The sequence below is a fragment of the Malurus melanocephalus genome, unplaced genomic scaffold, assembly GCF_030028575.1.
Source record: "Malurus melanocephalus ecotype Western Australia unplaced genomic scaffold, MMel_1.1 scaffold_249, whole genome shotgun sequence".
In the NCBI taxonomy this organism is placed as follows: Eukaryota; Metazoa; Chordata; class Aves; order Passeriformes; family Maluridae; genus Malurus; species Malurus melanocephalus.
The window spans coordinates 15,166-76,119 of NW_026623481.1; the positions used below are offsets into that span (position 1 = coordinate 15,166).

General features: G+C 42.6%; 4 protein-coding genes across 6 annotated transcripts; 2 read left to right on the forward strand and 2 right to left on the reverse strand.

Moving 5' to 3' along the window:
- The first annotated feature begins 1,795 nt into the window (after positions 1 to 1,795).
- Positions 1,796 to 11,350, forward strand: LOC130578991 (cytochrome P450 2K4-like). The gene is made up of 9 exons (XM_057375456.1): positions 1,796 to 2,249; positions 5,126 to 5,288; positions 6,409 to 6,558; positions 7,028 to 7,188; positions 7,849 to 8,022; positions 8,591 to 8,732; positions 9,409 to 9,593; positions 9,678 to 9,819; positions 11,114 to 11,350. The coding sequence occupies exons 1-9, from the start codon at positions 1,995 to 1,997 to the stop codon at positions 11,299 to 11,301; spliced, it is 1,560 nt and encodes a 519-aa protein (XP_057231439.1). The 5' UTR covers positions 1,796 to 1,994; the 3' UTR covers positions 11,302 to 11,350.
- Positions 11,351 to 13,025: 1,675 nt separating this feature from the next.
- Positions 13,026 to 17,709, reverse strand: CENPQ (centromere protein Q). 3 transcript variants are annotated; one of them, XM_057375460.1, is made up of 9 exons: positions 17,567 to 17,709; positions 16,407 to 16,562; positions 16,062 to 16,119; positions 15,826 to 15,940; positions 15,596 to 15,664; positions 14,927 to 15,056; positions 14,592 to 14,711; positions 14,247 to 14,324; positions 13,026 to 13,682 (listed from the first exon to the last, which is right to left on the reverse strand). In XM_057375460.1, exons 2-9 carry the CDS (start codon positions 16,557 to 16,559, stop codon positions 13,554 to 13,556), a joined length of 852 nt encoding a protein of 283 aa, XP_057231443.1. In that variant the 5' UTR covers positions 16,560 to 16,562; positions 17,567 to 17,709; the 3' UTR covers positions 13,026 to 13,553. The 3 variants fall into 3 exon arrangements, with proteins under 3 accessions (XP_057231443.1, XP_057231441.1, XP_057231440.1); XM_057375458.1 differs by lacking the exon at positions 17,567 to 17,709 and adding an exon at positions 16,922 to 17,302 and having other exon boundaries at positions 16,062 to 16,116; XM_057375457.1 differs by lacking the exon at positions 17,567 to 17,709 and adding an exon at positions 16,922 to 17,300.
- Positions 17,710 to 17,734: 25 nt separating this feature from the next.
- Positions 17,735 to 34,600, forward strand: MMUT (methylmalonyl-CoA mutase). Its single transcript, XM_057375455.1, is given in 14 exon segments — positions 17,735 to 17,938; positions 17,940 to 17,965; positions 19,919 to 20,298; positions 21,210 to 21,577; positions 22,326 to 22,483; positions 22,704 to 22,875; positions 24,269 to 24,517; positions 24,795 to 24,906; positions 26,183 to 26,298; positions 26,844 to 26,959; positions 30,739 to 30,870; positions 32,491 to 32,638; positions 32,749 to 32,916; positions 34,181 to 34,600. Coding segments are annotated over 14 exon segments (2,466 nt in total). The 5' UTR covers positions 17,735 to 17,746; the 3' UTR covers positions 34,310 to 34,600.
- Positions 34,601 to 35,494: 894 nt separating this feature from the next.
- On the reverse strand, positions 35,495 to 41,595 carry LOC130578981 (opsin-5-like). The gene is made up of 4 exons (XM_057375444.1): positions 41,292 to 41,595; positions 38,200 to 38,493; positions 37,280 to 37,611; positions 35,495 to 36,568 (listed from the first exon to the last, which is right to left on the reverse strand). The coding sequence occupies exons 1-4, from the start codon at positions 41,362 to 41,364 to the stop codon at positions 36,221 to 36,223; spliced, it is 1,047 nt and encodes a 348-aa protein (XP_057231427.1). The 5' UTR covers positions 41,365 to 41,595; the 3' UTR covers positions 35,495 to 36,220.
- Between the last annotated feature and the right edge of the window lie 19,359 nt (positions 41,596 to 60,954).

A 60,954-nucleotide genomic window follows, 5' to 3' on the forward strand; every position in this document is an offset into this window, starting at 1 on the left:
GCAAGTCTTTGCTTATATTTTGTATCTTTGCTAAAATAAAACTACTTTATCTCACCCCGCTGGCTGTTCGCCATCTTACTTCCCCCCGTCCCAGAGGGAAGGGGAGTGATAGGGTCAACCCACAACACTCAGGAAACACTTTCTTTAYTGTGACAGTGACTAAGCACTGACACAGGCTGCCCACGAGACGTGGAGCCTCCCTCCATAGGATCACAGRATTTTTGAGGTCCTTGGAGATACTTGTGAAAAACGAAATTCACTCTCTTGAGAAAATTTAAAAGGTTTTAATAAATGACAATAGGATATATAAAAGCAAAAGGCACACCTGCTATTGACAGMGAATTCTTTAAATATATTTTGTATTGCATCAATCAGCTTAATGCTTATTCATAGCCATTTATGCATATTCAAACTTTTCCAGGAACTGTTTAATATGRATCCACCTTTTTAGAGCATGGGCAGTGATGATGTTTATGCTTCTGGGGTTGTGTGCGTGTGACTCCTATTCCATAGTTTCAGCAGATGGTCCTTGTCGATGGGGAAGTGTCCATAGCAGGGACCCCTGATGGGTCACGAGACCCCTGGCCTGTCCATGCAGATATGGTTGTCTGAAGGCTGGGGGGTCTCACTAGCCAGGCTCCTTTGCAGATGGAAGTTCAATGAGCTCTTCTGACTAAATGGCTTCTCTACTACCCATTCTAAAGCCCYTCTTCCTTCCACTCCACGTTTTTGTTGTCAGAGTCTGTGCTGATTTAGCAGTCTATAGCCAAGAGKTGTTAAGCTGCGATCCTTTTCTCGTGCATTCTTTTGACCTTATCTTTTTGGTCAGTGCAGCTGCAGCCAGGGCTCCACTCAGAATCTTAGAGGCTCTTCCTGCAGCTTTTGTATAGCTTTGCTATAATGTGTAAAAAAAAAAAAAATCCTTCATGGAAATGTTTAAGTCACAAGCCATAACACTTTAGTCATTGTAAGTTAACCACAAGTACTCTAAAACAACATCAGCTGTATTATAACTGTAACTGATCTACAAAAGAAAAACCAAAAACACTAGTGATTATTTCACTACTGTGTCTGCATAACTAAATTACTTATGCAAAAAGGCAACACTGTATAGATAGCACCCATCTTAMTATTTGCGAAAGTCAACACTATAATATGTGTTCATAACAGTCGGGGAAGTAGCAAACGCGAGGCTGTCGTGGTGATGAGCTGSCTCAGGGAAGCRAAACAAGGCACAYRGAYAGGACAGGTGCAGACAGKGGAAAAGCAGKACCACAGRGAGGAAAGAAAAAAAGAAAAAGCAGGGAGAAGGACGGCCAATGACCCTCCAGGCAGGCCCCTGCTCGTTCCAAGAACCCCAAAGGAAAATGGCCCCCGTTGTGTCTCAGTTGGCTGCTTTTATATGCCTCATCCTCCTATAGCATGGTTTCCTGCACGTTTTTATCGCGTGCTGTTTTCCTGGGCATCTGGGAATCTGACCCACCAGCAAGGGAGGCAGGGAGCTTGCAGGGCAGTAGGGGAAGCTGCCTCTGCCCTGATTGGCTGCCAGGCAAAACCTCCCAAGGGACAGAGCTCCCAGTACATACATGTTGAGGCATAAATAAAAGTGAGATCGGTCTCTCTCATGACAAAAACATGATTAATCAGTAACTTGGACAGTATGCAGAATTTATGGCTTTTGTAGCAAAAGTCAGGTTGATGAACTGCAGTTATCTCTGTTCTTGGACTTCACACTTGCCCAGTGACCCACACTCTCACCCGGTCACATGCTGGTTAGCAAACATTTATCTGCCCCTGTACCCTTCCGAGAATTCATTAGGAAGCACAGGGGAAGAGAACAAGCCACTAATTGCAAGGAAAACATACCCTTCACTGGGAAAGAGGTTTCTGGACTAACACAAGAGCCTCTCAAGAGAAATTCTTGCAGGAAGGCAGAGATCCAGAGCCACATTTTCTCTCTTCTGTATTTCAGGCAAATAYTTGGCTGAACAGAGATGGACTGGAGCAGCAGCACTTCCATTGGTTTCGTGTTCATCCTAGCTTTTGTATTCATTTCGAAAACAGCAGGTTTCTGGAGCAGCAGTACTTCCATTGCTTTAGTGCTGATCCTGGCTTTTCTATCCATTTTGAAAACAGCAGGTTTCTGGAACAACCATAGACAGAACTTTCCTCCAGGACCAAGACCGTTACCTATAATTGGAAACCTTCTTTTGTTCGATTTGAAGAGACCCTACAGGACTTATCTACAGGTACTCATTTTCTTTCCTATTGGTCCTATAACTACACATATCATTGAGCCCCATAGTCCAAGGTGTCACAGAGATTCTCCTATTGCACCTGATGTACTTCATCYATGGATGTGCCTTTAGCAAGGGACAGGATGTGAACAGAAAACTTTGAATGCAGGTGGTTCTTTAATATTTTCTCCATGCGTCCAGGTTTCAGCCTTCAACAACTCCCAAATTAACAACATTAACATTAAATTAATAACATTTATTTAATATTAAATTWATTAATAATAAATTAATTATTWATTAATTAATAATAAATTAATAAGTGCCCACCTTATTTTTGTGGTAATTTTGAGAAAAAAGGCAACTGAATAAGGAATTATTTTGATATGTGGTCTAACACCCCCTGCCTTCCACTGATTGATGCCCCTGGAGCTATGACTGCAGAGTCTYGCCTTCACTTTCAACCTTTCTCATCTCCCTTCCCTCTTTTCTTCCCCAAAAGCTGAAGATATAACTATATACCCTTAATATTCAGGGCCAACAGTGGCCTGAATAATAAATCTTTYTGGTTTCTCCTAGTGCTTTCTTTACCAAATTTATTAAAGGACTTTACTGACCTTGAGTCAGAAGAATTTTATGAACCAGCTCATTTCTTAGTGTTTATGAACCACCTCATTTCTTCTTTTTTTTTCTGCTTCCACACCTCTTCCTTCCTTATGATTTTGAAAGGGATATTTGCACCTAAAATATGCATGGACGCTGCACCCACAAATAATATGTATGCTTAGATGCCATATCTGGAATATCACTTCAGCTCTCCAACATGGCCCAATCATGTTGGCAAAAGCAAGTTCCGTTTGTTTTCAGGCCAACAGAAMCCACATGCCCCTGCTGTAATTCAGTGATTCCATTCTAATGCTGATTTCYCTGACTTGAGCATAATTCAGATATTATGGGTCACTGCTCCTGGTATTTCAGCTGGTTGTACCTACTGAACGTTTTGTGTATTCATGCTAAATAGTTGCCTTCTGTTTCTCTCTGAAAACACACTAGAAAATAAGTGGAGTTGGGAAAATCCCCTCCAGCTGTCAGAAAAATCAGGAATACTGAGTTATATAAAAACAAARCCACCTCTATCAACTAAAAAGGTACCACATTGTCTCTGAGACAGATTCACAGTGGATGTAGTCATAAAAAGTTTTAATTTAACTAATGCTAAATTCTGGCCCACAAACAAACTGGGTTTCTTTTATATATTAGTGACATCAGAGGCTTGAATAGTTTTACCTTGTGAACAAAAGAAACACAACAGCACAGAGATAAGTGTGAAAATATGAGTCAAAAATTGAATTTACAAACGTTTCTGAGGGAAGATCAAGCTGTCAATGCCATCCTTTGCAGACTTGGGGTTTCAGCTGTTGTGACCCTGCTCAGTTTAGCACAAGAGGGCTCCTCTCCCAGCTGTGCCATTTAGWCATTATCCATCACAATGTCTGGCACATTCCCACCATTTAAATCAAATGTCTTTCCCTGTACTCAGRAAAATATCTAACATGTTAGTAACCCAGAGGCGGGACTGGAATACAAGCATGTCCTGGTTTTACATGGTCTGGTTTTTTGGTGGTGGGGGAATGGGAACAAGAAACCACAAAGATGGCTCCTGTGAGAAAGTTCTGGAAGTTTTCTCCTTCTCCTCCAGCAAAAGGAGCCTTGACCCCCTGTGTTTTACAGCCAGTCCATTGTGGCTCTGAGGTTGATGGACAAGCTGCTGGTCAGGCCTGGGTCAATTGCACATGCTAGTTACACCTCTGTGATAACGTATGGTCTTGTACTTAAGAAGAATTCAAAATCAGATAGAGCGCAGCTGCCATTAGTATTTAGGTTGTTAGTATCATCCCCTGCACCGGGGCAGGACATAGGAGGAGGATGAGGAGATGTAAGAAAAAAATGGAGACACAAAGTCAAAGAGGGTCGAAGAAGAAGACAGGTGCTGTTGCTGTGGTACTGGAACATGAAGAAAACAAGCTGTTCTTGAAATGATTATTTCTTCAATGGGAAGCCTGTACAGAAAAAAAAAAAAAGAGGCCCTGCACCCAAGATAAAAAAAACTGTCCTTGGAGGACTGGACTGATCATAAGCCAAAAAGGGGGAAGAGGTGGTCCCCTACATGTCTGAAGTGATTAGACGCTTAGAAGAAGCTGTGTTCTGCCAGGAGATTTGAGAGAGTGGCCTKGCCCTTAGAATGAAGCAGTCAGCCTTGGACAACTGTTTCCCTTTCTTCCACGAGGTAAAGAARAGAATCCCATGCCACCAGCAGTTATACACTGACTGTTTCTTGGGAAAAGAATTTCCACAGCTTTGAGCTGTAAGGACTCTTCTCCTATGATGCTGGACAATAACCATAATGAGTCGTCTGATCTGTGTTAAAAATCTCATTTCCCTGCCCCCTTGCGCTCGGGAAGGCATGGAGGTGTGGGGACTGGCGACCTGGGAGAGACAGGTTCACAGAAAGAGTAACAGGTGTCTTAAAATGTCCATTTTTTTTAATTGTCCTTGTAAATTTTTCCCTATCTCTGTTCCCCTTCCCTGTGCAGTAGTATTCTTAGTAGTCCTTAGTAATAAATCTATTTTGCAACTTAAGTTATTCAGCCTGTYTGGTCATTTCTGGAGCATATATGTATCTTTCTCTCTATGTTATCTAAAWGCCATAAATTTTAGTGTTAATTGGGCTTTTGCTCTCCCCTCTTCCTTTTTGGGGTAAGTGGAGGGGGACGCCATGGGTGCTCTGGCTTTTGGCCAAGCTCAAACCACGACAAAGCAGCACTGGAAAGGATGATGAATTTCTTTGTAAGCTGTAGAAGTTGAAACCCAGTGTTTTCTTCTCCTGACAGCTGTCCAAAATATATGGTCCAGTCTTCAGTGTTCAGATGGGGCACAGGAAAGTCGTMGTGATTTCTGGGTATGAGACAGTAAAGGAAGCTCTTGTAAACCAGGCAGATGCATTTGCAGAGAGACCTAAAATCCCAGTCTTTGAAGATCTGACCAAAGGAAATGGTGAGTTGATCTTATTTTTCCTTATCAGCTTGACYTSCTCATTTTTTWTTTTTTTTTTACTATAGACAAATCAGAAGCTGAGGCCACACTTTGGATCAGAGATCAAAAAAAGCATTGGAAATAAGGAACAATTTCATTGACTTCAGTRCATTTATTCAACTTTGAAACTACTGGGAGTGGCAATGAAACAGCCATAACTCTAAAAATAACCACAGCAGCAGATAATGGATAGTGACACATTTTCAGAATCTAAATAGGACATCCATGCCAGAGAAGTATTTGTAGCTCTCATGATATGGCTCTGGACTTCTGTTTTTTTGGGCTTATCACAGAGCAACCTTTTCTGGAATTGGTATTTATACCTCTGCGTGGCATTTCAACGGGTGAATGGTGCTTTTAAATTAGGAGTTTGACATTAGATAACATGTAACACATAGAGAACTGGGGATTTATTTTAACAAGGGAAACACTGTCTGCTGTCAAAATGAGAATTTCACACCCAAGCATCATTCTGATTTAGCATAAGAGTTTCATACTTGTATCTCCAATGATCCTTGGACAAATTCAGGCACAATTCTGTGAACATTTCAACAGCTGCTTCTTTTGATCATATTATTGCATAGAAGCATACTTTTCATTTTATTTTCTTATTTGAAAAAAAAAAAACAGGCTTAAGTCAGGTAAATGGTGCAACAATTTCAGTGAAAAAAAGTGAAGGTGGAGGTTTTAGGTTTATACCTAAATTTTAAAGATATTTTTGCCTAGTCAGGTTTCTCCTGCAGTCATAARACTCCTCAGTTCAATTCCACTTACTAATTATGATGACCAGCAGTTCGAACTTGAATTTCCAATGTCCACTTTCTTTCAGTGACAAGTGTCTTTTAGAATATATATTCTTATTATTTGATTAAATAAACCTTGAATACTTACCCTTTGCTCGTGTGATAAACCTACTGCCAAGGATTGATTGAAAATACTTAAAGCACATTTGTGTTTTTCCTCATCTGGATGCAATTTAACTTGTTTTAGAAGTGACGTCTCCTAAACAGCTTCATTCTATGCCTTGAAAAATTAGTTACTTAAAATCTTCTGCCACCTTGAAATGTTCTCTTGGTCTCAGGGGTTGTTTTTGCTCATGGTGAAAACTGGAAGGTGATGAGAAGGTTTACCCTCACCACCTTACGAGACTTTGGGATGGGCAAAAAGGCCATTGAGGATCGCATCGTGGAGGAGTACGGGCACCTGGCAGACACCATCGCCTCACAGGAAGGTGGGTGGATGGTTCATCCTTCCAACMCACAGAATYACAGAACTACAGAATRGTTTGGGTTGGAAGAGACCTTAAAYACAATCCCAYTCCCACCCCTGCCATGGCCAGKGACATCTTCCATTATCCCAGGGTGCTCCAAGCCCYGTCCARCCTGGCCYTGCACACTTCCAGGGATCCAGGGGCAGACACAGCTTCTCTGGACAGTCTATCCCTGAGCCTCACCACCTCTAAAGTTATGTTCAAGTAGCCTTCTCAASTTCAAACCTTTTCAAGAAATGCATTTCAGGTTGAATCAATTTGATGAATTTGGCTCCTCTGGCATTTTTGTATCCTAGTATGGTATTCTGACATTGGAAAATAATCATAGCAGTCAATCATAACAAATAAACAGCAGTATTTAATACCAAATTTACATTTACAAATTACATCTCTTCCCACAACTTAATACATTCTCTTGTTCCTTGTCTAGGAAAGCCCTTCGATGCCAGCAAAATAATTAATGCAGCAATTGCTAATATAATTGTGTCAATATTGCTTGGAAAAAGATTTGACTACAAAGACTCCAGATTTGTGAGACTTCTAAATCTTACCAATGAAAGTGTGAGGCTTGCTGGGAAACCTTTGGTTACGGTAATGATTCACATGTTTATGTTGCTGCTCCACTGGATGCCATGGGAACATATCAATACTCACAATCAGTTTCTTTCATAAAACAGGAAAATCTGAGACTTTAAGAGATAAAAGTTTTGCAAAGCACTTTCTTGGACAAAACAAGCTTGAGAGACAGTCTGGGATTTTTGAAGCCAACAATCAAGCCTCCAGTCTCTCAAAAAACAAATTTAAGATGTAGTTTGAAGAGTGTTCATGAGTAAAAATTACCTTCTGATACTTGCAAGCAATGCTGCCACACCCTGGATTGATTTATGTTCCTCTAGGCTTTGAAAAAGAGAAAAAAAAAAGTCAATGGAAGAGCTGGCTAAAACAATAAAAAAAGTTGCTGGCCAACATTTCCATGTCCCTGCTTGCAACTTGCAGCTGTTTGAGACTCACACCTACACTACTTCTGAAAAATAGTAATTTGGGTCAAGATTTTTAATCTGTTCAGTGGTTCTTGATAATTTTTTGACCATGAACTCATCCAGTCACTTTTTCAAATTCTAAAGAACAAAATCTTAATCTTAAGTTTTTGGTTTTGTATCTTCAAAACAGGCACAATATTATTAATTAATTTTTGTAGTGTTTTCAGACCTCTGGATAGTAAATTCTCTACAACAATTTCCATTTTTGTAGATGTACAATATCTTCCCATACCTTGGATTCCTCCTGAGGGCTAACAAGACTCTCCTCCGAAACAGAGATGAATTCCAYGCTTTCGTACAAGTTACTTTTGTAGAACATCTCAAAACCCTGGACAAAAATGACCAAAGAAGTTTTATTGATGCCTTCCTGGTTAAACAGCAGGAGGTAACTGAATTTTGTCTTGTTGATTCCAAATTTTATGKTTCTATGAAGACATTTACATTTTCCTTTCAGTTCTTATAATTACAGCCAAATTTCTTTAGGGGAGCTGTCTWTGAGAAAACATCTGTAACAAAGTGGTAGAGTTGAACAGATACTTCACGCTGTTGAAATTTCAACCTCTTTTAATCAGCAAACATTTATCCTTATTCATTTTCTTCAGACAGTATCAATATATTTACCAAGGCTGCATCTTTTTATTTGCTCTCTCTGATGTCCCAGACCTTCTGGCTCTTTTAACATAATGCATTACAGAACAAAATCACTAGCTGGGCTTTACTGGGACTCTTCTTTGGGGTCTCTGATATGTCTGGGTAACCTTTTCTATGGGGAAAGTAGCTCTCCTTGCAGCTGGCCCCAGTAAATACAGAACATTCTTCTCAGGCACAAGCCTTGTCTTTCAAATTTTTTTAAATACAGGATTTATTTCTTACCAAATGTTTATCACCATAAATTGCATTTTCACATGGAAAGYTTTAAGTTTTCATCCTTTCATCTCAACCACTTTTTCCAGGAGAAATCCACTACCAATGGGTATTTCCATAACGGCAACTTGCTAAGCTTGATGAGCAATTTGTTTACTGCTGGTGTTGAGACAATTTCYACCACACTGTACTGGGGCTTTCTGCTGATGCTAAAGTACCCTGAAATCCAGAGTAAGTGGTTTTGTGGTAGATACTGTTCACTCAGGGCATTAGGGACCAAACATTAACCTGGAGTTCTGTTAATAGGCCAAATTACAAAAAGCAGAGATTTTCAGCCAATTATCATCCCTGTGCCCTGTGGTTCAGAGGGTCACATTGATCAGTCAGGAAAAGAACACAGAGTTCATACAGGCCAGGCCCTTCACTCAGGAAAATCTCGTTAATTAATAAGAAAAGAGCTGTTCTGTGTTGGATAATGAAACTTTTCTGTTTTCCTTGAAAGCTGTCCATAAATCAAAGGCCTGTGCAGATGTTTAATGGACTTTACTGAGGCTTTAGGGCCCTGAGAAGATTCAGGAAATTGCCCTTTGTCTGACATCTCCATTCCAGCTGATGGCACAGGGTTGTTTGGAGCCAAATGCGGGTTTTGAGAAAATCCTTGGGCAGAACAAGGATCTTTAGACAGAAGGGAGGGCAGAAAAAAAGTTGTTAGGTTTCTTGTTGGTAAAGGATCAATCAAACATTGTGGCCCTGTTCACCTTCCATTATTTCTGAAAGGAAAAATGAAAAAAGGTATTTGGAGAATTAATGGTTTGCATTCCAGATTTATTATAATTTACATTAGTGAAGCACAGTGTGCCTCAGGGGCAAAAGAGCCTTTGTATCTTAGAGTTGATTCTTTCTTCAGAAAAGGTCCAAGAAGAGATAGAGCAAGTGATAGGGTCCAACCCGCCTCGGATAGAGCACCGAGCGCAGATGCCATACACAGACGCCGTCATCCATGAAATTCAGAGGTTTGCCAACATCCTGCCACTGGATTTGCCTCATGAGACTGCTGCAGAYGTCACCCTCAAAGGCTATTTCATTCCCAAGGTGGGGTGCCGACAGGATTGATTCATTCGACATTTCCTCTTTCTGAATTTGTCCAGGGATTCATTCCTCTGTGCTGTTTTGCAGGGAACCTACATCATCCCTTTGCTGGCTTCAGTCCTGAAAGATGAGTCGCAGTGGGAGAAACCAGACATGTTCTACCCAGAGCACTTCCTTGATGCCAATGGGAAATTTGTGAAGAGAGATGCTTTCATGCCTTTTTCAGCAGGTGCTTTCTCTTTTGCACTTACACAAAGCAAACAGCAAAGATGCTTCTGTATATTTCCTGCTTCAYTTTTTCATCTCCCTTTTAAAAAATCACAAATCACGTCGGCTGGGTCAAGATTTCATACAGTGTGACAACAAGGAGTTGCCATATAAAACCCCAAATCCTGAAAAATCAAAGGACAGAAGGAGGTTGCCTTTTGAGGCTTCCCCAGAGTGTGACATTCACCTGGATTTACACACCAGCACCTTCTCTGGCATTTCTCCTGCTTTGCAGGCTCTGTAATTGCTYTTTAAAATTCTCATACATCAGTCTCTGCCTAAATTATCTATCATATATCTACATCTACAACACTCACCATCTTTTATAGACCCTATTTGTATGTTTTCAATTCTGCACAATCTTTGAATAAGATTTTTTTCTTGTCATAATCTCCATCCAGTACACAGTAAATATTCCCTTTTTTTTTGTAGAAGAATTTATACTTCCAATTCCAAGGCCTTCTATTTCAGATGTCCCAGATGAAAGTRCATTCAGGAAGTTTCAGGTCTGGGCATTCCCTGGAGGGCTTATTTCATATCACAGYCATGCAATAGCTCTTCATTTTCCACTTTCTGTCATACAGGGAATCAAAACCAAATTTTAGTTCAGGTTTTTGCTAGTTTTGGCCTTGAATTATCATGCTGTGGTTMTGTTTACAAGCTACTGAATTTGACAGAACTGAGAAAAACATATACTGACAGCACTTTTGAATATACATAGAATATTTCTCCCAGCTTCCTCTTCAGTCCCACTCCAGCTTCATTTTTGAGTCTTCAAGGAATTTTCTGACAAATTTTAATATAAAATTGCCTATGACTGGACTAATAAAGCCAAATTCTAGACTGAACCAGTTGGTCTGGGTTCCAAAAATTGAGCCAAGTAGCGGAAAAATGTAAAAATGTAGAAAAAAAAGTCCCATTTTATTGAAAACTGGAGTTAAAGAATTCAGACTGCATTTCCATAAATTTCTGCCCAAATGCTGCAAGCACTTAGACAAAGGAAAAGAAAAAAACATCACCTTTGTGATGATATCTCTGAAGATCAAAATTCCTCTCTCTCTGATAATTTGTACCCAACAGACTTAAAATCTGTGGTTTTTTTATTCATACCTGGGATGTGATATTTCAAGTGTTCTGGATTCGCACTGAATCTCACTGTTTTCTCAGAAAAATGCTGCTCAGAGGGCTGTTTTCTTCTAATATTGAGGAAGCAGCTCTCACTGATTTTCTTGTGGTTGTTCTGCATTTCGTTCCAGGGCGGAGGATCTGTGCTGGAGAGACTCTTGCCAAAATGGAGCTCTTCCTCTTCTTCACCAGTCTCCTGCAGAGGTTCAACTTCCAACCTCCACCTGGAGTTTCCAACTCAGACCTGGATCTCAGCCCTGCCATTTCATTTAATATCATCCCCAAACCCTATAAAATGTGTGCTGTAGCACGTTCCTAGAGCTCTAATCAGCATCTATTGTTTTTAATATGTTTAAATTACTTTTCCATCGCATGTCTCTTCTCAATTCTTTGACAAAAAAAAAAAATCCATATTTCAATGAAGGTTTCCAGTAYTTCTAAAGCAAAATGGTGTTCTTTTATTTTTTAGTTATTGGGGGAGGGAAGAAATGGACAAGAAGTGTGAAATATTTGATGGTGCATGGATTAATCCATCAGATCACCTGATCTGGGCTAAGTAACACAGACCCTCARTTTTCTTATTCTTGCTGCCATTTTCACTCAGTAATCAGTTTGTTGAAATCATAACCAAAAAAATGCTCCCAAGTCCAGGTTTTTCCAAAAAGATACGTGGACTGTGAAGCTGTGCTTAGGTTGTATGAGATGTGGGTGCCTTTGTGGTAAATGTGGGATGTTCAGAATTTCAGATGGGCGGAACAGAAGGGCTGTGTGACCTTGGCACTCAGATGGGTTTGAAGCTGAGTTGGATGTCCTGATGTTCTCCAGTGCCTCTTGGAAGCTTCTTCCCTTGGCTCTTCTCCCTACTCCTTCCACTCCTGTGCGCAAAGAAATCTGAGTTCTGCACTTCTTGTAGATCTTTTCKCAGGAGAAACCTTTAGCCAAGTTGACCTGAATTCAGAGGGTCATTAAGGTTTTCCCAAGTATTCTTGGAATGGATAAACTCGGTAAATAAAGCATCCACACATGGAAAATGTTTTACCTACTTAAGGTTTGTAAAACTTAAGTTTCAAGTGCTCCCAGGTCTAATCACACAAGGTCACAGCTCCACATACACAGATCAGCAGTGAAGCTTCTGAAAGAGGCCTCAAGTCTCATCAAAACCCACAATGGGATCATTCTGCATCTCTGTCCAAAAGATGCACAATCAAGCTGAGCTAAGACCACATCCTAAATGTCTGGATTTGTGTTCCCTGGTTCATGTTGCCCTGTTTATGTGTGCATGACAATACCAAAGTAACAACTTCCACAGCAAGCCTATCATAAATCACAGTGTTGGGGTAAAAAAATTAAATTAAATATTCCTTGCCTCTGTAATTRTCCAGCCCTGTAGTGAAGAAGCTTCTTCTACAGTTACTGCTATTTCAACTTTCCTTGTGTGGAAGCTGCATCTGACTCCTACTCACTGCCCTTCTCCACACTTTTGAAAATATTGAAAAAAAACTATCAACCTGTTTCAGAAAGTTCAAAATCCAAACAGCAAATCACCTTTAATAAAAGCAAAGGAGTGTATCTTTACTGAACAAAAATGAAGATAGGTGTCATGCAGGAAAATCTTTAACCCATACTCTGGATTAAATTATTTTGGGGTAATGATTAGATCAGTAAATGCTCCCTTTGCCAAGTAATCACAAATTTGAGAAATATTTCTAAATAATTATATTCCCTTTCATGTGATCCATTATAAAGCAAATACTTAGTCTGGTTTTCCTGATGCTACATGTTTTAAAGAATCCTGTGAGGGAGCTGGGACTCAGAGATCCTTACAGGTTCCTTCCAACTTGAGATATTCCATGGTTCTAACTACAGAGAAGGTTTAAATCCCTCATAGAACAGAAATAATTATCTCTTGCCTCATTAAGAGTACCAGCAGCTTATAAACAGAACAAGAGTTGATGTAGCAAGTCAGTGTAAAGAGCACTGCTGTCTTCCAGCAAGCAATTTGACCTGAGAAAATTAAAAAAAAAAAAGTCAAACAATACAAAGTACTAAGTAATGAAAATGTAAAAAAAAAAAAATCCTGTACATTTGATAAAAGTTATTCAATTTCCTGCAATTGAGGGTTTTTTTTTATTAAGAAATAGTATGAAAGCTGAACAGGGGATTAAAACTGAGTATTAGATAAGCTTATTTTTACTGTTTCAGGTTTAAAGAGGATTAAACACCCAAAAAAAAAGCTACTTTGGTAAGACATATTGCTTCAGTGATTTACAGATATAGATACAGAAGTGCAAATACAATGATGTATTCGGTAGAAACACCCAAATAACCCAGGATCCATTTCCCTCCCTTAAAATAGGATTTATCATCAWTAGGAGTCATCACAGGTCAAAAAAAACCCCAAAAATCTTGATAGATGACTGAAACAGCTTGAGTCCCAGAATGCACCTACAGATTTATACACTAATATTAATAGAAAATATTTTAACAGAAATTCTGCAGGCACTACAGGAAGGCCAATAGACAAAAAGCAGTTTCCAAGCTCAGCATGGAGACTCCACATATTCTGGYTTCTCAAAGCAAATCTAACTTCTCATATGTCTTTTCAATGAGGGTTAGCAAGTTCTTCAAGTCAGCTGACTGTTGAATAGCATTCATATCCTTTAAAAGGCCCTTCTGATTCTTCACCTTCAAAATTTCCTCCTAAAGAAGGAAAGAATGACAGACAACAAATAAAAAAGCAGTTTTTGTTGAGTGAAACAGGAATTTCATTTTCATGCAGCCCAGCTAGAGTTTAAATAAAAAAAAATCCTAGTCACAGAATGAGTCTTCCCTACAGAAGTTATAGATACATTTCAGAAATTACAAGTTCCCTAGGCCAGGGTTTTTAGGAAAAGACATGTAATGTTTTCAATCATAAAAYCCCAGAATGTTTTGGATTGGAAGGGATCTTAAAGCCCATCTCGTTCCAACCCCCTGCCATCCACAAGGTGCCACAAGATCAGGTTGCTCAGAGCCCCATCCAATCTGGCCTTGAACACTTCCAGGGATGAGGAGGGTTTTTGGGTTTTGTCCTGGTTTTAAAACATGAGCATATAGTTCTCAATAAAAAGACGAAGAAAAAAGGGAAATGAAAACCCATTCAAATTTTCTAAATTTTCAGAATTGCCCCCTCTGGCAGACGTTAAGTGACAAAAGGACATTTTGTTGCCTTCCTCCTCATAACCAAAGTGTCTCTGAAAATATAAATATATATTGCACACTCACCTGCAAAATGGGTGCCTGCAAACTGCACTTGGGGAGTTCTGGGAGGTGGAGCGTTCCACTGCCATTTTCCTGGAATACCTAGAAAGGAAAGAAAAGAAAGAAAAAACAATCAAAAAATCCAAATATCAGGCACACAAGTAGGAAAACAACCTGTCTGTCATTATCCCACTTCTGAAACCAAACTTCTTAATTCTGTAATTGAAGTTGGAAAGATTAAAAATATCCATTCCCAAAGGCAAATGAGGCCTTCTTTAAATGACGCTCCCTGAGAAACTGTTTGGGACAGCTCTGGAAGTTTGCTCATTCTTCTAGCTTATAGTAATACGAAGTATTTATGAGAAATACCTTCCTGGCATCTTTTTCATCTTCCTCTAACTGGTTCTTGAGCACCTGGATTTTGTACTGCAGTTGCTGTATGCTTTCCTCAATGCGCTCCGCTGATCGCTCTGCGTTGGTTATTTCTTCCTAAGACAAAACAGACACAAAACCAGAACAAAATTTACTTGAGAGATGGTGAGTCTCTCCCACAGAACACACTGAGTCACTGAAAAAMCATCCAAAAAGTGACACAGTTTTGCATCAAAGGTGTGTGACAACAATGAACTCTGGACACTCCACAACAGCACAGGCACAGCCAGCAGTCTGGTAAGGTAATGTCTTCCCTTCCATGCTTTTCATACCTGCAGCTGTACCAAAGATTCCTCATTTGTCTCAAGCATTTGTTTCTCTGCTGTTTGAAGGCTCAGGATATTCTTCAGGTTGCCAAGCTTTCCTGGAGGCACCTTTAAAGTCTTGAAACTTTTCAGCACCCTTTAATTGTAGGAAAAGGAAAGAGTGACTTGTTTGGAGTTCTTTGCAAAGCAAAAAGAAAATTCTGGGGGAAAAAACTAATCTCAGTTTAGTTTTAAACTTAATTGATGCCAGTGAAGTAAAAGGCTGCAGAGAGAAAGAAAACTGTCTTGAATTGTTTTCCAAAATCATGTGGAGTAGGAATTGGATGAAGGAACCAGGAACAAGAAATCCCAATATTCTCAAGTTTGCTATTGCACTGACTGTGTGGTTTATGTTCCATTGGCCCYTACACTCCCTGACTATAAACTGACATTCAGTAATATTTTCCTAACATTTTTACCAGTTCTGACCCTTCTGCTTCACAAATTAAGTCCTAACAGCATTTTTAACTGCTTCCAAACAACAATCATTTCAGTAAAACCTGAAAATGCTTTTATAAAACATGATATATAGCTTTATAGAGAGAGAGTTTYAGCTTGCCCCCAAAGTATGGTACAAAACAAGCGAGTAAAAGAAATCCCTCCCTCTTTTTTTTTTTTAAATTTGTTATTTTTTACCTTTGTTTCAGTACATTGAGGTGCTTCTGAACATCATCTTTTCTCTCCCTCTGTTGGGATAAAACTGATCTGGAAAGAAAATAAAGGCAGAATTCCATCACAAAGCCTGAAAGCACAGAGCACACATCAAAAAAATACACTGGCTTCCAGTTCAAGTAATACTATGATTTTTTACATTACTTTATTCCTTGTGGAAACAAAGAAGAACCACCAGGATATTTGGCACTTACAGTAACACTGATTCCACAACATTTTCCAGAAACAGCCTACTGTTCTCTGAAAGAGGCTGCCAAGATCCAACTGCAGCACTGGACACCTTCACCCTTTTTGAAGAACCATCTTCTCCTGTTACCACAAAAGAAAAAAGGGAAAGGTATGACYTTGTCAAACCTGGATAGACAGCTTTGTGACTCAATTCAGAGAGATTAGAGTCAAAGGTGTAAACCAGGAAAGAACAGGACCCTACCTGGAGGGGAATAGTCCTTCAGTTCCTTAACTTCCTTTCTGACTGTCTGAGGGACCTGCTGAAGAGAAAAATTTACAGCAAATGCKGCAATTTTGAAACATCTTCTGCTGTGCAACCATTCCTCTCTTGCTATGAACTCACTGTGTCAGGGCCTGACAGGAGTCTTTGACACTGACCRTAGAAAAAAGCTTTATTGCTCAAAGAAGCTCTTCCCACTGGGCCTTTAACCTCGAGAGGACTATGTTTAATTAATGAATTATTCTCAATAAATTCCCAATTTAAAAATACCTCTTTCCCTCCCACCCCTTTTGTTACCTTTCTACTTTGATCCAAAATAATGAATACCTGTCTTTTTTGACCTTGTTTTCTTCCTTGTTCATCTGCTTTCTTTTTTGTGCTGGAAAGTCCTTGTTGATTTTGTGATTTAAAAGGATTTTTTGCTGATTTCCCACCAGCTGGTTTCCCCATTTTCTTGGAAGATGCGTGGTGGGGTTTCATTATCTGAAAACCAACAGGAACAGGAGGAAACAAAGACAAAATTAAAAGCCAGCAATTAGAACCCACACAGTACAAATCATACTTTAAAAAGCAAAATTATGGACATTGGGCTCAACCCAATAAGCCCCAAATGAGCCTAAATGAGGCAAAATGTTTAAATATTTGCTAACCTAGAGCCTAAATCCTGTAAATTTATGGAAATGTAGGGCCACTAAGAAGACCATTTGGAAGATATCCCTGCCCATGTCAGGGGGTTGGAAATAGATGATCTTTAAGGTCTCTTCCAACCCAAACCATCCTGTGACTCTATGATTTATCTTTCTAATGTTCAGTGCAGTCATCCAACTAGCAGAACTTTTTACCTTAGCACCTAAGCACAGTGCTCCCTGCTGCAGCTTAAACCTACAGCTTCTTTTCTTACTACAGAGACAGAAAGAAAAGCGGTCACAGAGAAGGGGGTAGCCACAAACGCCACCACCCTTCTCTGCCCTAAAACAGCACATTTAGATATATTCAGCTTTTCCCTCATCCTTTCAGGCCACTTTTTCCCTCACTCAGGTCCTGTCAATTCCCAGCAGGCAACTCTCGCAATTGACACCAGACAAATGAACCCCGGCTTGTAAGTGAGGCCTACAAGAGGTGAATAAACCATATGCCAAGTAAATAAGATCCATAGCAGGTAAGTGAGCCCTAAACCAGATAAATAAGCCATAAACCAGGTAAATAAGTCCTGCGTCTCTCCTCCTCCATAACTACGGATGTTGTAGGACAGCTTTCGCAGCGGACCGTAAATAAAGCACCAACTACAACTCCCGGCATGCATCGCTCCCCGCCGCCGCCTAACATTCACTCCTCCATCGCAGTGCACGCTGGGAGATGTAGTCCTTCCCACCCACACCCCTCACATCCCCAAACGCCAGCTCCCCCGCCGCTGCCGGGCAGCATCGCGGATGACACCTCCACAAAACCCTTCGTCTCCTCCCGGYTCATCCAGCCCCAAGCCTCACCTTCCCGGCGCTGCCTCCCTTTTCCCAACGCTGCCGCCTGTCCCGCCTCAGCCCGCCGGGACGTTACCAAMCCCGCGCTCCCCGCGGCGCACGCGCAACGCCGCTCCCGCCCAGCGCGCGTGCGCGGTGTCCGCGCGCTGACGGAGGGGCCGGCGGCAGGTAATGGAGGGGACCCCATCCATGTCCCGGTCCCGATCCCTTTCCATGCCCCTGCCCATGTCCGGAGCCCCGAGCCCGGTCCCTGTCCTTGTCCTGATCCCCCATCCCAGCCCCCGGCCCGGCCCCCCGTCCCCATTGGCCGCCGGAGGGGCGTGTTGGGGGCGGGCGGTGGCGGCGGGCGCTGTCCCGGGACGGAGAGCGGAGCGTTCGTGTCCGCCTGTGGGTGCTGAGGAGGGAGAGGTGCGGACAGCGGGTGACAGGGCGGCCCTGGGGTTCCCTCGGGGTGCGGGGCTGGGGAATCGTGCGGGGAAGGAAATGGACAGATGGATAGGAAAGAACTGACTCAAACTGAACGAGGGTAAATACCGCGTCSRGCACCGGGGCAGGAATAATCSYTGCGTGCRTTAGGRAGAGCATTGYCAGCAGGAATGTGATCCTGCCCCTCTGCTCAGCCCTGCTGARGCRCGTCTGGAGTGMTGTGTCCWGTTCTGGGCTCMTYSGGACRRGAGAGACGTGGAACTCCTGGAGTGGGTCCAGARGAGATGRCAAAGATGATGAAGGGACTGGAGCATCTCCCTGATAAGAAAGGCTGAGGGAGCTGGGGCTGTTCAGCCTCGAGAGGAGACAACTGAGRRGGGMCSTMATCCCTGTGTGTCCCTGTCTGCAGGGAGGGCTCAGAGCAGGGACCAGGCTCTGCTTTGGGGRCCCAGCAATGGCACAGGAGGAACGGGCAGGGACTGATGCTCAGGAGGTTCCACCTGAACATGAGRMAGAACTTCCCTGTGCAGTGACCGWCACTGTGGAGTCTCCCTCRCTGGAGRTATTCCAGARCTGTCTGGACACAATCCYGTGCCCTGTGCTCTGGGATGGCACAGGGAGGTGTGACCGGATTATCCACTGTGGTCCCTTCCAGCCTGACCCATTCTTTGACCCATGCAGTGGTGAGGGCGCAGGTTACCTTCCATCGTGGCTGCAACATCACATCCCTGCAGGGAATGAGCACTCCTCAGGTGCTCCTCTGTGGTCATCAGGTTATAGGCATATCACACTTAGCATATATATTATTAAAGCACGTGTTTGGAGAGTTTGCAGCACCAAACAGTGATACAGCTGATGTCCAGTTTCATGCAGAATTTCTCATAAAGGTGTCTGGGAATTGCACGTTTCTTGGGAGTTGTGAAAGAGATGAGGCAGTGAGGAGGTGACTGACCTTTGGAGCCAGGCTGTAAAGATTTTGTTTTTGTTAGGATGTGCAAGATAGGGTATAGAGAGCAGAAGCAAATGAGCTTACAGCTTTTWGGAATTACCAAGCTCACAGACTGGTTTGGGCTGGAAAGGACCTTAAAGACCRTCYCATTCCAACCCCCTGCCATGGACAGGGACACCTTCCACTRYCCCAAGTTGCTCTGAGCCTCGTCCRACCTGGCYTTGAAYACTTCCAGGGATGGGGCAGCCACAGCTTCTCTGGGCAACCTGTGCCAGGGCCTCTCACCCTCACAAGGAAGGTTCAAGTTATCCCCCCATCACTCTCATGCATGGTGGGACAAGATCTGCAGCTTGTTTAATCTCTGTGTTCTCACATACCATATTTGTTTTTTCCTTTCTTTTTCAGCCTTTCTCTGTTTTCCATCCCACCTTTTCCAAAGTGTATCAATATATCAGCAATTCTCTGACAGCCCACTTCCTGCAGAATGCCTCTTTGATGTCGGATGCTGGGAAGAAATTCTTCCCTGTGAGGGTGGTGARGCACTGGCACAGATTGCCCAGAGAAGCTGTMGCTGCCCYATCCTTGGAAAAGCATCTCTCTTTGACATTAAGGAATTTGTAGATGAGGGAGATGTGAGGGTGAGAGKGTGGCTGGGCATGCCATCTTCATGCCTTACTCTGGCTTTTCAGTGACTGATTAATGATGATGATTCTGCAGGACTGAAATAAGTTACACATCTCAGATGTGGATGTAGATAAGTTGTGGGAATGTTTTCCTYGGCTAGTGGAAAATGTTTTCCTGAACTCTGTTTGTGGTTGAAAAGCAAGAGGAAAGGCTGTCTGTCAAATCAGTAAATGAATAAACACACTTYGTTTTTCTCCTGAATGATTGTTTTGGTTTTAAAAAACTGCTTGACCTCTCCATCCTCACTTCTCCTRTGTCAGATACCTATGATAATGCAAAATGCATGTTTTTGTTTTGTCCAGCTTGCCCCACACCGGGAGGAGAGCCATGCTGAGGGCTGGGGATGCTGTCCTGCGGCTGCGGCCGTGCCGCTGCACACTCCTGGCCTGGCGATCCCTGCACAGGCAGCCGCTGCACCCCGAGTGGGCTGCCCTGGCTCAGAAGCAGCTGAAAGGCAAGAATCCAAAGGATTTAATATGGCACACCCCAGAAGGGATCGACATCAAGCCTTTATACTCCAAAAGGGACACAGAGGACTTCCCCGAGGAGCTGCCAGGGGTGAAGCCTTTCACTCGAGGGCCCTACCCCACCATGTACACGTACAGGCCRTGGACCATCCGCCAGTATGCTGGGTTCAGCACGGTGGAGGAGAGCAACAAGTTCTACAAGGACAACATCAAAGGTAGGGCAGCTGGTCTGGGACACAGCACTGCCTTGTGAAGCAATGGAGAACATTAATTCAGTCAGTTACATGGCAAAYGTGATTATTCTGCTCTGTGAATCTGGGTTTCCTATAAGATCTTCCCACTGGCACAGTCTTTATTACTGGGAAATTGGATCACTKCTGGAACTGCCTTTGCTTCATTTTGCTATGGAAAATGAATGTGCTAAATGCTGGTTTCAGTTTTTGCACCTTAATATGTAGATATGATTTGGCTCCATCCCAGGGTCCAAGCAGCTGAGATTGTGGAGCTGAAGCAGAAGTGGTAACTGGGGTTAGCTGGTAGCACACCRCTGGTCAGAGGGTGAATGCCTGGGGTCAGCAGAATTTTGGGTTCTGCTTTCAGGTTGCAGCTACAAGAGCTCTGGCTCTTCTGTTCCCTGTTTTATGCAAATAATTTTCTCTTACTGCAGATTTACAAATAACAACGTGTGTCAGTAGAGCCAGGGAACAGTCTGTGAGTGTTTAATTTGTGATAAAGAGGAGGTAATGTGACAGAGTTTATGACACTTCTGTTCCCAGCTAAGCTGAGCTGAGTTTCTGTGTATACGCTCTTATGTTGCCTGTCTATGCATGTTTATAATTTGTGGATTGACTCTTATTCAGCAATTTTTAAGCACAGTAAAGACTACTTTTTTTTTTTTTTTTTTCCTTAGTTAAAAGCTTTTTCATTTAAAGTTTTAAGATTACTAGACCTTGGACAGGTTTGGGGACAGAACAGTGTTTAACATCAAAAATTAGTTTGCCATCCAAGTCTGAATCATGTAAAATAAAGTTAATAAATATAGATCTCATCCTAATGCAAGTCTGTTTAACACTTCTGACTATCTCTTTGTTGTTTTTTGGGTTTTTTTTCTTTCTTCTTCATGTAGCCGGCCAGCAGGGATTATCTGTTGCTTTTGATTTGGCCACCCACCGTGGTTATGATTCAGACAATCCCCGAGTTCGAGGAGATGTAGGAATGGCTGGAGTTGCCATCGACACAGTGGAAGACACCAAAATCCTTTTTGATGGAATTCCTTTGGAGAAAATGTCCGTTTCCATGACAATGAACGGGGCAGTCATTCCTGTGCTGGCTACATTCATTGTAACTGGAGAAGAGCAGGGAGTGCCTCAGGCCAAGCTGACAGGGACAATCCAAAATGATATCCTGAAGGAGTTCATGGTCAGAAATACCTACATTTTCCCCCCAGAACCATCCATGMGGGTCATTGCTGACATCTTCCAGTACACCTCAAAGGTATTCATTATTTAAATGTATTACTTCTATTATTAGGTTGAGTTAACTATTTGGAGAACAGAGARAAGATGTATAGACTTGTCATAGAGAATAGTAATGTGGTTGTGGAAAGGACCAGCAGAAGTTAAGATCCAACATCACTTAAATATAACTTTGAAGTTGAAGATCAGACTAGATCTGCACGCACCACTTTGTGGAGATGAGTTGTATGTGCAGTCTACAAGGAATTCAGAGAATGAGCTGGAGCACCTCTGCTCTGGAGACAGCCTGAGAGAGCTGGAGGTGTTCAGCGTGGGGAAGAAAAAGCTCCAGGGAGACTTCACTGCAGCCTTTCAGTACCTAAGGAGGGTTTATAAAAGAGATTGGGAGCAACTTTTTACACTGGCAGATAGTGACAGGACAAGGGGGAACAGTTTCAAACTAAAAGAGGAGAGCTTTAAATTAGATGTTAGGAAGAAATTCTTCTTTTTGAAGGTGATAAGGCACTGGCACAGGTTACCCAGAGAGGCTGTGGCTGCCCCATCCTTGGGAATGTTCCAGACCAGGCTGGATGGGGCTTGGAGCAGCCTGGGATAGTGGAAGGTATTGCTGCCCATGGCAGGAAGTTGAACCTAGATGACCTTTAACTCCCTTCCAACCCAAACCATTCTGTGATTCTATGAGTAGATTATTTGTGAATTATTCAATCCCTCCTTCTGTTTTTCTTCTGCTGTTTTACCCTCTTTTCTCTTTTTTTTTTTTTTTCCAGTATATGCCAAAATTTAATTCCATTTCCATCAGTGGGTATCACATGCAAGAGGCAGGAGCTGATGCCATCCTGGAATTAGCTTATACCATAGCAGATGGCTTGGAGTACTGCAGAACTGGGCTTAAAGCTGGCCTCACTATTGATGAATTTGCACCAAGGTGAGCTCAAGAAGTTTGCAAATATAAAACTCACTTTTGATAAAACCTCTGTAGAGTTTAATGTTAAATTCAGTATTTTTACACATATAAGCAGTAGGAACATCCCCAATATCTGTGAAAGTACATTAATCAGACACCTTGCTGTAGGGCTTCTCCATTACTGATCCCGAGTTATTGGAATGGTTTAATGGTATATTCTGTTCATGTGCTCTTATTACAGGCTCTCTTTCTTCTGGGGAATTGGCATGAACTTCTATATGGAAATAGCAAAGATGAGAGCTGGGAGGCGGCTGTGGGCTCACTTGATTGAGAAAATGTTTAAACCCAAGGATCCCAAATCTCTTTTGCTGAGAGCTCATTGTCAAACTTCAGGATGGTCACTCACTGAACAGGTTAGAAATTGTACTCTCACATCAGCTTCCTCACTTAAAGGTGTTCTTGTGGTCTTGAAAGGGAACTGCTGGTGATACAAAGGTGCAGCAGCTGTCCTGTCAGTCTGACAAATGCATGTACTGGCACAGGATACACCTTTATGTTAATTCAGTACTCAAAGGATAAAGCTCCTTTTTGGATTTGTTCTGTGTGTTATCCATTAAAAATGCAGCTGAGGCAGCAAGTAGAGGCTCTTTTTTCTCTGGATTACTGGCTTGAGAATTCATTTCAGCAGCCRAAGGTGTCATTCATGCCCCTGATACTCACTGCTGAAGAGGGAAGCAATGGTTACAGCTCATTTCTCCTTTGAAACTGGGTGCAATCTCTGCTCTTCCTGTTCAGTTACATTGTAGCAAGAAAATAAATCATTGGAGTGCATATAGTTTCCCAGGGGAGGTCAGAGCTGGGTTCCAGAGCTCTGATTCCAAGCCCTGCTTCTCAATTAAAGGCAGGCAGTAGGAGTTATTTTTAGGTTGTGATTGCAGTCATTGTTRTTTGACTTCTGTGCCTTGGTTTTAGTCTTTTTTTTTCTCAGTAAATATAATGTTCACTTACATTACAACAACACAGTAAAATAAAACAATGGAATTTTCCGAACAGTGACCTTTGTGGGTCCTCCAGTTAAAAATATTGTGCAAGTGTCAAAATATTACTGTTGCCAAAACTATATTCAACTGTCTTCCAATGCCCAGTGTAAATATATTTCTGGCTAAATCCTCTTTCTCTGTGTTTAAGCATTGTTGTTTATCTTAATGTACTTCCTCAGTGTCCAGTATCTTCTCCTTAAATGTTTCAAAAGCCAAATACATTTTCCCTTAGCATGCCTTTAGATAGGTATCTATCTACTCACAAATTGTTTTAGATTCCTACCTATCCAAATCACAGTTTTCTGTAGTTACTTTATGTGATGCTGTTATTAATGAAAATGTTTAAGCACATTTAGCTCCAAAACACATCTTGACCAGTAATTTGACTGATACATATGCTGTTCACTGCTCCAAGAGTTCTGGTTTCTGAGGCTGGAGGACATTGCATCTACCTATTCCATCCTCTCTGATTTGGATTCACTGAGTTCTTTGAAACACCACTAAATACAAATTAGGCTGTGATTTCTTATTRTGACCAGTTTACTCACACACTGGTAAAGTTGTCTTCCTTAACGGATTAATCTCTTTGTTAAGATATCAGAAAATGATAAATCAGTTTGATTTGTATTGTTTTCAGCTTTTGCTCTGATTGCAGTTTTTCAGTGGGGAATCTTGTATTTGTTTCCTTGAAGTAGTGTGTGTGTGACTAACCTGCCTCACCCCATGGCAGACCCACTGAGCTTCAGAGCTCCCATTTTCTTTCCAGGATCCCTTCAACAATGTCATCCGCACCACCATCGAAGCCATGGCTGCTGTGTTTGGAGGGACTCAGTCTTTGCACACAAATTCCTATGATGAAGCCTTGGGGCTGCCCACAGTGAAGAGYGCTCGCATTGCCCGGAACACACAGATCATAATCCAGGAGGAATCAGGAATTCCCAAAGTGGCAGATCCCTGGGGGGGATCTTACCTCATGGAGTGCCTCACCAACGATGTCTATGAAGCTGCTTTAAAGGTCAGTTTGCAAAACCTTCTCTGGGAAAATTTTAGGGACTAGGAGTTTTGAGAAATGTCTTCTAAGGGACTGTTTGATAATTTGGTAACTTCTCAACAAGGAATTATTTTACACTTATGCATCAATGATTTCTTTGTAAACAAACCTTACARAAATACAGTTCAGAGCACAGGATTGTATAAAAAAGGTTTAATAAAAATTTAGGTAGTAGCACAAGTACAAAGCTCATTTTTAAACCTAGCTACTACTCATCTTCTCAAGCCTYTTCATTTCTCAGCTCATTGAGGAGATAGAAGAAATGGGTGGAATGGCCAAAGCTGTTGCTGAGGGGATCCCCAAACTTCGCATTGAAGAGTGTGCAGCCCGGAGACAAGCCAGGATTGACTCTGGTAGGTGCAGGGAGATGAAAGAAGGGAAAATTGCCAATAGAATACTTCAGTATAAAGGKTTTTTACACACGTGTTCATTGTGGTTTTTTATTTCTCCGTTTAGGAGTAGCAGAGTGTGAATAATAAAATAAATGGTGATAGTTTTATGTCAGTGAAAGCTCCTGGAAAGAGACAGCATGTACAAAATACAGCACAGTGTGAAAAGTCTTCCTTGACATGTTTAAGATGAAATTAGACAAAGCAGTAGAAACACCAGTTTAAAGGCGTGCTTGGAGCCTGCAGTAGTGAATCACTTGATTTCTGATTGGAGCGTTAAACTGTAATTCCTGAGTTTAGAAGCAGAAATGCCACCAGAGGGCGATACTCACCATAGCTGGCCAAATTCCTAGGTTTTTTGGAGAACTGCCTGTTTTTCCTGAATGGTCAGATGATATCAGWGGATGTTACAGCTCCTTGTTTGCTGTATTTATATGTATGTACTCATAGACTTAAGTATTTGTGGAGATACTTATACATGTGTGCTTAAAACGCTATTCCGCTTTTTGTAATCTGCATTCCAGTAGTAATCCAGGAACAGAAACTAGGGAAAACTCAAACATGAAAGAAGTTATATGGACCTCTTTGTACGGAGGATAAATTTGAAGCAGGTCTTAGTTAAGACTAATCAAGAATAGTCAGTGAAGCTCTGTGTTTTCTCTCCCAAAGTAAATTACTTCGTGTTTCTTCAAAGAGTATATTAATGTTATCAGGCACTGCAAATAAAAATATTTGATAAATCGATACTGACTGAAAACTTAAGTATAGTGTTCCAATATGATAAATTAATTTTTATTCACATGGAGTAGTTCTAGCTGGGAACTTCACTTTCTTATTTATCTGTTAAATTAGAAATGTAAATGCAGAGCACTGCAGGTGACCAGCACTTCTGCTTAATGCTATAACATTRATTTATGTAAGCTTAGAAAGAGAAAAATAGCCAATGTATATTAGGAACTCACTGCTAAAYCAGTTTGTAAGATAAATATTTTTCTATTTCTTTTTTTTTTTTCTGGTGCAGCATTCACTGAGTTAAAGGTTCATGCATCCATTCAACTCTCACCATAAAGTCTGGAAAATCCTTTCTATAAGAGCAATTTTTACATATTTGAAATGYGTATGGTTATAAAGCAAAGCACTGCATTATGATGCTCAAAACCTCCTTGTCCTGTTAACACTGTGTCTTTTCACAGTAGTTTGCAAATGTGTTTTGAGTTTGTGGTGTTTCCACTGGAAATAGGGTCTGAAGTAATTGTTGGAGTGAACAAGCACCAGCTGGAGAAAGAGGAGACAGTGGAAGTTCTGGCCATTGATAACTCTACAGTCCGTGCCAAGCAGATAGAGAAAATCAACAAGGTGGGAACAAAGTTCTTAAAAATAAAGCTTCTTGTAATTGCAGACAGAGCTTGAGTTAAGGCAGCTTGCCAGAAGTTTGACCCCAAATTTCTGAGAGTCCGTTCTGGTCTTTAGTGTAAAAACTAGAGTCACTAGAGTGTATATGTATGTATGTCCAACCCTTGAAAACTGGGAGCATTACATGTCCTGAAATAAGATAGAAACCAGCTAAGCAATGTTTTGCTCCAAAAGCCTCTAACATTGCTTAATCACTGAAACTGTTTGTTTGGTGCCTCTTGTCAAGTGCTGCTGAGGGTTAYAGAACCAGAATTCAACATCTACTTTCGTAACCAGTAAAATATAGATAAAATTGGTTTAGAGTTAAGTTATGGACTTGTACATATTTTAAGGTCTGAGACTGACTTCTTAAAGTTTATTCTTACTGAAATATTGAATGTGTACTGACAATCCCAAAACTCCAGAATTAACATTTGAAATTAGACCATGTTCCACACTTTCCATTTCACTCTGTGGTTTGAACTCAATGTCTCTCTCCTGCACTTTAGGTGAAGGCCAGTAGAGACCAAGCAGCAGCCCAGCAGAGCCTGGCTGCTCTCACACAGTGCGCTGCCACCGGCGAAGGCAACCTGCTTGCTCTGGCAGTGGAAGCAGCTCGTGCCAGGTACTGGGTATGGGGGGTGAACAGCCAATTCTTGCTTTAAAATCCATGGTTTATTTTCACCTTTTCACTGTTCTTGGRTGTGGTGTCCATGAGGTTGGAGTTTTGGGCTTTTTCTTTAAAGGTGGAAGTCAATGATGGCTACTGTTGCACATTGTATGATACTCTGTTATTACATTTTACAGCTTCTTAAGGCAATGCTTTGATTTCTGATGAGGAGCATAACAGATAGTAAAAAACCTCATATGAAATTAGACTGTTCATACACATTCTGCTGTTTGCAACTCATATTCTCACCAATTTCAGGATGTAACTGGGTTTTTCTGTCACCCAGCTGTTTCATGGGTCAAGAAGCTTGTCTGAGATGTGAAAATGGATATTCACAGTCTTATCATGCTCTGTTGCTCCATCTTTCCTTGCATCACAGTTTGGTGTGAAAACATTTTTTGATTGAAGGAGAAATCAGTTTGTTTAGTCAGAGAAAGATGTAAAAGATGTTCTTGAGCAGTAAGACACCTTCAGAGTCCAGAGGAACAGTTACTTTTTTTCCCCCATGGTGCTTTTGAAGCTCTTTCCTTTCCTGCTTCAAGGTCAGCATCAGTCCCTAGAATAGATACTGTCTGTTTATTCCTTAATTAAGTAAATACCCCAAATATGAGCAAACCAAATTCACTCTTCAATGGGATGCTGACCTGTTTTTACTGTCATGTCTCAAAGTCCGTCATTCCCATTCCTAAAACACTTAATAACTGTATTGTAAATACATTTTTTCCCCACAGAGAGCCTGTCAGGAATCTTCAGCAGTAYGTCTACATTTGTCTTTGAACTGGGAAGGTCACGGGAGGGTAATGTTGGATTTACAAGGGGTTCATATCTTCTGTGCCAAAATTGATCAGTTAACTCCTCATTTCTCTCCTTGGTGACCTTGCTTATATTAACTGTAAAAGTACACACACTTTTTAAGTTCCAAAATTTAATTCTGCTCCTAACTATACATATGATGTGACCACAGAAAGGAACTGTTTGTGGTATCTGATACAGAGCGTTTAAAGGAGGATTGTGAGCTCTGGGAACTTGTCAGGGAGCCTTCCTGTTGGGGWCAACATAGGAAAAGATTTTTAAATTAACACATTTGTCACTGAAAATCAGGAAGAAAATAAAGAAAAAAACTCCAACACTATATTTGAAGTGTGAGAGGATCAGGCATTTCTTTATTTTCTGCCAGGATGTGCCACAGAGAATATTCCGTACACACATAAATTTTACTAGATTTTTCTCCGAACTTTATACAGTCCAAAACCTATAGAAATCAATTGGCTTGATGTTCATTGATCTCAAGCATTCATGAGTAGTTTAAAAGCAAAACTCTTATTATTACTTCGGAACTTCAGATTTAAAGGGTTGCAGAGATTTGAGACACAATTTTCAAAACACAGGGATTTCAGAAACAGTGTCTATAAAAGAAAGAAGYGTATTTCATTTTTGTRCAGCACACAAAAACAACTTCATCCMAGCCACCAKGTTATACCTCATTTATTTTTTATTTGTGACCCTGAATTTCATTCACACTTTTACATAGAAAGAACAGAAAAGCACACCRCAACTCTTAYCTACACATKCTGGGCTTTATTTAATGCTGAAGTRTRCTCATATACTGCTTCTGCAAAAGAGGAAGAGAAAGATTTAYCTAAACTTAGTTTTCTCTAGAAGAAAAGATGTGTTTTATGCTGCCATAGGCCTTCACCACAGTGCCAGGCATAAGCCCTCAGTATTTGTGCATGGGGTGTATTTATTTTGGGCTGCAGTCTGTGGTATCTGGCACTCTGAGAAGGAGTGAGTATTTTTGAGGCTGCTGCAAACTTGCTTTTTTAACCTTGGAAAGTCACCTTACCTGATGCACTTACYCAGTTTACTTTTCATTCTTTGTTAGTAATTACTGAGAGAAATAATAAGATTATTTAGATGCCCAGAAAATCATAACTTGATAATACCAGTGAGTAGCAGTGGGTAAAACAGAATTCCAGAAAGCCAGGGGAGGGGAAATGGCAAAAATGGCCAAGACAGCATCAATAACATGGGTTAAAAATGTGTGTTCCTCTTCAGGCAAAGCAGGCTGAAAAGTGATACCAGAGATAAGAGGACACTTCAGACGTCTGAGTTGTGCAGATCTTGCCCATGTGATCACAAAKGGATTACTTCATGTAGTTTAAGTTTGTAACCAAATATGCTGAGTATCAAAAATTTAAGCCAGCAAAAGAGCAAATTAGTTGTGGGGGTCACAGGAAGTAAAACATCTCTCTGGAATCYAGTGAAGGATTCAGTGAATGCAGCAGAAATCCATTTTCTGGATCCATGCCCCAATCTGGGGATGTGTGTGCCAGATTGCACATGGTAGGAATCAGTAGCTGCTGAAACTTCACACAGCAGAAGGAAAACTGAGTACAGCTCATTTGGCYATCTCCTTCTAGAGGTATTGGACAGCAAGGTGCATCTTGTCCACTCTTTCCTGAGCATTTTATAGAAAAGCTTTACAGAATGCTTAAATTAATTTTGCCTCAGAGTAGTTTATAGGTAAATAACAGAATTATTAAGATTGGAAAATTCCTCTGGKATAATTGAGTTTAACCACTACCACAGCACTGCCAACCTACCACTAACCCAGGTCCCTGAGAGTCACTTATACACATCTTTTAAATCCCTCCAGGGGTGGTGRTTCCACYACTGCCCTGGGCAGCYTGTCCTAGTGCCTGACAGCTCTTTCAGTAAAGAAATTWTTCCTGATATCCAGCCTAAACCTCCYCTGGTGCAACTTAAGGCAATTTCCTTTTGTCCTGTCACTTGTTATSTGGGAGAAGAGATCAACCCCYACCTGGCTCCACCCTCTTTTCRGGGAGTTGTAGAGAAAAATGTAATATGGCAGGAAAAAATATTAATTCCTGGGGTTTGAAATGTGCTTAACATTAGCTTAAGTAGTTGCTTTGGTCTCTGTATTTGTAAGCACACTTTAAGAATGTTTTAGAAGAATAGTATTTTTATGTCTTTCCTTTGACAAAGTTCGCAGCAAGTTTTATTCAGCTCAAAATTTTTAATTGCTTTGGGATAGAGGCTGTTGTTTCTGATGGTTGTACAAGAAGACAGCACAACCTAGTTTGCTTCTTGTGCTACAGCAAGAAAATGTGTATTATTTCAAATATGGGCAGTGTGTTATTTCAGATGTGCACAGTGTGTCCAATAGCAAACAAAACTTGTAACTTGCATGTAAATAAACTTCCCAGATTCTGCATCTCAATGGATAAAGGAGCTATGTCAGGAGTAGAGAAGAATAAACACTAAAATAAAAGCATCAAGGGAAAGGCAAACAGATTCCAGTTAAAATGTTAGGCTTCAATCTCTTCTTCCTTTTTTTTGTCCCCTCTTAATTTATATTTTGTATTTTAGTTTGAGTCCAAATGCAAAATCATCCAGTCTGAGTCAAAAAAAAAAAAAAATATCAGCATTCCAAAAATCGAATTTTCTCAAGCATTTTGTCACTCAGTRGTCCCCAATGCCTTTCCAGTTGTAAATCAATTCTCACATCAGCAGTAAAGTATTTTCTTAAAAGTACTTTTGCACTCTATCAGTGGGGTGAGTCAGATGTTCAGAGTTGCAGCACTGAAAGGGAAACGAATGTAAAATGAATTTGTCCTACAGCAAGGCAAATGGTGGGGCCAGTGCAGCAATGTCTGTGTTCTGTTTTCATTTCAGCCTCCTGACTAAARGAATGTTTTTTGTCTGTGTCTCAGGTGCACTGTGGGGGAGATAACAGATGCCATGAAGAAGGTGTTTGGGGAGCACAAAGCCAGCGACCGCATGGTGAGCGGGGCCTATCGCCAGGAGTTCGGCGAGAGTGATGAAATCCTGCATGCCATCAAGAGGTGAGAACTCTTCCAAACTGTAGCCAAACTGTAAAAGCCTGACATTTAATCCAGGAGGTACATGTGCTACTGACTGTGCCCTAAAAAAGCATTTCCCAAACCTGGGTGACATCCCTGGGGTAACACAATGACCTGCAAAGGCATTCTTGTGCTTGTAAGTAAGGATRTAGAATGACAAGCATTAAGTGCAGTACGACAATAACCAAAACTGAAGTTATATTCATATTTTATATATATATATATATTTTATATAACTCATAAGTTTATATATTTATATATAACTTACATATATATCTTTAYATGGAAGTTATATTTGCTTGCAAACAAAATTCACTGAGGGTATATTATGGTTTGAGGGTTTTGTTCAAATARCCTAAGCGGCCACAGGATTAAGAAACTGAGAAACATTGCCTGAAATCCCTGTRCATTGGTTGCTTCTTTTAAAGGCTGTGCAACAGTCATCTCTAATTTTTTTTTCAGCAGTTCATACTACAAAACCTCACTTCAATCTACCCATAAATTGTTCCTGCAATTTCACTCTTACTGTTGCTAAAACTGTTGCTCAAATCTCTCTGGATATTCATGCATAACTTCCAGTCTTTGGGTGTTACTCATATCCTGCTGGACAAAGCATCCGAAAGATGCTGGTATGTGTGAAAACAGTTGCCCATTTGTGCCTTTTGTCAGCTTCTGCCTTCACTGCTGCCCTCAGGGGTAAAGAGCCTGAATTGTTGCAGTGGGAGGTGACATAGCACAAAAAAAAAATCATCRCTCCCTTCTGTGTTGAAGTTTACCCCTTAAAGAGTTCAGGCTCTCTTGAAAGGGAATTACTGATGACTTCCAAGTGATGATGATTAGGTTGACTTGAAAGTAATTGTGCTGGGGAATGTCACTACCTTTCTTTTAYTTTAAATATTTAAGTATTTTTAATTATGCTTTTAGCAAAAGTGAACGGAACTAATCCCTTGAAAACCAAGATGTAGCTCCCTTTTCTAGAATCACAGAATCATTTCGGTTGGAAAGGACAACTAAGATCATCGAGTCCAGACAGATCCTTGTGGTAGTTGAATAATGAGCAGTAAAATGACAGATTTAATATCAGAGGCTGTGGTTGCACAGTCACATCAAAACACTGAAATATGAACTGCCACTATCCAAAAAAAGGGAAACAGTGGAATGCGTTCTCAGACTAGGAGATGCAATAATCCTTCCATGGACAAATCTGTGCCCAGTGKAATGTTGATGCAGTGTGATGTGCAGGACCCATCTGTGTGCGAGTGCCTTTGAAATAATCAGTCATAAGTATTCTTAAAAACTAAAAATTGTGTTTTAGTGATTTGTAATTCAGCTCATCAAACCCTCAGAGAATTCAGTATTTTATATGTTTAAAAAGCAGAAGAATAGGGAGTTTTWTCTCAAAAGAGGAATATTTTATTGTTGAGACTGATAAATACAAGAAGTGACTTAGTAATAACATGAATATTAACATAGTGTGCAAGCCATGACTTAGAACATGTTTTTATTTGATGTACAGAAATTATGCCACACTTGCAGCAAGAGTGGAAATACTTCCAGTGATTCTCAGTGACTCACACTGATAGAATGTGTGTTTTCAACCAGGGTTGACAAGTTCATGGACCGTGAGGGCCGCAGGCCTCGTATCCTGGTTGCCAAGATGGGTCAGGATGGCCACGACAGAGGAGCCAAAGTCATCGCTACCGGATTCGCAGACATCGGCTTCGAYGTGGACATAGGTCCCCTCTTCCAGGTAGGACTGAGCAGCCCCCAGAGCATTCCAGATACATCCCTTCTCCCTGGAATGCATGCCCAGCCTCCAGGCTGGGGCTGTGCCCTGTCCCACACTCTGTTTGCACACAGACCCCTCGGGAGGTGGCGCAGCAGGCGGTGGATGCCGACGTGCACTGTGTCGGGGTGAGCACGCTCGCTGCAGGGCACAAAACCCTGGTGCCTGAACTCATCAAAGAGCTCAACGCCYTGGGCCGGCCCGACATCCTGGTCATGTGTGGAGGAGTCATTCCCCCTCAGGTACGGGGCAGCAGCATTTCCATCAAGCTAAGAGACTGATTTATCTCTGTCTGWGCTGTTGTAGCTGTTTCCTCTATTCTGTAATGACAGAGTGCTGAAGGCTCCTCTGTGCAATCACCAAGGCCAGCACAGGTCTGCAAGGTGGGGTCCCCCGATCTGATTTTCTGTACATAATGCCCTAGTTTAACAGAGAGTGTTTGTGGGCTGGAAAAAGCAGCTGTGTTGTGAAAAGATGAGCCTCAGGGAGATGTTCTTTACGCTCTTTGTTTCCCATCACCAGTCCTTGCATATCACTGGTCCAGGCTGGATCCTGTTTTAAGAGACTTTATGACTACCAGCAATAGTTGGGAAGAGCCACAGCCAGTGACAGAGGCCCCTGGCAGGTYCCATCACCTGCAGTCTGCAAATCTCACTCACTGTTCAGCCTCTCCTCACCTTCCCCATCATCAGGCCAGCATTGCCTCTCATTCCCTCTGCTTTCTCCTAAACTCTTGAACAGTTTGTTGGATTTCTTTCCAATCAGATCTGTGCTTTTATCTTTGCATTTTCCTTAGCTCATCCACAATTTGCCCATCTGTATCGCTTCTAGAGTCACCCTCTGTTTCGAATGATTCAAATTGATTTTGCATATAAATCTCTTGTTCCCTTTTTCCACACCTCTCCCTTTTCTGGACTGTTAAGTAAGTATTCAGGAATGACAGATTTAAATTGAATAAGCAAAACTCATAGTATTTTTCTAGGAGACAATTAGTGCTCTGTCCAGTATTTCTTAATGAGATGCTACTACCCTGTGCTTAGTAAAGGTATAATATATCCTGTGTAGAAGAAAGAGAGAAYACAGAACTGCTTTCCAAGTCTTTTTGAAAATTCAGAACAGTCATAAAATTAGATTAACTCTAGACTGCAAGAGACCACTGGCAGTCATCTGCTCCAAGTCTTTGTTTAGAGTTGTTTCAAAATTAGAAGTTTGGTCAAATTTAGATTAGATTATTCAGAGTCACATCCAATTGACTTTTGAATACTTTCAAAGAATTGGAATTAGTTTGACTCTAAAGAAATAAAACCTTTCCCATGGATATTTTTTGGTATTTCTTTTTTACCTCCTAACTTTCACACTTTTCCCATTTCCTTGAAGCTGTTCTGCCTTTCTCTGGGACTTGTTTTTTCAGGCCCAGCATACAGGACAGAGCAAACATCAGTTGTAAATCATTTACCAATGTCTGKTGCACTGTTAACTATAGATCTTTAATCTCTTTTCCAACAGGATTATGACTTCCTGTATGAAGCCGGAGTTGCCAATGTGTTTGGTCCAGGGACTCGCATTCCAAAAGCAGCTGTGCAAGTGTTGGATGATATTGAGAAGTGCCTGGAGAAGAGGCAGCAATCCATGTGACCAAAATGTCACAACTCAGCAGCCTTACACTGACCACTTGATTGTCAGCAAGGGATGGCCAACCACAAATCTCTGCTCCCACTGCCCCCTGGCCTCGTGTTTTGTGCTTTCTAAGAAAGTTCTAAACTCTCTGCTTGTTCTATTTGAGGATTATTTATATAGGTATCCATACGGAAATTTTATCTCTAGAACTGTCACTTCAGCAAGTGAAGGGAATTCAAATAAGTGTGTTTGGGGTTTTTTTCCAGATATACTGAAAAATAAAATAACGGTTGCAGCTCTTTGGTTGTCTCTTTTGCATGTGGAGAACTTGATTTTTTTGACAGTCATAGTAGACCTAGAAGTCTTCAGGCAAGATCACCTTTTCAGCAGAGCTGTGAGTGAATCCTTCAGCACTTTGATTTGAGAAATGCTGACATATCAAGAGCTCAGAGTCCCTTTGCTGTTGGTTTAGGTTGTTTAAAATCTGCGTTTTATTGTCTTCACCAAGCCTAATGCAAAGATTTAGTGAAGATTCCACTGGAAGGTGTCCCTGCACATGGCAGGGGGAGTGAGACCAGATGAGCTTTAAGTATCTTCCAACCCAAAACATTCCGTGATTCTGTGGAGTCAGGGGAAGTCAGAACTGCTGCAGCTGCCAAGCCATATTCTGTCCAACATTTCAAATCCTGGATAGAGGTGCTTATGTCCTTTAAAATCATAAACAGTAAGTCAGAAAGAGAGAAATTTAAGCTGTAGGATCTCATCATTCCCACTTGAGAAGCTCTTTGGTTAAATCTGGTGTTATGTACTGAGTAACTCAGCAAAACACAGTTCTCAGTTACAGTCATGTCAGTGCCACAGTCAGAAGGGAATTTTGGATCTCAGGAGCTCCCATGGAAGCCAGGAGAGCCAGGAATGCATTTGCAGGATAAAGGTTACCTGGGGAATGCCCTGTGCCATCCTATGCAGAGCACACRTCCAGAGAAAGGGTGSTGAARCACTGGAACAGGCTGCCCAGGGAAGTGATGGAGTTMCCATCCCTGGAASTGTTCCAAAAATGTGTGGATGTGGCACTTGAGGACATGGTTTAGTGGTGACCATGGTGGTGGTGCTGGGCTGATGGTTGGATTTGATTTTAAAGGTMTTTTCCAACMWTAAYAATTGCAATTCTAAACCAAACSCTCCAACAGCTTCCRTGGCAGAAGAGCTRTTGTTCCTCAGCCARCAAGAGCCCRAGGGCACAGCTCCTCCTGCTGAGAGCTCCCTTCACTTCCACCGTGCCCTGTGGGATGCACAAAAGGAATCCTTCACTGGCTGCCACATTCCCACCAAGCATTGGTCAATGCTGCTCAACTCCTTGGATTGCTGTTTGCAGTTGGAGCTGCACCTCTGACTGAGCAAGGAACCAGAGATCTCCACATAATTTTAAGAGCAGCCACATTCTCACCTTTTCCTGGCAGTGAATATTTCTTGCTCCCCATATGGCTTCCAATCTGTATTGCTGGAAAACTACACCCTCAGCTGTGTTTATTTGGTAACACTGTGGGCAACCTATGGCTTTCTSTGATGTTTTACTGGAAGAGCCAAGAGCTTGCAGATAGAGTGCATTGAAAAAATCAAAAGCATAGGAAAAAAAACCCACAAAAATATTACATCTCCATTTACCTGAAAATAAGTTTAATTTACATGATGCTATGTTTGGTACATAAATCTATTTCCTCTAAAGTGGAATTTCTTGGGGAAAAATAGATTTAATTTTCTGCACTGTGAGGCTTAAAGACAATATTTGAGAGCTGCTAAAAATACATATACTTAAACCTCTGTAATGACATAAGATATGCAKTGACAGCCTCATTTGCTGCATCCTTACTCCTCTGGAGCTGGGAGCGAGGCCAGGTTTGACCTGTGCTGTGAATCCCTGGCTGCATTTCAGGGAGCTGCAGCCCCCRGGCTCTCTGCCTTTGGTGCCACAGACACATGGACATTGTCCCTCCCGCCCCACGTGGTGGACACGGCGATCTCCACCGAGTTGTCGGAGCTGAAGTAGCGAACCCGCCAGCCACAACAGCACTGCAGCTTCTTAATCTCGCAGCGGAAAGTCTTGCTGAAGACGTAGTAAATGAAAGGGTTGTAGGCTGTGGAGGATTTGGCGAACAGGCAGGGCAGCAGCGTCACCACGGGCTGCAGGGAATCGCTGGAGTTGAAGATGGACCAGAAGCTGGCAGCGGCATAGGGTGTCCAGGAGCTCAGGAACCCCACTGAGATGAGCACGGCCATCTGGAAGGGAACACAGGGCCCACATGGCAACAGAGACACCGAGGGGCTGGAACATGTCCAGGGGAGGGAACGGAGCTGGGGAAGGGGCTGGAGCACAAGGAGCARCTGAGGGRGCTCAGCCTGGAGAAARGGAGGCTCAGGGGGAACCTTCTGGCTCTGCACAACTCTGTGACAGGAGGGTGGAGCCACATAGGGGTCGGGCTTTGCCCCCAGTTATAAAATGAAAGAAGTGGCCTCAGGTTGCACCAGGGGATATTTAGATTGGATATCAGGAAGCATTTCTTCACTGGAGGGGTTGTCAGTCATCAGGACAGGCTGCCCTGGGTAGTGGTGGAGTCACCATCCCYACAAGTGTTACAAAAAATGTGGAGCTGTGGTGCTTGGGGGCATGGTTTAGTGGTGGACCTGTCAGTGCTGGACACAGACAATTAATGGCTGGACTTGATGATCTTAGAGATCTCTTCCAACATTAATGATCCATGATTCTATGACCTCTAGAAAGCTTGGATTATTTCTGCTTTTCCACAAAATGCACAATTGAAATGCACATTTGAAAACATATATATTAATATTTAATATTAATGTACTAAATTCCCATTTCCATATAGAATTTTKGTGTAGCTCTCTGTGATGCCACGATTCCGTGAGCAGAGCCAKCTCTCTGCCAACTCCTGATTACTGCCCACTCTTCCCATCATGGGGATAACTCACCAGGGTCAGCTTCTTCTCCAGTTTGGCTGCGTTAGGGATTCTGTCAATATTCTGGATCTCTTGGTATGCTTTATGAACCTTCCAGGCGATCCCCAGGTAGCAGGCAACGATGGTCAGCGCTGGCAGGACTGTGCACAGGAGGAACATGCTCAGGATGAAGGAGAAGCCATTGGAGGAGTTGTGGAACTTGCTCCAGGCGATGGTACAAGAGATGCCGAAGGGCTCGGGGCCGTAGTAGCCCCAGCCCACCAAGGGCAGGATGGCCCAGAGCAGGGAGTAGAGCCAGATGGAAGCAATCAGCACACAGACAGTGCTCCTGGTGATTCTGTTACCTGTGAGAAGGAGGAAGAAGAGGAAGAGTGTGCGGATCTCATCCCAGCCACATGGGATTTGTATAACTTCTCTTCAAGCAGGAGGATGGTGCCTACAGAGACACCTGGGCTGCTGCTCAAGTTTCTTAAGCTTTGGCCTTCTAGAGAGAGTGTCCATGGGTTGGTGAGACCACAGCCCTCAGTGCTCATCTAGAGATTAGTAAGGCAGGGAGCTTTACAGGATCAATTTCACCTCTAATGTGCTGTGATCCCAGCCCAGGAATGCAAGAATATTCCTGCCTTTCAAACTCCAGTCTATCTGCTTGGATACAAATAGGAAGGGAAGGCAGTTGGGTGCAGGAAAACATTTGTGTTTTCCATTCTCAGGTAGTTTCACTTGGGATAACCGAGAAGTGAAAACCCTCACCGTGTCACAAAGAATTTAATCAGACCTTTCTGGGAACACCAGGATTTGATATTGCACTGGAAGCTGAGGCTTATTTTGCTGTCACTGGCCTGATACTCCACGCCACATTCCACAAAGCACCTCCCTGAGCAGCCCAGCCCACACACACAAGGACAGGGTGAGCAGACAGGAGATTCACTCACTGTTGGATTTGGAGGAGTCGGTGACGAGGAATCGGATCACGGCCATGGCGCACAGGGTCATCATGCTGCACACCCCAAACAGGAACCCCATCAGGGCGTAGTAAACGCAGGAGGCATCTCCCCCCAGCCAGGCGTGGTTCCAGGCAGATGCAATGGCCAGTGGGTACATGCTGAGGGCCATCCCAATGTCCGCCACCGCCAGGTTCACCGTCAGCAGCTCCGGCGACTTGAGGAGGGAGCAGCGTTTCACGGCCGTGGCAAGGACAGCTGAATTCCCAAGGATTGTCAGGATGGCTGCAAGGGAAGGGTCGGCACAGACGAGAATTTCACACAGTTAACACACCTGTGAAATCCATTGGAGGTACTTGAAGGACCAAGAGGGGCTGCCAGAGAGCTGAGGAAGGGCTTTTTACAAGGTTRTGTAGCAAYAGGACAAGGGGAATGGCTTWAAMYKRRRRRRRRSMRGSYKWRRWTKGRWWWYMRGRWKRRAWTYYTYCCYKKKRRGGKKGRRRRGSMAWKKYCMRGKTKSCCMRRRRARSYKKKGSYKSCCCMRCCCYKGRRRKKKYCMARGSCMRGMYKGRWKGGGSYYMRRAAMAMCYKKKSWKRKKGRARGKKKYSCYKKCCMWKGSMRGARKTGCAATGTTCCCCTTGCCCTATCACTGTCTGCCCATGTAAAAAGTCRCTTTCTGTCTTTTTATCTAAGCTCCCTTTAAGTACTGAAAGGCCACAATGAGGTCTCCKTGGAGCCTTCTCTTGTCCAGGCTCTCCCAGCCTGTCCYCAGAGCAGAGGGGCTCCAGCCCTYRGAGCATCTTTGTGGCCTCCTCTGRACCCACTCTAGCAGGTCCACAGATTTCTTGTGCTGGGAAAGACTGTCCTCACTTCTCCTTCCTGCTCAAGTACTCCAGCCCTCCTGCCTGTCTCCTCCTCTCATCTGGTGCCCTCCACTTCCTCCAGCCTTCCCTCACCTTTCACTGGAGCCCCAGCACGGGCTCTGAGTTGCCTGGTGGTGGACACATCCTTGCTGGCCCCAACAATGAGCATGGCTGCTCTGGTGGTCTCTGAGTGCAGTGGGACCATGGGAATGCTTCAGCCAGGGCTGTGCAATGAGACCCAGAGRTTGCTTTGCAAAAGGATCTGTCAGACATTACTGAGCTGTGCCCCAGGACGTMAGCAGTGTCAGAAGTTCATGCACCAAACATCTCATTGTCTCCTTTCCAGTGAACATGGTGCTGGAGCAACGTGATCAAAGGTTCTCCTGAGAAGGTGAGAATCCTTCAGGGTGGAAAAGCCCTCTAAGATCACCGAGTCCAACCATTCCCCCAGCACAGCCAAGGCCATCTCTAAACCATGTCCTCATGTGCCACATCCACACGGCTTTTAAATCCTTCCAGGAATGGGGGACTCCGCCACTGCCCTAAGCAGCCTGTTCCAGTGTTTCACGATCCTTTCCATGAAGGAATGTTTCCTAATATCCATTCTAAATATCTCCTGATGCAACCTGAGGTAATTTCCTCTTGTCCTTTCATTTTTTAACTGGGACCAGAGCCTGCCCCCCTCCAGGCTCCACCCTCCTGTCAGGGAGCTGTGGAGAGTGAGAAGGTCCACCCTGATCCTCCTTTTCTCCAGGCTGAGCCCCTTTCCCAGCCCCCTCAGCCTCTCCTGGTGCTCCAGACCCTTCCCCAGCTCCCCTGCCCTTCTCTGGCYCGCTCCAGCCCCTCACTCTGTTTTTTGCAGTGAGGGTCCCAAAACAGAACATCCTCAGGTTTCAGGAGGAGAAAGGAGCCCAGTTCACTTTCTTCTGCAAGAGGGAGGAAGCAGCTCTGTCATCAGAGGTGACATCCAGGCCAGCCTCTCTTTTACCTCGACAGAAGCTCTTCCCCTCTATCCCACAGCCCCAGACAGCGCTGTAACTGTGGGCTGGTGACCAAACAGCTGGTGGTGAGGGCTGCAGCCCATGCCCTGGCTTTGTTCCTGATAAAAACAGCATTTCAGGGCACAAATGTGCAGCCCCAGTGAGGTGGCAAAGCTGTGCATAAATACAACACCCGTTTCCAGCTCAGCTCCCTGCTTTATTCCTGAAAGTCCCTGCATGATGCAGGAGCCTGGTTGCCACACAGGGCTCTGGATCAGCTGTGCCTGAAGTTTCAGTGCCTGAAAGTCTTTTAGGAGAGGTGTGAGACTGCAGCATGGTGGCACATGAGCAAGGTTAGCACAGGGATCTCCAGCCCTTTTTTGCTGCCCCTTCCTACTGTCTTCACTGCATCTACATGTTTCCATTTCTGTGAGAAGGGAGCTGGCATCCTGACTTAAAAAAGCCCGTGGTTGTTTTGTAAACAGGGATTTTCTCACCCTGAGTTGTGCTCTGCTGTGCAGAACAAGGTATGAAGTGTTAAAGCCCAGCACTTTGTCCAAAACCTCAGTACTAAAGCACTTCAAAATATGGGCTTGTCTGTCTTATATCAACCAGAGTTTTCAGGGGAGCTGAAGKAGGGAATCTTAACAAAAATTCAGCATGTCCAAACAAGTTCCACGAGTGTAGAACACAAATGCCTGATGCAGAAGCAGACAAGGAAGAAAACCCTTAACTGAAGCCATGCAAGTCACTGTCCCAATTTGTATTTCATTTCAAATCTGCCTGCAGCAGGGCAAACAGGCTGCCACAAACCCCAGAACTGCTATTTGSAAACAATTCACTGCTCTGCAGCAGTTCATCCTACCAAGACACAGCAGAATGACACTTCCCCCACCAAGGGTCAGCCCACAGCTGCTGTCCCCTGGCCAGTCCCACGGAATGAGCTGCCCTGGCTCTGAGATGCCACAGAAAGTGACAGACAACTTATTTCAAATGCTTGTGATGCCACAGAGGCAGACTTGTGCTGGCCATTCTTCAGCATCAAAACARAAGATTCCAAATCCAAGAGTGGAGWWTAATCCTGGCATYCAACCAACTCYAAGGCACTAAGAGAGGAACCTGTGTGGAAACATTTTCTGTCATTTCCCTCCAGGTTCCTCTACCTGAGCACGGCATGGGCAGGGAATCCCTGCATCCCTTTTCCCAGACTCCAAGCAAACGAGCAGGCTGTGAACTCACCTATGATTAGGAGAAAGACCCCAGCTCCATAATCCACTACTGGGTGGAGTTTGGAAATGTACTGCTCCTCCATGGCCCCGTGTGGAGGCAGATGAAGATTTCCAGTCAAAGCTGAAGAGTTTGCAGGAGCAAAGAGCTCGTCCTCATGGTTCGCCTGCCGCAGGTGTGTGTGGGATTTTGGCAGTGCAGGGACCCTTCTGCTGCCTCCTCGTCCCGCCTCTGGTGTGGCAGAGGAGCAGCCTGCAGTGAGAGGAAGGCTTTCCCCCAGGGAGGCAGAGAGAGAGCCAGGCAGAGCTGCTGCCAGAGCATCTCTCCACCCACCCCTCCTCTCCCACCCTCCTGCTTCCCGGCTGGTCAGGCAGATTCACAATGCAAATCCCCTCGGATGAGCAAAACCAATTGTTCTTCAACCATCAGCAGCCTGGGGAAATAAACCCAGGCTGAGAGGGCAGGCAAGGGAAGGAGGGTTGGGTATTTTGTTTTCCAGCTTTATGGCTGAGTATGGCAGGCATGGGGCTGGGGCAGGGGTCTCTGAGCTGAGCTGAGGTCTCTGGAGGAAAGCTGTTTGCTGCAGGGGACCAAAGTAACAGCACTGAGGACAGAGCCCTCAGAGCTGCTTTGGTGCAAAATTAGAGGATGCTCGGTCCGTGTAATGCACCAGAGGAGAACCAACCTCTGGGGTCACCCTGTGGCACTCCAGAGCTCTGAACYTGGCAAACAGCCACAGCAGTGCCTCACTCCTGTGCTTTCCTTCTCCTTGTAACATCTGAGCCTAAAATCACCAYAATGAGCAACCTGGTTTAGTGGGTRCCATCCCTRCCCATGGCCCTAAATGGTCTCTGRGGTCCCTTTSAACCCAAACCATCCTGTGKTTCTGTGATAAGGAATTTTAAAATTCACAAGAGCATGGAGGCATCTCAGGTGTGATCAAGGTGGAATTTAGGTTCTCGAGTACAACAGTAACAGCCTTAGCTGTGAAAAACGTAGGAATCTGGGAGACTGTAAGGCTTTAGTTTCAGCAGGGTTTTGTATCTCTCCAAGCATGAAGACWCCACAATAGCTGTTCCAGTGCCTTTTTGTGGTCTTGTTCAAAGCCTCACTCAGTTTTGGAATAAAGACAMCACCTAACTCCTGAAATCCAGCACCTGCTCATCAGATGTTCAGTGCAGGTGTCCTTCACTGAACGCTCCTCAGCTGTGGAGATTCAGCTGAATGAATGTTGCAATGCTCTCAATCCTTGGGTGTATGAGCAGGACTCAATTATCATAGGAAGGCAGGACTTATAGTGTTAATTATAAAAGGATGTTCTTCTATCAGAATAGAATAGAAAATGGCAGAGGTGGTGTCTCAAAAACATGCCCAGTACTGAGAGTTTCAAACAGCTTGGTCAAGAAAGAGATGCTACCATTCAATCCTGTTCTGGGGCAATGTCCTGGTTCTGGCCAGGACAGGGTTAATTTTTGCAGTAGCCAGGAGGAGCATGGCCAGGACCTGGAGGTCATTCTACACCACCTGGGCAGAACCAGGACAGGGACAAACATCTGCTAGGGTAGCAACAGACACAAATCCTGGGGCAGAAAGTAGAAAATTTCTGCATTCTGACATTTAATGCAGTGCAGTGCACACAAACCCTTTSTATTGGTAAATTAAAAAATGCCAGAAGACAAGGAGGGTGGGATCTGACTGCTCACCTTGTTAAATYCTCAGGGCAGTTGCTGGCACTGATTTGGGCTGGGCCTGTCCTGTCATTGCCAGGTACAGGTTGGCTGAAATGAGCCCAGGATTGTTCCCAGCAAGCAGCAATGTCACCAGCTTTGCAATCAGTGACACTGYTTTGTTTCCTTGCACAGATGTTGCCCCTGGGTTTTGCTCACATCCTGAGTGCAAACATTTAGGGAGAAATAAATTCTCAAGGTGCAGCCATTGGATGAGAATTGACTGTTTTAAATTTCTCAGACAGTGCTACTAATTCTGATACAATCCTTTCTGATAAAATCCCTGGCCTGTGCTGTGCAGTCACTCACCTAAGGGGTTTTTTTGCCCTTTCTTGGTGAAACCACGTCAGAGGGCTCAGTTCAAGGATCCTGATGCCACCCAATCCCAGCCAGATCTGCTTTCCCACTTGTTGCACAGTCCATCCTCTCATCAGTTCAATAAAACTCTGCATTTCCTCAGGCAACCAAAGGCAAAATTAAAACATTTTGCTGAGAATTTAATTGCTAATTATTTAGTTAGTGGGGACTCCACTGGCTACATCAGGAACCCCGTCCTCTGCCAGCTCTTRTGGGCACCTTAGATTACACTGTGTGGCTCTTTCATGCTGGTTTAGATGGCATTTCATTTATTGTGAAACCTTCTACTTAGCACTCACATGGGGCAGGATTACATCAACAGTCCAGTTATGAAATAGAAGAGAAGAAAATGAATGATGAAAACCAGAATAGTTGACTTATCCCAAACCCAGTGCATTATTCTTATGTTGTTTAACAATAGCAAGTTGTGTTCATCATTATTTTCCTGCACACCAGGTCAATCCAGATCATCTCTTTACAGCAGCCCAAATTTACACATCTTTGCACACCCAGATTTGGGGGGATCATATTTTAGAATTGCTTTGTGAAACTTATTTTCAGTTTAATAAAGTACTCTTGAARTGAGACAGAAGGATGAAGTTGGTACCTGCTCATTTCTGAAAGGGTGAAACTTCAAGCAAAAAATGAACTCAGCAGGAAACTATACAAATATCAGAATAGAATAAAAAAGGGCAGAGGTGATGTCTAAAAAAACATGCTARGTACTGAGAGTTTCAAACAGCCTGGTCAAGAAAGAGATGCTACCRTTTGATCCCATTCTGGGGGAGTGTATATTTGATATAAATATGGACATATATATATAAAACAAGTTCCCACTGTTGATATAAAACTGGGTATGAGTTGAGGAATTACAAGTGAAAATGTCCTACAACTTTATTTTACTTTACACAGGGAGAAGAAAAAGATTATTCTGAATCTGTAGGAACAAGGGAATTGTTCTGAATTACCAGTTTGGCACTATGTAGTKGTTCATTTTGCAGAGATCAAATGTTTGTAGCTGCTTGGGACAAGGATACTGGGTTGTGTTTAGTGCCATATATCAGAATTACTGCTATCTCCTGGTATRTGGGGAGGGCTACGAATCGGTGCCCTTATCAAAAATGTCTATCAAAAAGTCATGTATCTTTTAGAACAGGACATGACTTTATTATTTCTTTTTATCTCTGGTGCTCTGTCCAGATCTTCTCTTTGTGAGGACTCTGAAATTTCAAGTGAGCAGAGTCCATGCCAACACTCTGTGGGGACAGTCCGTTTGGGTGCCCTCTCCTTGCTGCAAAACACCTCTGCCATGATGCACAACTCCATTTGTTAATTTTTCATTAAGAAATCCTACCTCTTCCAAATTCCTTCAGAAAAGAAATTCTCCAGGAATTCCTACAACTTCCTTCCTTTGAAATATTTGTTCATTTCTGCAGTTTTACTTTTGAAAGCTCATCTTTGAGCTGAGACCTCTAGCTGACCTTCTCTAGCTTTCACCTCATTTATGAAATGCAGAACCAGCATTTAAGGGGAATTCTCAGAGTCTGCTGATGGAGTTGTATGTTTTCAACAACTAAGTCTTGTTTAAGCTGGTATTTGCAACCTCAAGCATGGTAATTTTTAAATTGTTTTCCTCTGGATGCCTGCACTGACTTGCATGTTTTTGCCTGAGGGGTTATTTACAAAGTCTAAATTCAGTCTAGGGACACTCAGCTCCCTAACTTCCCTTGGCAGGAGCTGGAGAATCCAGTTGGATCAATACATTTTGCTCTCACTACAACAGTTTAACATATAGCACTTGGCTGTTGGTTAACTCAGTTAAGTGAGTTAACCCAGTTGAATGAGTAACTGAGTCACAATAACCCCTGCAGTGCTGCAGGCTGGGACAGAGGGGCTGGAAAGCTGGGAAAGGCCCTGGRGGWGCTGGTGACAGTGGCTGAACATGAGCCAGGTGTGCCCAGGTGGGTGGGAAGGCCAGTGGCACATGGTGTGGCAGCAGGACCAGGGCAGTGACTGTCCCCTATGCTGGGCACTGCTGAGGCCACACCTTGGGTGCTGTGTCCAGTTCTGGGCCCTTCATGAAAACAAATATATTGAAAGGCTGGAACATGTCCAGAGAAGGGAACTGAGCTGGGAAAAGTTTGTGGAACTGAAGCTAGAAGTGAAAGGAAAGATGTCCCTGACATGACAAGCCAGCTCTTTTCAACTGGTCAATAAGCTGCCCTCTCAGGGACAATTTTTAACTTTTTTTTTTTTCCCAACGTTCCCAAATATGCAATGAAAGGCTCTAATTTGAGAAAACAAGGCAAAGGAGAAACACAGGGGGAGGTGGAAAGGGAGAGATTTGAATGAAACATGAAAAGGTTAATTCAACATGCAAGTATGAAGCATATTACAGCTATGTCTTTCAGAGGTGAGAAGACAGACTCTAATATACAAAGAGTGGAAAGAAAATGGCAACAATGGTGCTAAAATGAAATGAAAGCCACTATTATGTCAAGAAAAGAGAAGAATAAGATGTATTGCCCGTCTTGTGGGATTTGACATTTGACATCATACTTAACATGGTGACAGTGCTACCCAGATCTCAGTTTAACAGTGGYATGACTGCACAAATTCTCTCATTTTCAATGGTTCAAAGACAAAATAATWCCCTGATATCCTGGATATTGCAGAAATAATCACACAGGGACACTTCTTTACAGTTTAAGTATATATGTGGTTTTTGGTAGCAAGCTCCACTGACTTTTCCTTTGTGTTTTGGTTCTGCAATCCATTTATTCATTGTGAATAAATAACACATTATGAATTTTGTCATTCAGACCACATGAAAGAATCACTCGATTTGTAGAATGGAGCACCTAGGACTCCATCAACACAGGAATATTTCTGTGCAGCAGCTCTGTCTCACCATCCTCTGCACATCTGTAGGGTGAGCACACCTCTGGGCATGCAGGAGTGCCCTACAGAGAACAATCCAGCCACTTTACTCTCCAAAAAGCCAGATTCAACAGATTGAATCATTTAAGACTCTCCAGCTCTGTTTGACTGTAGCAACAAGGACTTGATTATCTGAGTTCCTAAGCTCAGAAGTGCTCTGGAGGCAGCAAAATGCCCAATAGAACTAGGAGACAAGGAATCAGTGCATGGGGTTGGGACCAAACCTGCCCAGATCCTTCCAGCAGCACTGGGAGCAGGAAGGAGAGCTCTGCAGGAGTCTGCCCAGGTTCAGGACCAGTCCCAGCTCTGCTCTAGTCCCAGCTCTGCTCCTTTGTCTTTTTTTCCATTTGACCTAGTGCTGATCTGAACTCACCCCTTCCTCTTCTGAATGACAAAACTCAATCCTCTCCCTCTGCTGGGAAACCCAGAACCACGCTGAGAGGAAGCGTCTCTCCATCAGAACAGGCGAGGCTGATCCTTCCCTTGTTCCTGAACTCCAATAGCAGGACTAGGAACTGGCAAAATTAAGACAGGACCAAACAGTCTGTGGTGATGGCGGTGGCCACAAAGGGAGATGTTGGGAATGCAGGCTCACATGGAATGGCGARCACTGTAGGGCCTTTTTAGACATTGGCACGAGGACAGTGAAATGTACCCTGTGCTGCCTCTAAAAGAGTTCACTGGTGGCAGCTGATGGTGTTGTTTGCTTCCCTGGAGAGACAAAGGGGGATTTGTTTTGGGGGAACATTTTTACAGCTATTTAAAGGTATTTAGAGAAAAGGTTRTTGGAGTGGGAGACAAGAGAACGGGGTGTTTATATAACTTTTGGGGACAGAGCTGATTATGATGCCTTACCTGGGCTTACCTAAAACAGAGGYGAGACAAAATGAAGAGAATCAAAAGCAGTTATATTTATTGAAAGGCCTTCAGGTCCATTTAGGGCAGTCCCAGCCCACCCAGGGGCTGCACCCACAATAGACAATGGGTCATGGTTTTTCCACACTTTATAAGTTTTGTCCATTTGTACATTGGGGGGTAAATCCTCTACTTACAGCTGCAGACAATGAAGTAATTTACTCCAAGTTGGCTCCCCCCAATTCACTGTTGTTTACATACYTTGGGGTCTGAGACAGTGAGGTGTCCTTGAGTTTTTGGCCCACAGAGGAATTGTTTTGTCTAAAAATGGGAGAACAGGAACTTAGGACTGTATATGGAGTCTGGAGTTATCCACTAAAGAATTGCAGGATTACAGATCCATGAAAATATAGAAGTTAAAATCCTAAGGCATCAATTATATACTGATAATCTTTACCCAAATTGTGTCACCTAGTTGTATTGATATCATGGGGGCTCTGAACACTGTTTGGGTGCACCCACCATTATTCCCTGTCCCAGTTTCTCTGCCAAGGCAGGAATAGAGCACCCAGGGATGTGATCCCAGAGCAGGCAGGGCTGTGTACCCCACACAGACAGTGGGGCAGGATTCAGGGGTGCAATTCTATGGCACTGCAGATGAACTCCATGGCACTGCCCCGGCTCTGCTGYTGCCTACTGTGTGACACTCCTCAAGTCACTTTCTTCCTCTCGCTGCCTCTGACTGACCCACTGAAATTGTACATTTTTCAAAGTCTTGACCGATCTCCAGCGATTTGTGCCCAGTGCCTGGTGCTTGGCTTGTGCCTTTCAGCACCATTGTGATACAACAATAGCTTGAAGAAAGAACCCACTTTTCTTTCATATTAGAATTACTCTTACTAATTTCTAAATGGACCCACACTGGGAATTCAAAAATGCCAGGATTACAACTTATTATTCAGAGAAAAGAAAAAAATAGCTGAGACTGAATCTTGTAAAAATATAGTGGCAGATAAGAGTGGAAATTCATGGAGATACTTCTCTTGGGTGGAAAAGAAATTTCCTTGCTCAATCTGGAACACAAGGTTTAATGGAGAAGGAAGAAAGATTGAGAAACAAAGGCATAACAGAGGCTTGATTATAACAAATCTCTTATTAGGTAGAATGGGGAACAAATAACTTCTGCKCTGCAATAAAAAGACATTGCTTGGAATTAAAGCATCCCTGGCAGCAGGGCGAGCACCAGAAGCCTCATGTCAAGACCCTCTGTCACTTCATCAAATTTGCAAAATCACTTTCAGGTCTCTTTTCCAGTCTTCAGCTTATAATCATATGAATGACAGAAGTCACAGCTATTCTGTTTTGACTTCCTTTCTGAGCCACTGACCCTTTTCTCCGATCCTTTGACCCTTTAAGCCAAGTAGTGGTAAATTCCCCCTATACAAAACTGCCAGTTCAGGATGGCTCTAAAAATGGCACAGAGTAGGACTGCAGGGAAAGAAGAAAAACTTCTTTCTCAAAATTACATTTTTTAGTCACCAGCATTTTAATTGTTTAGGTTTTCAAGGTTAATTGAGATGCAGCAACATGTTACTTTCAGACAMCATTTTCCACACCTTGGAAAATGTTTTAGGTTTTCCTTTGCTCCTCACTCCTTTGCAGTGGCATGAAGTGTCCTTTGCAGGGATATAAGAGATCATCAAACCTACAAAAAATTAATCCCACAAGTACAGCCAGGTCCTCTACTTATTGCTCTTGATACTTGAYAGGAAACAAAAGTGGGATCAGGAAGTAAGTTTTTAGTGGACATTCCCTGTATTTGCAGAGAGAAACTTCCAGCAATTTCCTCCATGTTTACACAATGCCCTATTTGTTTTGCTAATACTGGGTTATCCCTCTGCTTCCCTTCCATAGGCCAYTCTGCAGTGAAAAGGTTGTAAGATGAGGAAGGGCCTCAGAAAAGCATCACTGCAGCTTCCTGCATCTCAGGTAGGGATGACATCAATTCCTCTGCTGCTCAGGTTATCTGCTGTACATTGGAAAAGCACTTCCTTGCCTGTAAGAGACTGATGCTGATTGTTCTCTAAGAGACTGTGCTCAAAAACAGCAACAGTGACTGTGAATACTTTCTGCACTCAATTACACTGAAAAAACARAAATGAACATACCCTCAAAAAAGAAAAAAAAGTCTTGTGTTGAGGGCCCTGGGGCATGCTGGGTTCAGATTTTTGCCTTGCCACAGTCCTCCTATCACTGTTTTTTGGCCAGTGATTAAATCTTTCTGTGCCTTTAAGCCCCAGAACTGAACTATGGATGCAAAGAAAAGCTTTCTTGTTTATATCCCTTAAATCACTATGACACTTTCACAGAAACACAGAATGGTTTGGGTTGGAAAGGACCTTGAAGCTCATCTGATTTCAGCCCCTGCCATGGACATGGACACCTTCCACTATCCCAGACTGCTCCAAGCCCGGTCCAACCTGGCCTTAAAAACTTCCAGGGATGGAGCAGCCACAGCTTCTCTGGGCAACCTGTGCCAGGGCCTCAACACCCTCACAGGGAAGAATTTCTTCCTCATATTGAACCTAAATACATCTGTCAGTTTGAAGCCATTGTGCCCTGTCCTGTCACAAAAAAAAAAAAAAAATCCTTTTGTTAAAAAAACCTTGTAAAAAAAAGCCCCTTTTTGGCTTTCTTAGAAGGGGCTCTAAGGTGTTCCAGACCCTTCTCTTCTCCAGGTGAACATCCCCAGCCTGGTTCCACAGCAAAGGGGCTCCAGACCTTKGAGCATCTTTGTGGYCTCCAACATGTCCRTGCCTTTCTTGTGTCAGTGTTCCCAGAGCTGGATGCAGCACTCYGGGTGGGAGCTCCACAAGAGCAAAGCAGAGAGAAAGAATCACCTYCCTTGACCCACTGCCCAGGCTGGTTTTGATGCAGCCCAGGACACAGATGGCTTTTCAGGCTGCAAGTACAAGAAATGAACAGTCACTGCCAAGTCATGCCCAGCTTTTCATCCACCAGCACCCCCAATTCCTCCTCGTTAGAGCTGCTCTCATTCCATTCTCTGGGTTGCCAGGGGTTGTCCTGACCCAGGTGAAGCATCTTGCACTTGGCCTTGTTKAATTTCATGAGATTCACACAGTTTTGGTGCTGGGGGCCTGTTGAACACAGGACATGGGGACAAGGTCCTCATGGCTCACTTGGGCTTATCTGGAAGTGGAGATGCATTTTCTGTTCAGTCTGCATTGCAAATATTATTTGTTTGTTTGCTTGTAGAYTCCATGTCCTCACCAGAAGAGAGTCTCTATATTCATTCAGAAGAGGAAATTCTAGGCCATCTCTATCCATTATGGTTATTTAGAAAAACTCTGACAGCATGAATATAATAGGCACAAAAACCATGAGGTAAATAAAGAACCATAATTACAACCCTTTTTTTCACTCACCATTGCTGTCATGCTGAGTTTTGACCATTTTAATGTGTGGAGTTGACAGGGTAGTGACAATTTAGTTTTGTCTGTAATGGAATATATTAAAATATTTTCCTGTCATATGTGTTGAAATGTTTTTTATAACCCTATCATTTGAAACAAACATATTTATTGGCTTGTAACTGGATATATTAAAATCTATCACATGTACTTAAATTGATTTTATAACCCTAATTTCACCAAAGACTGTATTTCAGCTAAATAAAGCATTTAGAAGTTTTAGATCTGGTTGAAACTGGCCATCCAGACTTCTCCTGGACTCAATAGTGAAAGATAGTTGAAGTGAAAGGCACTCTTGGTGGAGAAATACGCAGCTTTTCTGGATGAAATCAATTGTTCCTTGGAAGTGCCTATTGACATTATGTTTAATAATAGCAATAATGGCAATAAGAGTAATAACAACAAAAACAACAACAGCAATATCAATAATAATAATGATAATAATAATAGTAATAATAATAATAATAATAATAATAATAATAATAATAATAATAATAGTACTGTCAATATTATTATTCACTGTCAGGGTGGTTATGCACTGGAACAGTTGCCCAGAGATGCTGTGGCTGTCCCATTCCTGGAAATGTTCAAGGCTGTACAGGTTGGATAGGGTTTGGAAYAACCTGGGACAGTGAAAGGTGTCCCAGCCTGTGGTAGAGGGTGGAACCAGGTGATCTTTAAGTTCCTGTCCAACTCAAACCATTCTGTGATTACAGAGAGTCCAGAGAGGTGTTTTAAATAAGCCACCCTGTTTGAGGTGGCTRAATTTGTTCAATCTGAATCCCGTCCTAACAGACATCCTAAGCAACACAGAAAACCACTAAGAAAGGCTGAACTGGAACATATGGTCTCACAACTTGAGTTAAGGCTTTCAACTTCATGTATATTCCCCTTTTTTCCATTACTACCAAAACTGAAATTCCTCAGAGCATGCAGTAGTCATGAAGCCTGCTAGCTAGTTAAAACACAACTAAGTATTTTAGTTGTCCAACTTTAATATTATTTTCCCAAAGGTTTTTAATTACCAGTTCCTTCCTGTAGAAACATGACCAGGACAATGATTATATTAGTATTTGAAAGATCCTGGTTTGACTGTGAAAGATACATCACAGTGACCTGRACTGTCTTGAGTTTTTTGATGCCGAAAATTGTTGGTACCTGTAAGGCTCTTCTAATAGGGCAGTAGAATGTTCTCTGAAGCATTCTGTGGCCTCTAAAAGAATAATCTTTCACAGATACAGAAAAGGATGTTGGGGACAGTGGGGTGAGTAAAAGTGTAAGTATTGCGAAAGCACCCACAATGCTACAAAAACAAGACAAATCCTTAAACCCTCCTATTTTCTCTCCAAAGTGGTCACTTGCCCCAGGAGTGATAATATCCTTTCAAGTTATTTAATTGTTATTTAATGAAGTTTCAAGCTCCAGTTATATAGCTCAATACTGAATTTCCTCTTAATAGTTTTCCTTCATACAAGCAACATCTCTGCCTGCCTGACAGAAAGCAAGAACATTGGATTTTATCCCCAGATTTTTGTCTACTTTTAATTCTTATCAAAGGTACTTTCAGTCCCCTCTTTATCAGAGGTGATTTGTTTAATCCATCAGACTTCCTACCGAGATGCAGCTTCAAAGTGGTCAAAGGCTGAAAGGACAGAGATTGGTCACCAGGGACTGGAGATTGGGTAGAGAGGCTGTTCTTTGTAAACTACAGACCACCTTGGAGGAGATGGACAAAGATTTAAGTATGGATTTCTATGATGATGACGACTTTGGACTCGATTAACCAAACCAGGTACCAAAGGAAGCAATATCCTGTTAGGACAGGATAGACATACACAGCCTTTATGGTTGAGTGGACCCCTGTATTCGTCTGTGACTCACTTTGTCCTGCCAGTGCTGCTGTGAGAGTGCTGACCTCTGGCAAAACATTGACAATAAAACCCAGCAGAATGATATTATCTTAATTATGGCACCCAGCTGSCAAATTAATGTATGCTGAAACCCTGGGGTTTGCAAAGCCCCATGAAGCCAGTGGAAAGATTCCCATTGACCTCACTGGGCTGTGAATCATTCCCAAATGAAAAGGGAGCTCCAGTTCCAGTGGCCAGTCTCATCTCCATGCAGACTGGGAGAGATCCCATATTAGCCATGGCATTTGCTGGGTGATAAAGTGATTGCTGATAAGACCAAACACTGTACCCTGAAATGGGGATGGAATGAGTTCATCCAATCCCATCAGTCACCTGCATCTAAAGGAATCCTCCTCTGGTACTCTGGTACTCAGTGGAGAGAAATCAGCATTTCATCTGCAACCCATCACTCCAAAATGAACATCTAAAGTAGGCCAGATGACTCACTCTCTTAATTCCTGTTTCTTCCCATCAACAATAAAGAGAATAAAGCCTGAAATAATTTTCTCAGATTCAAGCATGTGGTTGGAAGAATATCACTCTAATATCTTCATTAGACTGGCTTCCAAAATGTCTTTTCTAGCTGATTGCTAAATCAAACAGCAAACACAAGATCCTAATGGAGACAGATAAACCCTCTTGGTTTTGAGTTGTCTTTCATGAACTACAGAACTTTGACTCAGTAGGATTTTATATTAACAACTTAAAAATATTCCAGTTTCCAAGACAGCCTTTGGTGTACCCTGCYCTGGTTACATGTTCTGGATCACATTGCCAAAATGGTCTCAGTCATATTATAAAGATAATACTAATAAATGGACAAGAGGCTTCAAGTTATTGCCACTCAGTAGCTCTCAGAAAGCTCTCACCCCACTGGTGAACAGAACAGGGGGAAATTCAGCACCAAATTCAAACCTAAATGGACATGTCTACAACAGAGTCTAGATTCCCATCATGCTCAGTGGAGAATGACTCAATACAGGCAATAAAGACAGGAAATCACTTGTCCAAATGTAGGTATCTGATTTTAGAGTGACTTGGACTATTCTCTGTTGGCTGTAGAAAATCCCTGTCCAAATCAGGAATTTGGCSACCAGCTCCAATGTCGTCATGATACTAAAAAGCCACCTAAAATTAGGCAACTGCTGTTGAACCTCCTCCACTAGAAACTTCCCACATGGTTGTCCAGCAATAGTGTCTTTACCTGGTTCTTATCCTGACAGGGTAACAGTGTGATGGGATGTGCCATGACCTGAGCCATTAGAACTGTTGTGTCAGGAAAGAATCATTGAACCACAGAATCATTTAGGGTGAAAAAAGCCTTTGAGAGTATTGAGTGCAATCATTAACCCAGCACTGCCAAGCCCACCACTAAACCATGTTCCCAGTTGCCATATCTACATGTTTTTTGAATTCCTCCAGGGACGGTGACTCTACCACTGTCCTGGGCAGCTTGTTCCAGTAACTGATAATCCATTTAATAAAGAATTTTTTATAATATCCAATCTAAACCTGCCCAGGTGCAACTTGAGGCCATTTCCTCTTTTTCTATCGTTTGTTCCCTGTGACCAGAGCCTGGCTCCCACCTGGCTTCCCCCTCCTGTCAGGGAGTTGTGCAGAGCCAGGAGGTCCCCCCTGAGCCTCCTTTTCTCCAGGCTGAACCCCCTCAGCTCCCTCAGCTGCTCCCATCAGACTTGTGCTCCAGACCCTCCCCCAGCCCTGTTGTCTTTCTTCGGACATGCACCAGCACCTCATACTAAGATAAAACACCAAACAAACAACAAAATAAGCTTTGAACTAACAATATTAATTTTGAAGTTAAGTTTCTTTCTATATTTTTATTATTTGTTTAAAGCAACCCTTTTCTAAATGGGCAAGATAGGTTTTATTCATACTAAGAATGAAAACATACTGTGAAACTTTGATATTTGCCATGAAATGGGAATGCTGAGTTTCAGACAGCTCAAGAAAATTCAGTAAAGCCCTGCAAAATGTTCAACATCTTTAGCACAACCAAACCCATAAACTGGCTCCACAAAGGGACATGTGAGTTTGACTGCCAGTCTTTGTTGTGTCAGTCTGATCCCCTTCCACCAGATGTTTCTGGGATGATAGTCCAGCCAAATTACTTCAAACATAATAGAGCCCTTGAGTATTTGAAAAGCTCTATTCAGAATCACAGCTTCTTACTTGGCACTTACCTCAAAATATTCCTGACTGTCAGCAGCTATTAAAAACAAGAATAAGAATGGCTATTTCTATAATAGCTGTATTTTGAAACCTCAGAGCACTTTGTGAACTTAACAGACACAATCTCAGAGCACTTTGTGAACTTAACAGACACATCTGAGATATATGGATTAATTATCAGGGAATGCAGATCACTTTGGAGCAAGAACTGGATTTCTGTTTTTAAATATTCTATAAGGAAGTACTGATAAGGAATGAATACAGAGAAGGAAGGAGATTCCTGAAGGTAGGAACACCCTCCACTAGACCAGGCTGCTCTGAGCCCCATCCAACCTGGCCTTGGACACATCCAGGGATGGAGCAACCACAGCTTCTCTGGGCAATTTGTGCCAAGGCCACACGACCCTCAGAGGGAAAAATATAAATATAATGCCTTTTGACTGGTCAGTCACCCTAGTAATGATCCTACTCTAATGAGAAATCCATACCACTTGGTGAATGGCTCAATCACTTCCAAAACACTGCATAACTGCCACTTATGCAAGGCAAAATTATGGAAAAACCCAGTGTTTTGCACTTGCAAAAAGTAAACCTAAAATATTTTAAGATGGAATAATCTAAACTGGAAGGAAAATACTAAAATAGGTGAGGAGGGGCCTGATGTATTTAGCTGAGGAAAAGGTTGAAAACACCAAAAGCTTTGGCTTCTCCTTTTCCATAATTTTTCATCATTTTCAATCTTGTCATCATGAATAATACTGTTGATTTTTGCTGTGATTTAGAAACAGCTGAAGAATACAAAACAGAGTTGAAAATCAGCTGAAAGACCATTCATCTATTTTGTTTTTAGTTGAAACACTTCTTCCAGCTGCAGATAGATAACCAGGCTGATGACAATGCCATAAAGCACATCTGATCACCATATAGTTCAGGTTTGGGGGGGGGATTTTTAAAGAAATATTTTGAAACACACAAACAAAAAGTTACTTACATATTATAGCAAACAYGTTTCTAGATGGCATCAGGGTGCCGGAGGTTCTCATCTCATTTTGTACAGATATTCATTTTCTCTGTTTATTCCTTCTGTTTACTTCTGTTCAGGGAAATTAGCCCTGGCCCGTGCTAACTCCTAAATTGCGCCTGGAAATTGCATAGGAGAGCTTTAGTAAGAACTCTGTTCATCACATTTCCAGGTTGGTCTCCAAATCTTGTGCCTGGGAAGAAGATTTTCCACAAAGTAATTTTGCTATTTTATCTTATCTGGTGTGGATGTTTTATTTTAAGTTTTTTATTAAATCCATTAGGGATCCAGCACAACTAATTACAGAACCTTTTATTGTTACTCACTTTCAGATAATTGAATTAAGCTTGCAGTCAATATTATCAATGGAGTCGAGAGAGGGATTAGTTTTCCACATGGAACAGGTAGACTGCATTGTCTAAATAAAAGTCTTACACGCTCCACTGAAAAAAGTTTCACCCAGATGGTGAATCATTAAATTCCTGCCACTAAGCAAATGCACTTCCCTTCACCTGTGGGTTACCCAGCAACAGGCAATTTGGCAGCAATACACTTATTTTTATGATTAACCTTGTCAATCCACAGGCACTTGCTTTCCCAAAGAGTTGACCTTTTCCTACAATATTGTTTTTGACGAGCAATGGCTCATTACCCTCTGTTACTGTCAGTATTTTAGTGTTCAGTTTTCAAATTATTATAGAAGGAGGAGGCACCAACACCCTCTATTAAGATTTCCTCACACTTTCCACAGCGAGGTCTTGCTGTGCTGGAACTTTCAAGCTGAAATTTCCTTTGCCACATTTGTTTCTCTCTCGAACTGCAACAAACTCCATAATTCAGTTTTGGGCTAACTTTTCAGATCAGCATGGCTTTACAAAAAGCAATCATTTTTGATTGCTGGCAATCAAAATCTCTGTCCTTGCTGGCAGAGATTCTCTGTTTTTCACATCAGAAAGGCATGAGAGAGCTGCCCCATCCCTGGAAGTGTTCAAGGCCAGGTTGGAGGTGGCTTGGAACAACCTGCTTTAGTGGAAGGTGTCCCTGCCCATGATGGCAGAGTTGGATTCAATTACCTTTAAAAGGTCCTTCCATCTCAAACTATTCCATGATTCTATGAAGAGAAAAAGAGAAATATCAGTAGGATGGATCACACTCAACTTTCCAGGAAAAAGGCTCTGTATTTCCAGGTTTTCCTCAGTTCTATCTTGGATATATTTCTCTCCTGATTTAGGGATATGCTGTGTGTGGCAATAAATAGAACTCCGCTTCCAATATGGAGAACTGCAAACACATAAGAGCACTGCTCTGTTCTCTTAAATCAAGGTGAAGAGCTTGAAACACTCTGCAAACAACAGGGATTTTCACATACCTGMAGAAAAATTGGAAGGAATGGAAATCAAACTTCCTGGCTCCTATGCCCTACCCATAAGACTGAATTTCTTTCCTATTCTTGCAGTTTCCACAAATTCAAGGTGAACTCAGTGACAAGGAGCTCTGCTTGGGGCAGAAGTATTGGAAAGCAGAGTGTGCTGGGATTTTGTGTGACTCTCAGTCCTCAGCTGCATCTCTCTGTGGGCGTTTGGTGTGAGAAGGCTCTGTCCCCTAAGTGCTGCTCGGCTCTTTGTCCTCACTGATGTGTTTTCTTCTCTTCCCTCTGGAGCAGACCTCAGTGGAGCTGTTTGCAAAAAAGGGCAAAAAGAAACTCAATGGCAGTGTGAGAAAGAGAAAAACAACCCAGCTGGTTTTACAGTAAAAGAAGCCACTTTACAGTAAAAGAAGTTACCAAGCCTTAGTTTGTTACTGAAACATCTTGGCTCTCAAGAAGCTCTCAGYTGCAGTGGCTCAGTCCTTTAAAATTGTGCTGACCAACCCGCCTGCAGATATTTCTCTCTTTACATTATTTCCCTCTGATATTGATTAATCACTTCATTTACAACTTATCCAGCCTCTTTGCTATGCATTTATTGCCAGACCATAACTGCACATATACCATCTTCCCAGGAACAATTCTCTGACTCTCCCTGGTCTAAAAGTGACATCATCTTTTATCTCTCAACTTTCAGGCTTTTTGTTCAATATTTCCAGCTTGATTTTCTGTTATATGCCCTGGTTGATAAAGCAAAGGATACTGATCTGAGTCCTTGCAAAATTACTGTCCAGGCCCTTTTGACCTACAGGATTAAATGCAAGAGGATAAAAACCTCTTGCTCTAGAAGCAGCATAAGATGACCAAACTCTCAAGTGACACAATTTAGGTCAATATCTCGTGTTAGTTGAGGTAAGTCTGTGAAACCATTCTGGCAACAAAGATGTCAAAAATGTACACTTCAAACAATCACAAATTATTGGGGTTGCTTCAATTTCTCACAGTATCCAACAYTTCACAGAATCACAGAATGGTTTGGGTTGGATGGGATGTCAAAAATTGTCTAGTTCCAAACGTCCTGCTATGGACAGGGACACCACTATCCCAGGTGCTCCAAGTCACACCCAGCCTGGCCTTGGACTCTTCCAGGAATGGAGCAGCCACAGCTGCTCTGGGCAACCTGTGCCAGGGCCTCACCACCTTTCTTCCTAAATTCTAAATCCACTCTCTTTCAGCTTAAAGCCATTGTCCCAGTCCTGCTCCTTACTGGTTACTCTCCACAACTCTTTTTTCATGCTGGGGTGTGGACACAAGCACTGCTGCAAGCAGATTCTGATCATTCCATTGCAAGCTGAATTTGCACAAGGTAGTTTTGTGTGATGGGCTTGTAAATACAGATGTAGCCTAGAGTGACCAGATTCATTCCTCAGCCATTTCATGGTCACTTTATTTACTGGATGATGGCATCACAAAGAATTAGGCTTGGGAATAGTCTGTGTCTTTAAGAATAAGAAAGGAAATAGACACTTCAAGTAAAAAAGATTGACGTTTACATCTTTCCAAACCTTGTGCACAGTGTTGCAGGTTTTGTGGAGAGGGACATATTTTTCAAAGAAGATTATTTTAAAGTTAATGTTTTTGTGTTTTTTTTTTTTTTTTTAAAAAATTTTTTTTTTTTTTTTTTTTTTTTTAAAAAAAAAAACCAAAAAAAAAACCTGTATTTTCAGGCTCTTCTATTGTAGAGCCTGTGGCTGCAGAGCCATCTTGTGGGGGAGACTCAGTTCTGCCAGGAGGAGACTTTTTTAGTACTTTTATTTTTTCACATGTTGTGGATTGCTCAGGCAGCAATAAGCCTGGGCAAGACATCCWGTTCACCCCAGCATCTGTTTCAGTCACCTTGGAGTACCAACAGGTCTTCTCATTCTGTGGAGATTCCAAAATTCCTTGAGGGCTGAAACTCAGAAACCAATATTCGTCTCATCTTTGCCTAATTTAATACTACCAGTTAGGAAGGTTTTGGCAATGCCCCTGCCTCAAGGTTTCATCAGTTCTATTTGAAAATAAAAAGATGCCATCTGAATTTCACAAATTGAAGAAATGTTCCTACAAATGGGTGCAGCTCCATGTACATCAAGTGCAAGACTCTGAAGTTGAGGCACATAATTGGTTCCTTACATGCTTTGTATTGARGGAAGAAGACACAGAATAGGGAAAATTCCTCTCATTGGAGTAGCTAAATGTTCCATCCTCTTGTGGAGGTACCATTACAGAGTGCTGAGCCTGGAAAATGAGAACTGGGAATCCTCTAGCTGTGCAGGATGTGRGATCACAGCTGGGGGTGGGGATAAAACACTGTCAGGAACAGGGTGTTGGGAGCCAGGGGGGTCCCTGGGCTGGCAGGACAAGAATTTATTAGAGAGGGTCCAGTGGAGGCSACAAAGATGATGAGGGATCTGGAGCATCTCTCTTACGAGGAGAGACTGTGAGACCTGGGCCTGGTTAGTCTGGAGAAGAGAAGWCTGAGAGGGGATCTCATCAGTCCATATAAATGTCTCAGAGGTGGGTGCCAAAAGGAAGGGACCAAGTTCTTTTCAGTGGTGCCCAGTGATAGGATGGGGAGTGAAAGGAATGATCAATGTCTTTACAAACAAGCTATGGGGTCTGCTGGTAGATAAGGCCAGATACTGATAGGYRAAAGGAGCAATGGGAGGAACCATAAATTCCAGCAATGGGAGGAACCATRAATTCCATAGGAATTCCACCAATTTGACACAGACTGTTAYTCACCCAAGRCAGTGCGAAATCCCTGGACTTAGAGAAAAAGAACAGACACAAAGAATTTAAAAAAAGGAGGGAATGCACATTAGATGGGGGCCTSTATTAGGTGATTTGGGGAGTCTGTACCTCTCAAGTACCTAAGCCAATGGGGAAAGAGAGAGGGAAAGRCAGACRGGAWAWTGGGACAAAAAGGAGGCTGTGTCCTCTAACAATTTGAGAGACCTCATGAAGARGTCCCATGACCTCTCCCTTTATTCTAATAAAGTTATGGGACTCCTCTGTCTCCTTTTTGAACATAAACCTCTGGTGTTTGTGGATTAATTTTCTTGACAGTAGCAATGGCSATAAACTGTAACACAAGAAGTTCCACTTTATCATGAAGAAGAACTTCTTTACACTGAGGGTGGCAAAGCACTGGGACAGGCTGCCCATAGAGGTTGTGGATTGTTCCTCTCTGGAGACATTCCAAAGCCACCTGAACATAATCTTGTGTCAGCTGCTCCAGGACCCTGCCTTGATGATCTCCAGCCCCAAATCACAGAATCGCAGAATGGTTTTTGCTGGAAGGGACCTGAGAGACCATCTCGTTCCAACCACCCTGCCATATGCAGGGACACCATGCATGTATATAAATTGATAATTTATATAAAGACCTATATCTCTACACATGCAAATGTCTATGCACGCAGGTTTATATACTATCTACTTTCAGCCTGAACAGCCAAGATGAAACCACAGATGCTGCTTTGTTTTTCTATGAATTTTGTGACTCCTGCCTGCGATTATTTGTGATTCTTTGTCCCCAGAAAAAGCATGCCTTATTGTTGGCACAATTCCCATCTTAAAGAGTCTGATTGGTATCAGCCGAGATCTAATTTTTCCATGAAGAGACACAAAAATCAATCAAAATTGCTTATACCGGGAATAGATTCTGTRGAACATTCGAACAATTCTGCCCAGGGCTGGGGACTCCCTGGCCCAGGTGGGCGATTAAATTGAATTTTGAAACGAGAAGGGAATGTCTTTACAAACAGACTCTG

Bases quoted from the DNA above. Each gene is read 5' to 3' on its own strand.
- CENPQ (XM_057375457.1), bottom strand. From the start codon at position 17,062: ATGTGCTGTTTTAGGGCAGAGAAGGGTGGTGGCGTTTGTGGCTACCCC. The intron at 16,563-16,921 runs GTAAAAAGTTCT...GTTGGTTTTCAG, and splicing joins CACTGTGCTTAGGTGCTAAG to ATAATGAAACCCCACCACGC. The intron at 14,325-14,591 runs GTATTTCTCATA...TTTCCTTTCTAG, and splicing joins ATGAAAAAGATGCCAGGAAG to GTATTCCAGGAAAATGGCAG.